This window comes from Lolium rigidum, chromosome 7 (genome assembly GCF_022539505.1).
Source record: "Lolium rigidum isolate FL_2022 chromosome 7, APGP_CSIRO_Lrig_0.1, whole genome shotgun sequence".
NCBI classification, from domain to species: Eukaryota; Viridiplantae; Streptophyta; class Magnoliopsida; order Poales; family Poaceae; genus Lolium; species Lolium rigidum.
In genome coordinates this window covers 249064214-249136302 of record NC_061514.1, presented here as the reverse complement: position 1 = coordinate 249136302, position 72089 = coordinate 249064214, and the positions used below count along the sequence as shown (strand labels likewise).

At 46.9% G+C, this 72089-nt stretch overlaps 3 protein-coding genes across 3 annotated transcripts in view; all 3 read right to left on the bottom strand.

The window, feature by feature from the left end:
- Nucleotides 1-22388: 22388 nt before the first annotated feature.
- LOC124678580 (glutamate receptor 3.4-like) lies at nt 22389-26993 on the bottom strand. Its single transcript, XM_047214451.1, has 7 exons — nt 26897-26993; nt 26265-26806; nt 24255-25597; nt 23880-24157; nt 23753-23784; nt 23261-23667; nt 22389-23184 (listed from the first exon to the last, which is right to left on the bottom strand). Exons 2-7 carry the CDS (start codon nt 26551-26553, stop codon nt 22747-22749), a joined length of 2787 nt encoding a protein of 928 aa, XP_047070407.1. The 5' UTR covers nt 26554-26806; nt 26897-26993; the 3' UTR covers nt 22389-22746.
- A 9275-nt stretch (nt 26994-36268) lies between these two features.
- LOC124672622 (GDSL esterase/lipase At4g10955-like) lies at nt 36269-37513 on the bottom strand. Its single transcript, XM_047208823.1, has 2 exons — nt 37394-37513; nt 36269-37298 (listed from the first exon to the last, which is right to left on the bottom strand). Exons 1-2 carry the CDS (start codon nt 37486-37488, stop codon nt 36269-36271), a joined length of 1125 nt encoding a protein of 374 aa, XP_047064779.1. The 5' UTR covers nt 37489-37513.
- Nucleotides 37514-61320: 23807 nt separating this feature from the next.
- LOC124672621 (GDSL esterase/lipase At4g10955-like) overlaps nt 61321-72089 on the bottom strand; it is a 12462-nt gene continuing 1693 nt past the window's right edge. Inside the window, exon 2 of the mRNA XM_047208821.1 lies at nt 61321-62264. Within this exon, the coding sequence (XP_047064777.1) occupies nt 61321-62264 (944 nt within the window). The remainder of the gene's footprint in view (nt 62265-72089) is intronic.

Below are 72089 nucleotides of genomic sequence, written 5' to 3'. Positions count from 1 at the left end.
CTTTTTAAAGTTAGAACCTATCTGTTTGATTGCTTCATGTATGGAAGCTTGGATATTTCTTGTTAGTTCGTGGCCTGCTAGATCTCCGGCACCTTTTTTTCTGGCCAAATTTTGTGTTGTACGTGACAGTTTCCTAAAGAAAGAACTCTCCAAATGTGACATCCTTGACTGCTTCATGCCAACCACGAGTTTAACGTAACCTTTGTTATCTTTAAATCTTCACCGTAAATTATAGATCTAACAACCACAATAATTAGGATGATGTGGATTAACGTGGTATCTCTATTTAAACATCCGTATTTTGCTTTTAGTATATAATAGATCTCCAACGGGATGACGCGTGTCGAACGCGTAAAATAGTTACACACATCCGTCTGCGTTGAGTAGCCGATACGAATTTGGTCTTTTGCGTCGGGTACCTCCAGTGGGCGACTTATTTTCACGTCCGCATGATTTGGATGTTTTAAACAAAAAAATTAACAGGTTCGAAGTAGTATCAGTTATTACATCTAAATTCTTAAAAGTCTACATAAAAATAATATGAAATTAACCTCTATGTATTGCCTTCGTGGCCAGTCAATGCCCACTAATGCTCAATTAGATCCATCTGTAGATGTCTGGACATATTTTCGTTAGTGACTTCAACATTCATATGCAAATACTCGATGATGTCCCAGGGACTGGCGCAACCAACTCACCTTGGAAATCCCACTAATGCTCGTTGCGGCAATTAGGACGCTTGTTCTCAACGATCATGTTATGCATGATCACGCAACATGTCATCACCTCGTGCATGTTCTTCAGCGACCATTTTCTTGCCGGGTGATGGACAATTGCCCACCGAGTTTGGAGCACATCAAGTCCCCGCTTCACATCTTTCCAGCAAGCCTCTTGCATCTTGGAAAACCTCTTTATCTTTTCCGTGTATGGATTACGAACAATCTTCATCAGTGTGGTCCAGTTAGAGTATATGCCATCGGCAAGATAATATGACTTGTCATATTCATTTCCATTGATCTCGTAGCTCATCTGGGGAGCTTTGCCTTGCATAAGCCTGTTGAAAACCAGTGATCGATGTAACACATTGATGTTATTGTTGTAACCAGCCATGGCAAAGAATGAATGCCAAATCCATAAATTTTGAGATATCACTGCTTCAAGAATTACAGTGCATTCATCCGCATGGCCGATGTACTGACCCTGCCATCTAAATGGACAGTTCTTTCACTCCTAGTGCATGCAATCTATGTTGCCGATCATTTCGAGGAACCTCTAGACTTGTTGATAGAAAATAGTCGCCTTGTATCCTCAATTGTTGGCTCCCTAAAGTATGTTGTCCGAACATGGCAATCACAGCTCAGCAAAGCCGGTACATGGAATCAAGGCAGGTGCCCTCACCCATTCGGAAATACTCATCGAATATGTCAGCAGCCATTCCATAGGATAGCATGCGAATAGTTGCGGAACATTTTTGGTAGGAGGTGAAGCCTAGCGCATCTGTTGCAACGGGCCTGCATTGGAAGTAGGAGTCGTAGTCTCTGACGCTCCATAGAATGACCCTGAACAGGTCCCTTGACATCCTGTACCGGTGTTGGAACGTTTTTTCCGGGAACACCGGATTGGTGATGTGGAAGTAGTCCTTGTGGAGCCGGGGGGCCCTTCCACTCTGTTCATGGCAGGTTTTTTGTGCGGCCCTTCACAGAGCCCCGGTGCAATGGCATCTGGCTGGCATTGTACTCGTGGAGGATGGAGTCCGCACAGTAGCCATGGTCTGCGTCGTGTGATCGGACTCTTCACCGGAAGAGGAGTCAATGACCTCAATGCGGAACTTGTCCATCATCTTCCACATGTCCATCTGCGTGGGAAGCAACTGCGGATCAATGGCGGCCCACAATAGCGCCCAAAAGATGAGTAAGAAACCTACCGGCGAAATTGACAGAATAGGTAGTGGGTGGTGAGGACGGGTGGCGCAACCGACAGATGTTTGGCCCCAAAACAGGTGACATGTGCGCGCCAGCACCTACCCCGACTGAGATCCTGTTCTCCAGCGCGGCAAGGACCGAGCAGACGGCGTGTACTGCGGCGATGCAGCGGGGCGGGGTAGGGTTGGGGTGGTGGAGTCGCACTAGGGCATGAAAGAAGGGGAAAAGAAAGAAAATCCACGCGGTCGATTTCATTGTCCCTAGCGTGTGGGACCGGGTAAGAAAAGGAGGACGCTCGGTGAGACCGCGCAGCGTCTGTGGAGACGCAAACCTGTCGCATATTTGGGTCGTGTTTGCGTCTCCACGGATGGTCCGGTCACTGTGCGTCACCCCGCTGGAGCAGTGTGCAGGCGCATTTTTCGTCTGTGCAGAAGCAAACGGTCGCTCAACGTCCGTTTGCATCGCCCCGTTGGAGATGCCTTTAGATAAAAGGCTCAGAGTAACCATTTTTCGTCTGTGCAGACGCAAACGGTCGCTCAACGGTCCGATCACTATTCTTTCCTTTATCGACATGTTCTTGCCTTGTTCGTCAAGAATCCGTCTTCTTGTACGTCTTCTCTATAGTAACCTTGGATCTTGGCAATCCTCATGGGCCCCTTGTTGGGCCAAAGGAGGTAGACTAATGTCGGGTACCCGAAGGGTAATACCCACATCAGTAGCCCCCGAGTGACTGGCCGAAGTGAAGTTTCGGGCAGGGACTAAAGTTGCCTTCATCTGAACTTCTTGATAAGTCAAAGAAGACCGAGTCTTCATGCTCGTCGTATACTTGAAGTTGCTTGGTATCGGTTGCACGTCCAACGCTCCCGATGGGAGTAGCCCCCAAGTCTAGGGACGGATGTTTGCAACCGTGCGTAGACTCAAGTTGTACAACTCAAAGATCTTGTTGTCAATGTTTTTCAAATTTCTTCATCATCCGATACTTTGAGTATATCGGGTCCTCTGAGACTTTGGGTGAAGTCCAACAATTGATCGTACGTAAGGGATAGAAGTAACGAGCCCAGTTTTATTTCGCAAACCGATACTGGTTAACTGCCGAAGGCAAAAGCAACGTTACCCTACACAGGTTCAAGTCCCCGGGCCCGAACCTAGATTTGCGGGAACATTTGAGTCCGTTCTTGTTTGGATTCCTTCGGTTGCTAATGCCTTTGTCGTTTTAATCGGGTGCGCAGACAGCGCTCCCGATGGGAGTAGCCCCCGAGTCTAAGGACAGATGTTTGCAACCGTGCATGGACTCAAATTGAGCAGCCGAAAGTCGTAGATCCCTTCGAGTGCTTCGTTATAAAGGACACGATGTCTTTGATGACATCAGTAATGACGTAGCATCTGTGGTAGATCGATTGACAGGACATGACCAGTCCTTGTGCGTTGACCGAGGCGTTTCCTCGATTCTCGTGCGTAGTGGGGGTAGTGGGCTACCGGTTTCTCTTCTCTTGTGACACGTGTGGACTTAGATTCTTGTCCATTTCCCTTGATGCGGATTTGGGGGCCACGATTTGTAGTGACTTTTCCGTTAATAAAGGGAGGTGTATAGTTTAATCTAGTTTACCCTTGCTTCATCGCTCATCTTCCTACTTGCTTTCAACTCGCCATTGTTAATGTTATTAGATACTCGAAGCTTACGAGAAGGAGCTTCCTTAGCACCATGGACAAGAAGAAGATGGCTGCATCTTCTGGCGCCACCGCGAGCGCCACTGGTTCAAGGGCTCCCACCGCTCTGTCCAAATTTGGCGATGTCGCCAAGGATCCCAATGCGACTGGTCGGCCTCCTCCATCACCAAGCGTGATGAGAAAAAACTGAGGAGCTTGGGGCTGATCTCAACCATAGAGAAGGATGTCCTCTTCCCAGGTTCTGATTCTCGCCCCAATCCTTACACTGGCTTCACAGTTATGTTTCTGGCGTTTCTGCACTGTGGGTTGTCCCTCCCAGCCCATGAATTTCTCCGGTGCCTCCTTTTTTCCTATGGCATTCAGCTCTGGCAGCTGACTCCAAACTCTATCCTGCACTTGGCAATTTTAATTAATGTTTGTGACGCCTTCCTCAGCATCGACCTCCACTGGGATTTGTGGAGGAAGATAATTTTCGTCAAGCGTCACAGCAGAGGTGGAGGCCCTCACGTTGTCGGAGGAGTCGACTTCGTCATCCGGAAGGAAGTTAACTACTTCAACTTCCCGATGAGAGAATCTAGTCAGGGTTGGCGGTCAAAGTGGTTCTACCTCAGGGACCATCCAGCTTCGGGTAACCACTCCAATCTGCCAGCATTCAAAGATGTTCTTGAGGCAGTGCCGAAGAAATCTTGGCAGAATACCTTGACTGCCAAGAAAAGGTGATAGATGATAAATTGTATGAAAAGGTTCTGGATCTGAAGAATGTCGGGGGCCAAACAATGTGCGGAACTGAAGTCGCTGCTTTATTTCTGAAGTGTCGCGTCCAACCAGTGATGTCGAGGAGACATCAAATTTGGTTGTACACTGGCCCCAAAGATGTATCACAGATCAACTTGGCAGATCTCACAGATAATGAGCTTCTGGATGAAGTTAGGCGTTTGACGTACTTCAACCAAGAAGACTCTATTTCCGTGACATCAGTCCATTCCCCGTATGAGTTTCGTCGTCTTCCTGATGAGGTGGTTCTTGTCGCTTGACTATTTCATACGCGATTTATTATTCATACTCGATACTAATGACCTTGTCTTGCGATGCCTCTAGTATCATAAGGTGCTTTCCTCCTGCACCAGAGACTGGAGCGGCTCCCGAAGATGATGATCTCTCCTAAGGATGTCAAAGAAAATGCCGAGGTAGTCAAAGATAGCGATGCCTCCGAAGGACACAAGGAAGAAGAAGAAGAAGATGATGCGCCCTTTATTGCCAAGCGCCGAAGGGCAGTTGCCAATGAATTAATCGATACAACGAAGTCAAGCCCTAGCGGGCAAAATGACGATGAAGCTAATCGTAACCTTCCTGACGCGGCAGCTCCCGAAGCTTCGGCTGGTCCGGTATCCAAAAGACCATCAGGTTTCTTTGCCAACGAAGATGATTTGATGTCTGGCTCGTAAGTATATTTTTCTTCATGTCTTGTTGGAATTCTTAGTAGTCTACAATTGATGTGATCAATGCTTCTTCATCAGTTCTAACGGAGACATAGATCCTCCTCCTTCAAAGAAGGCGAAGATCAGTTCTGAGAGGATGGTGTCAACAAAGGAAGTAGTGCCAGTGTCTTCCGAAGAAGCACCGATTGTTCCTCCACCACCAAAAAGGGTGCTGAGGAAGTAAAAAAAAAGAAAACCCTCCTCCGGTTGCTCCTTCAGCAGATGCTCCTATTCCACCGTCTTCAGATGGACATGTAAGTGTTGTTGTATATTTTGTTTTTCTTTCTAATAGTCCATACCCGAGTAGCCCCCGAGCCTATAGTTGGCTTGTTGCAGCCGAGTGATGGCTTTGACGATCTTGTAATTTGTTTTGATAAACACTTTGTTTCATTATTGCAGCCTATTCAAGCCGCAGTAAATATGGTGGTGGACTTTGCTGCCCAATTCATCCACCTTGAAGCTGAAAATTCCCATCTCCGAGAGGTTGCCAAGTCTTTGTCTGATCAACATGAAAGAGAAAACAAACTAGCAACCGAAGCTCAAGGGGAAGCTGCGAGTTTGAAGAAAGAAATGGATCTGCGTAAGGCGAAGATAGAGGAGGAGGAGGAGGAGTAGCAGAAGATAGAGGCTCAGACCCGAGTAGACAAAAAGGAAGGCGATCTCCGCAAATCTGTCGAAACCTTGCTAGGTAAATACTTCAGCTCCTTCACTCCTCTTTCCTTGCCAAACTGTTTTTTTCCTTTTAATGCTTTTTCTTCATAATGTTTCAGGTACTGCCGACATGCCTGTCGACCGCACCAATAGACGCAGAGTCGATTCCATGTCGGATGCTATTTCTTTTGTCATGGACTCCAGTGACCAAATCCAAGAACTCCTGAAGAAGGCCTATGGAGCTATGTCGAAGTTATTCTCGTTGATATTCCCGAAGCTGGATCAGGAGAGAACTTTGGAGGAACTGATGAACGTCTTCTTTATCAACACTGACATCACTATCTAGGTACTGAAGCGTACTGCACGTCTCTATGGAGCGCTTCTTGCGTTCTAGCTTTTAATGGGATACAACTTTGAAGCTGACATGGAGCGCTTGACAAAGGCATTGCCGAAGAACAAGGACAACTCAACTGTCGACCATGGTCTTTACAGCGAGCCAGCGCGCAGATGTGCACGTCAGCTCCTCAAGTTGGTAGAAGATCAGAAGAAACAATCTGCTTCCGAAGCTGTCCCAAGCTCATCCACGCAAACTCGAGCACCTTAATTTTATGATGCTTTAATTGTAATCTGAATATCTTTTTAACCATTATCTTGTAATGAAACATCTCTTGCCAGCATCTACTTTTGTGAACATGTTTTTGAATGAAATGCTTTTGACGCTCCCGATGGGAGTTGAAATCGATGATCCTGTTGTTGATTTTCTGAATATGCATGTCCAATGATTTGATGCAGGTGGCTTCAACTGTTTCTCGTGCCGAAAGTTCTCAGAGTTCTGCGGCTGGTAATGACACTGAACTTGTGCGTCAATTACGCATCAGAATATCCAGATGGAAAAAGACCTGGTTGTTATTCACGCGATGGCAGCAGTGGTGAAAAAGAAGAATGAACAGTTGCAGTAGTCGAGCAATATGCTTTAGACGAGCTGCAAAAAGCCACTGAAATCCTAAATTGTAAGCAATTGATGTTTTCTTATCTTTTTAGATTCCTCTGATGTTCCCGCATTTTCATGACTTAATTTTCCTTTGTCTTCAACAGTCATTGCTTTGAACGCACTGGAATAAATTAAGCGCGTTCACGATAATATTGAGACCATGACTGACTTATCGCAATCACAGAGCACAATATGGACCAATAGATCAAAAGCTGCAACTGTGGCCAAGTTTAATTATCAGGTGGAGCAGGTGCATGGTTTGTTTGACAAATATCAGGCAAACCTAGCCTCTTGATCCGACCCCTTCAACTCTGTTGGCTTTGATGACTAGATTCAAGAATCCTCTCAGAGTTCAGGCTCTGATACGCAAGGAGCTTCTCGCCGGAGCTGAGCTTGCATTTTCCTTCGTGCTAGCTTGTTATCCAACGCTTGACTTAGAATTAATTGCTAAAGCCGATGTGGAGCTTCAACAATATTATCCTGTCGCGAGGCGCTCGACTTCAATTATAGTTGCCAGAATGGAGGCAAGTACCGAAGCAAGCTTGCGGACCCGAACTGATCAAGGGGCATGAAGGCCACAATTTAAAGGAGACATTGAATGTTCACGGACGTGGTGTGATACTTAGTTTGTAATTAATACTAATGTCTTTGACCTTTGTCAATTGAGTCATACTTGTACTTGAAGATAATCTTCTACTGTGATGACGATGTTCTTTTATAACACCGTGTGCCAATGATGTTCTTTTATAACATCAAATTGTGTGGATGATTTTCTTTTTGTAACATCAGATGCAGTAGATGACTTGCGAATATTCGAAGGGACTGTAAGTCCACTTGATTCGAAAATGATAGATTTATTTGTATGATGTCGAAGGAAACTGAGTGATCAAGTCATTTTTCTTGTTCGACAGCCCCGTAGTAATCGCAATATGTTTTGCTGAGCCGTATGTATATGTTTTGATTTATATCGGCAACAGCCCCCGAGTCATGTGCCTGATTGGCTTTGTAGCTCAGGTATCGTACTGGCATGGACCGTTTTGTTATAGAATGATTTCCATAGTATGTAGCACTCGAATGTTCCATGAGGCTTTATGTAATTGTTTATATTTTTATGTATATTGAGATATCCATCAATCGCAGAACTCGAATGTTCCATGAGGATTTTGATGGAAATCATAAAATAAGAGCTATCATCTGCAGCCCCCCGAGTATTTTCCGGTACGCTTACCGCATTAATATTTTGAGAAACTTTGAGATAGTCATCATGTGTACTATGTTTTTTCTTCGAACTCCAGCGCTCCCGATGGGATCAAACGCAATAGCCGAAGATTTTGCATGAACTCCCGAACAGTTCGCGGGTATATCTTTAATAAACGAAGTAATAATTGTGTTAACGAACTAGAAGTTTATGAATAATATGCAACTGAGGTATACATTATCTTGAGTAGGGCTCAGAAGCCTTATTGAACGAAAAATAAAGGAAGGCAAAAAAGGGCCTAAACATAGAATCGTCGCAATTGTGAAACGTTCCATGAGTTGCCTTTCACAAATCCTGTTGTAGTACTCTTGATGCGATAGGCGCCTCCTGGGATGACTTCGGTGACGATGTAAGGTCCCTCCCAAGGAGATTCTAGCTTCAGATGTCCTTTTTGTTTTAATCGTTGAAAGAGCAGAGTCTAAACCCTGTGTTTTGTGTGTTTGATGACAACACTTGAATAATCTCACCGTGTGCAAAGAGTGTCTTTGATAGATTTGCAAGTTCACGGTGACCTCGCTGGACACGTCAAGATCGGAGGACTGAAGCGTAGTTTATAGGTTTTCTGGTTTTGTGTGTGTATCGCGAGGTGACATGGTTGGAGAGGAAAGAGGAGAAAGCAGTTTTTGTCAGACCGGAACTATCGGTACCAGTAGCGGTAGTACCGCTACCCCTACTGGTACCGCCCAACGGTACCGCACTGGAGATTTGCACTGAGAATGTCCCACAGAAAAAGTTACGGTACCTTTGCGGTACCTTGAGCGGTAGTACCGCTTGCGAGCGGTAGTACCGCCTCGGTACCGCTTAAGTACCGTAACATGACTTACGGTTGTACCGCTCTGGTACTGCTTGGGATCCAGTAAGCTCTGGAGGCCATTGCGGTACCTCGAGCGGTACCGCGAGCGGTAGTACCGCTATGTGTCCACATGGATAAGTTCTGTGGGATTTCGAATCCAGAGCGGTAGTACCGCTTACCAAAGCGGTAGTACCGCTTAGGCAAAAACTGCAGATAACGGTTGGATTTCGGGGGGCCTATTTAAAGGGACCTTCTTCCCCAACTTGTTTTTATCTCTCCTCTCTCTCTCTCCTACATTGCTGCTAAGCTTAATCCTTGAGGATCTCCCCAACCATCCAACCAATCTTGCCCAAATTTTGAGGAGTGGTGGAGGAGGCGCCGATCTATAGTTCTACCAAGAGAGATTTCACCAATTCTTGCTAGTCCATAGTGGATCTTGGAGTTAGGGTTCCTATGGTGGTATCTTGGAGGAAGTGCACCTATGGAGGCTAGCTTGGTGTTGTGCTAGCCCCATAGGTTGTTGGGAGCCTCCTAGTGTTGTGGAGCTCGCTCCAACCTTGTGAAGGAACCACCGCCTCGACCGGTGCCATAGTGGAGAAGGGGGAGCCCCTTTGTGGAGCTCTCGAGGAAGAAGGTGAGGCCTTCCTTCGTGGTGTGGCCGCCTAGCCTCTTGTGTGAGGCTTGCACCTCCTCAACGCAAACGTACTCTCTTTTGTGAGAGGAACTACGGGAAACAAACATCGCATCGTCTCTGCGCCATCCGGTTGTCCCGCTCCTTACTCTTACTATCACGCTTGTTTCCTTTACTTGTTGCACTTGCCTAGCTAGGATCATTCTAGGAACATCTCCACCACTAAAGTTATCACCTTTACCTTCCGCACCGCTAAAACTGAAAAAGACTTAAAATTTGTGTACCGTCCATTCACCCCCCTCTTGTCCGCTACGATCCATTCAATTGGTATCAGAGCGAGGTTTTCTTGTTCGGGCTTTACCGCCTAAGAAATGGCCGGACAAGAGAAGGTTGTGAAATGAAGGCAATGATGATGGAGTTGGTTTCTCAAAAGCCAACCCCTATCGAAGATCCTAAGGCAAAGTGCCGAGGATCCCCCACCAAAAGCTAGTTAATTTCCTCTTGTTGATTTTGTTGCGCAATCGACAAAAGATCCACAAAAGGAAGGGCTTGGGGAGACCGGCACTTCAACAAAAGGGAAGGATGAGACACCGGTTGCGGAACGTTTAGGGGGTAATCATGCAGTGCCACCACCAAGTGATTACCATAAACGTTCCAATACCTATGCGACATATCTTGTCGCATGGTTCACCACCGTTACTTGAATCAAATAGCTTCGAAAATTGGCAATTCTTAATGCGTTCTCATGTGCGCAGCGCTTCTACCGAGCTTTGGCGCATCATTGAGGAGGGCTATTCTCCACGAGACCCAAAGAGCTTGGCAAGAAGAGAGGTGGTGGATGACCAACTCAACGCCACCGCCATCAACATGATCCACATGGCCGTCACGCCCAAGGACCGTGCTCATATCCGCTCACTCAAGACCGCCAAGGAAGCATGGGATAAACTCGACAAGGTCTTCCTCGGAAATGAGAGCATCCAAAGCTCTCATTTCGATGAAGTGAACAACATGGCCGAAAACTTCGTCATGATTGAACGAGAGACCCCCGAAGAAATGTATCGGCGCCTCATCGCTCTTGCCGTACAAATGCAAGATCTTGGAGCAACGTTTGTGGATGACCATTGGATCAAGCGAAAGTTCTACAACGCTCTCCTCCCTTATGAGGAAGTGAAGTTGACGGCCATCCGCCAAAATGCCTCCTTCCGTGCTATGACATCCGATGAAGTCCTTAGCGAAGTCATCGCTTTGGACATCTCCAAGAAGAATGCGGAGGATCTTGTTGCTCGCGCCCACAACACCCGCAAGCCCAACCTTGCATTGAATATGAAGGTGCATGAAGCTAGTGAAAGCGATGAGGATCCCATTGAGTGGGGTCCGGATGATTTCAAGACCAACTATCATGAGCATATGGCCCTCGCTGCGAAGAGATTTTGGGAGGGAAACAAGTCCCGAAACACAAGATCAAGAAGACTACGTGATTCTTCAAGAAACTTCTCCAAGAGTCCAAGGGAGGGGAAAAGGGGGAGAACATGCTACAATTGGGTCGACAAAAGTCATTTTGTTGTGGATTGTATCTATGAGAGAAGAGAAGATAATGGTGGAAGGCTTGTCCGCAAGGAAAAGTTCAAGTCACTCTCCAAAGGATTCTCCAAGTTCTCCTCCAAGCCCGACGATGACAAGGTCTCCTTCACCAAGAAGCCAAGAGACTTTATCATCCGTGAAGAGTACTCCTCCGATGAGGATGAGTAGCATGAGGAAAAGAGCTCCAACAAGGAAGGAGAGGGAGTGGCCGCCATCGCCATTACCACTCCCTCTATCTCCCTCTTCGACTCTCCAAATGAGAACCTCGTCACCAACAACGTGCATTGCCTCATGGCGAAGGTATCCTCGGAGGTAGAATCCCCTTCCAAACTCATATCTCCACATAATGCTTTATCTATTGATGATACCACTAGTCTCACCATTAAGCGTGAGATTGTGGGTTTGGATTTTTTTTCTCACTAACATGCAAGGGGATACCAAGACTCATGTTGGGGCTTGATACGTCCCAAACGTATCTATAATTTCTTATGTTCCATGCTACTTTTATGATGATACTCACATGTTTTATACACATTATATGTCATATTTATGCGTTTTCCGGAACTAACCTATTGACGAGATGCCGAAGGGCCGGTCCTGTTGTTTTCGCTGTTTTTGGTTTCAGCAAATCCTAGTAAGGAAATATTCTCGAATCGGACGAAATCAATGCCCAAGCATCTTATAATTCCACGAAGCTTCCCGTAACACCCGAGAGGGACCGCGAGGAGGGCCACAGGGGGCCCACACATGGTGGTGGCGCGGCCGTGGCCCGGGCCGCGCCCTATTGTGTGGCGCCCCGTCGCCTCTTCCGACTCCGCCTCTTCGCCTATTTAAAGGTCCCCGGCCTAAAACCTCGATACGAAAAGCCACGGTACGAGAAACCTTCCGTAGCCGCCGCCATCGCGAAGCCAAGATCCGGGGGACAGGAGTCTCCGTTCCGGCACGCCGCCGGACGGGGAAGTGCCCCCGGAAGGCTTCTCCATCGACACCACCGCCATCTCCATCAACGCTGATGTCTCCCATGAGGAGGGAGTAGTTCTCCATCGAGGCTAAGGGCTGTACCGGTAGCTATGTGGTTGATCTCTCTCCTATGTACTTCAATACAATGATCTCATGAGCTGCCTTACATGATTGAGATTCATATGAGTTTTGTATCACTATTCATCTATGTGTTACTCTAGTGATGTTATTAAAGTAGTCTATTCCTCCTCCATGGTGTAACGGTGACAGTGTGTGCATCATGTAGTACTTGGCGTAGGTTATGATTGTAATCTCTTGTAGATTATGAAGTTAACTATTACTATGATGGTATTGATGCAATTTATTCCCCCTTTCATAGTCTCGGTTCTGACGCGTGTGCATGCTATGTTAGTTCTCGGTGTGATTGCGTTGGTCTATCATGCACTCTAAGGTTATTTAAATATGAATATCGAATGTTGTGGAGCTTGTTAACTCCGGCATTGAGGTGCTCTTGTAGCCCTACACAATTAGTGGTGTTCATCATCCAACAAGAGAGTGTAGAGTGGTTTTATTATGTGATCAATGTTGAGAGTGTCCACTAGTGAAAGTATGATCCCTAGGCCTTGTTTCCAAACATCGAATCTCCGTTTACTTACTGTTCTGTTGCATGTTTACTCGCTGTCATATTTTATTCAGATTGCTATTACCACTCATATACATCCATATTACTTGTATTTCACTATCTCTTCGCCGAACTAGTGCACCTATATATCTGACAAGTGTATTAGGTGTGTTGGGGACACAAGAGACTTCTTGTATCGTGATTGCGGTGGTTTCTTGACAGGGATATCTTTGACCTCTTCCTCCCTGAGTTCGATAAACCTTGGGTGATCCACTTAAGGGAAACTTGCTGCTGTTCTACAAACCTCTGCTCTTGGAGGCCCAACACTGTCTACAAGAATAGAAGCACCCGTAGACATCAGGGCTCTCTTGGCCCAACATGGTGCGGCTCAAGACCTCATAGAGGAGAAGGAGAGGCTTGAAAGGGAGGCGGCAACTGAGATTGCCTCTCTGAATCAAGCACTTGTGGAGGAAAAAAACTTGTGCATGTCTCTTGAAGCTAGTGTCATCACCCTCGAAAACTCCAACAATGCCATCATCTCCCAACTCACCAAGGACCGAGATCGATCATGCTCTTGGATTGGTGGGTGAGCTCAAGAAGAAGATGCTTTCTCACGAGGAAGCCAACAAGGAGAAAGATTAGGAAGACCCCAACTATTGTCATGACGAGCTTGTTGATCAAGTTGCTTCTTTGAAGAGGCACAATGCTCTACTCTTGGAGGTCAATGCTCTTCAAGAAGAAGCCTTGGATGAGTATTACCGCTTGTGCAAGGAGGACCTCTTGTTGGAATCATGAGGAAGAAATTGCCACTCTTGAGAGCACCAAGGCCAAGCTATTGAGTTTGAGTAGCATGCAAGAAGAGTCCTTGGTGGAGTGCCTCCGCATGAGCTTGATTGAGAGAGAGGAAAGAGAGGCGATCTCAACCCGCCTTGGAGTCGACAATTTTGTTGATACGTGGCAACATAAAGTGATCCTTTGGGCAATGCTAGTTGAGGCTCGTGAAATCGATGCACATGCGGAGAGCTGTTGTATCCTTCTTCGGCACCATTACTGGGTTAGCTACCCACTTGGCTTCCTTGAGTTCTTGGATGAACCCAGCCTTCCAAAGCCGATTAACTTCTTCGCCGATGGCCTTACGCCTTGGTTCTAAAAAATGACGTAGTGTTTGCTGGACAGGTTTAGCTTTAGGGTCAACATTGAGGGCGTGCTCAGTGAGTTCCCTGGGAATACCTGGCATGTCGGATGGCTCCCATGCAAATATTTCCAAGTGCTCACGGAGGAACTCGATGAGTGCGCCTTCCTATGCGACAGTGAGGTCAGCCGATGCGTTGATTGCTTTCTTCGGGTCAGAGGGATGCATTTGATGCTTCTTGGCTTATTTGGCGGTGTCAAACTCATAGGCTTTTGTTTTCCCATTGTTAGTAGGTGGCTGCTTGTGCTCAGTGAGTACGTCCAGTGCATTGAGCTCTTCTCTGACTCTGAATTTGAAGGCGATCTTATGTAAGTCTTTGTCACAATTATCGGAACAAGAGAACTTCCATGAATAGTTATTGTGTTCCCATTATTGCATGGAATCTTGAGTTTCAGGTACTCATAATGCGGGACTGCCATGAACTTGGCGAATGCTGGTCTACCGTGAATAGCGTGGTACTGCGATTCCCATTTAACTACCTCGAACTCGAGTATTTCCTTCCTGAAGTTGTCGGGTGTACCGAAAACAACGTCCAACGAGATCTTGCCAAGAGGATATGCGGGTAGGGTCGGGATAATGCCGTGAAAACCTGTTCAAATTCTTATAGCATATCGACTATAATGCCTATTGCCTTCATTGTGCTTGCGAACAAAAGGTTTAAGATGATGCCACCATCCATGAACACATTACTCATGTTAAATCCACCAATATGTGCCTCGAGTACCAGGGCGGCGTGACCATGCCTGGGTACAGCCATCGGATGATCGACCCTACTAAATAAGATACTCTGCTCTGACCAGTCGATGTATTCCGGCACACTTGCCATGGCTACTTCTGGAAGTTTCACCTCCCGCAAAATTTGTTTGACTCCCTTTTAGAGATGTCAGCCTTGTGAATCATGTTCACATGCCGCCGCGATATAGGAAAGACTTCGGCTGGAACGCGAGGACGTTCCTATTGGGGCTGCAGCTCGAGCGGTTGACCGGAGGCAGCTGTACCCTATATTGTCGGGTGCGCCTGTGTATCGGGGCAGGTCCTCAATGCTTCGCACAGCTTCTGGATCTCGAGGAATTGTCGGCAGCCCTTGAGCAAGTGAGTTGATTTCTTGATGTTATCTTTTGGATCAATGTAGGCGTGCAAATAACAGGGAGCGTTTAACTGCTCCATTGCTGGCACTATCAGTAGCTTTCCCATTCTGCTGCTGATCACTCTCCACGTGCGTAACATTGCCAACCGCGGAGATTATAGTTTCTTCTTATGATCTGAAAGTAATGCAGACCTGGTGCTGCATGGGTCGGCCCTCGGCTAGAGAGAGGTTGTGCTTGCCGATGCTTTCTCCGTCGGAGGACTACCCGATGCTGTAGACGAAGCGAGGAGCATCCGAGGTGCCTGGTGTCGTAGTCGAGACAGTAGTACGATGTCAGATCCGATGATCCGGAGTCATCAGACCTGACAGACACAGCGAACATGGTACGACGTGGCGATGACGATGATGGAGATGTTGGAGTCAACACCGATGATGCAGCCGGTAGTTTGGCCGCGGTTGATGATGAAGCAACGGACGCAGCTGTCGATGAAGCCGTGCCAGAAGCGATCGGGTCCGGGAGCCGAAGAACGCTACCAGAGTCGACGCGGAAGTGGACGCTCTGGAACGTCATGTCCATCCCGCCGCGCATGCCTGAAAAGGACGAACGCGACGCGTCGGTGTGCGGAGTGAACTCGAAGGACCCGAAGCGGATTGAGTTCCCCGAGATCGGCGACGATGGAGCCGAAGGTGATGGTGATGCTGGTGAAGACGTAGCCGACATGGTCGGAACTACCGATGAAGTGCCTTGTACCAGCAGGTTTCCCACATACGGCACCAATTGACGACGGAGTTCCTAGGAAATGCCCACCATGAGGGGATTAGGGTTGATGGAATCCTGCAGGTTAACACGAGACATCGGATACCAAACGAACATGGAGCGAGATTTACCCAGGTTCGGGGCCCTCGATGAGGTAAAGTCCTTACTTCCTGCTTGTTTGATCTTGATTTATCGAGTAAAATAGGTTACAATGAGGCAGACGATAGACTGCTATGGTGAACTCGCCGAGAGGCAAGGTTTCTAGGGTTTTTGTATGCTAGATTGTGCGGGTTTCGTGTGTTGTTCCCGTTTGGCAGGCCCTCTCCTGGCCTTTATATAGGAGGCCGGGTCTAAAGAGTCTTGTCCGAACTCGACTAGATTACATCAAGATCTAATCTATTCTTTCCTTTATCGACATCTTCTTGCCTTGTTTGTCAAGAATCCGTCTTCTTGTAAGTCTTCTTTGTAGTAACCAACGTATGAGCCCACCTTGGATCAGGGCAATCCTCATGGGCCCCTTGTTGGGTCCAAGGAGGTAGACTAATATCGGGTACCCGAAGGGTAATGCCCACATCACCCTTCCCTCTTTCGCAAATCATGGGAAAAGAGGAGAACCTCAAATTAAGAGGAGAAGGCAACCCGCTCCCGTGACGTCCCCGAGGGCATCACCAGGGCGAACCCGAATCGACGCTAGAAGCACAACCGGTAGTCCTCCCTGACGCAGCTCGTCGGCCGCCGCCACACCAGGCCACGACGACCTCCGCCGAGCTGCACTACTGCCAAGGAAGACGCTGCCCCGTGCAACTCTCTTCGCGCCAGGTAGAGAAAGGCCCGCCACCGCCAGCACCGCGTGGGCTTTGCCCGGCGGCGGCTGGGCAAGAAGAGGACAGGAGGTGCGAGGGGCGAGATCTAGGGTTTCGCCCCTAGTCGCGCGAGGCGGCCAAGGAACAAAAGAAGGGGAGCAGCACTATTCCACACATCTACACATGTAGGACGTGATTGGTAGGCCGCACAAGTTTAACTAGGTTCACTCCATGTTATGGCTGGAACACGTGTCAAATCAGTTTCAGGCCATACTATACCTGGCAAAACTTGGACCGAACCTGAAGAAGCCCAAACCTAGGCCATAGCCCGGCCTAACCGTCGAGCCTAGAAATCCAGCTTGAGTCCTGAAAAGGCCGGCCCAGGCCAAGCAGCCCAGCCTAGCAGCTGCCTAGAATATGTATTTTGTAGACCAAGCCTGGCCCGACCCGATGTTCAGGCTCAATATTCTATACCGATCCCGGCCCAACATGCAATATTGGCTCGGGCCGGCTCCGGATTTTTGGGTCGGGCTACCCATGAAAAAAAGATAGGCCAGGCCCAACAAAAACACTCGATTTAGCCGTTTCGCCAGAGCCACCCTTGACGCTGTCTCCCCAGAACCAAATAAATGACAACGCTTGCACGAACAGCTGAGACCATGGTGATGGCGCGAGTTCCCGCGGAGAAAAAGGGGACATGACTATTTGGGTCAACTCCATCCGAAACGTTCCCTTATTTCCACCCCTCGACAATTTTGAAACCACTATTTTCACCCTTCCAGCTCTCTTCTCTTGTTAGTGAGCAAGGTAACTAGACGGTGTAGGCAGCGACTACGGCCACTTCTTCAAGCTCTTCACTCCTTCGTCCACCTCCAACAATAATGACTGTGTGTGACATAACCATGACTTCCTCCTCCACCTCCATGTAGCCAGGGTAGATCTCTGACCGCTTTAGCTTAGATCTATCACTATTGTACACTTGCAGGTTACATCTTTGACTGTTCTAGCTTCGATTCATGGCTGTAGAATGTTAGATTCGTGATTCTTTACCTAGATTGTGATATCCTTATTCATGTAGTACGATCTTGTTCTAGGTTGGCCATGATCATGGATTGTCTTGTTTTGTCTTGTTGTTCGCTTAAGATTGTGCCATGATCATCTTATATGATCTTGTTCTATGCATGCCATATGAATGTCTTTTTAGTTTTCTTGTTTGCCTAGATTGTACCATGGTCGTCTTCTATGATCTTTTACTATTTAGGCCTTGAGCATTTCTTGTTTAGTTTTCTTGTTTACCTAGATTCTACCATGGTCCTCTTGTATGATCTTGTTCTATGTAGGCCTTGAGCATGTCTTGTTCACTTTTTTTGTTTGCCTATATTGTACAATGGTATTCTTCTATGATCTTGTTCTTGTGTGATCTTGTTTTACATTGATTGTAGCATTGTTTAACTGGCTTGTACATTGTGGGTCAATGTAGGACTCTTTGTACGACGATTTCCTTGGTCAGTCTCTGTCCGCTTTGACGACTCACAGATCCCTTCGTTTGTTGGCGATTCACATGGTCACTAGGGTGAGAACATTGTGTAGGTGGGTCGGAGTTTTGACCAGCCTTAGCAAGCACAATGTTGCAGAGCTTTGTGCAAAGCCTTGTGAGCATCGTCGCATCAAAGGTTCCCCTGACCCTTGCAAAGGCAAGGAAGTTGTAGGAGGTGCATGATGCTCGAGCAACGTTTAAAGCGCACGCTGTGCAGATGAAGGGAACCATGAAGTGGATTCCCTTATAGTCCTCCTTCATGCTGGAGAAGATGTGTGAGCTCATCAAAACCGGCGTCCATCGTGACAAAGGGTTCAAACATGTCCACCTGACTGATGTTTCCAAGGCTCCGTTTGAGCATTGTGGAGCCAAGGTGACTTCTACTCAGGTGTACAACCACCTGCGGAAGTGGAGGCTGAGGTGGATCCATATTAGCAAGCTCAGAGATTTGAGCGGTTCTCCATGGGATTTGGACATCAGCAACATTATGTTAGAGGCTGACTACTACGAGAGACACATCACGGTTAGCACAGTCTAATTGTGTTGTAGTTGACATTTGATCATCCATGGCCACTTATAATTGTCTTCCTTCTTTAGTATCACCGCAAGAACACCGAGTTCCTCAACAAGACGATCCAGAACTACAATGATATGCACACTATCTTTGTCGGTGGTATCGCCACCGACAAGTTTTCCATGGGCTCAAATGAGCCCCTTGGCACGTCTTCACCTCCACCCGAGGAAGCAGCTGATGATGCAAAGAGTCCAATACCAACATCATCGATGGCCTGGACAACCCTGCAACTGGCCATGCACCAAGACTGAAGCCGTCAAGTGCTTCTCTCAAGCGATTAGGGACAAGAAGCCAACCGACATGCACCCAAACCTCTACATGGTTGTCATGAGCATTGCTGACTTCTCAGAGGAGGCTCTTGGCCACCTTGTCGACCACAAGGCCCAGGGTACCAACTTTGTTGGCATGGAGGAGAGACACAGGACCCTGTGGCTCAGGACCTACATGTCCAAGCACTACTACATGTAGTGGTTCTCTAGGCCATGGGGGTCGGGTGGGGATGCATGCTTGCTTGCTGGTGATGGTTGATGATGATGTTGTGATGTATATTTTGGTGGTAGCTAGAGAGTTTCAAACTTCTAATGGCATGTATGTATGATGAGGTGGTACATAAAACACCTCATGTGATGATAACTTTGCGGGGTAGGAGGAAACCCATTTTTATTGTGGTGCTAGGTTAACACCTTAGAGACGAGTCTACAGTTCTTGGAAAATCTGGTGATTGTTCAAGCACTCCCTCCTCAAGGTGGCTCTTCAAGCTATGCTTGTTCAAGGTATGCATGTTCAAGCAATGCCTCATCTATTAAGGAGAAGTTTGCTGAGGTTTAACAAACCAAGTCACAGGCAAAAAAGCCTGCTCTCGTGGCATGATATATCACAGTAAGATTTGACCCCGGTTAGGCTGATTTTTGCCACTAGCATGATTGAGGTAGAAGGATGGTCTAGAAAAACACATGCATTACTCTCCTTTCACGGCCATTCTTTTGCACCCCCCCCCCCCCCGGCAGACACACACACACCATCATTCTTTGACGGATCTCATCGAGTGACAAAAATCGCGATGTAACCACTGATGTATACCACAAGCGTACAAACCATCCATTGAAAATAATGTGTATTTTGAGCTACACAAGAATGACAAAATTGTGGATCTGAGTATCACATTTTTAAATCTCCAAAAAAATCATATTTTGTCAAAAATGACAAAAGTGTGGATCTGAGTATCACATTTTCAAATCTCCAAAAAAATTTAGATTTTGTCATTTTTGTGTAGCCCATAATAAAATAATTTCGCGTTGCAATTTGCATGCTTGTAGGATATATCACCAACAAAGTCCATAATTTCTTTCTTTTTTTTTTTGAAAATTGTATATATGGTTTTTGGTTTTTTATTATTATAGGGGCATCACTAGAGCTCATGTGGAGAATTTTTTTTTCTCCCTTTAACGGGGCCTTAGCTGGAACGATCATGTGAATCAATCAGAAGGAATATGATCTTTGATCTGGACAAAGCAAGGATTTCATCTTTAATTGATGCCCTTGGTTTAGCATAGTACCGCTGCTCTCCATGATAGCTTAAACTACGAAGGATCAAACAGTGTTAGGACAGGTGCAGTTTACGCCGCACAAATAAATTCTGGAGAGTCATACCTACCATCTTGACATGCATGAAGATGTCTTGCTCGCATGAATCAGAGTTAAAAAGAAAATCTGTGTAGGGTTTGGTCTATGAACTGTGCACTAGTAGTTGATGTTGCAACTACCGGGTATCAAACAAGTGTAGGGTGACTCGGACTCATTCTATGTTTGCCTTCTCTTTGTAGGCTGCATGGTAGGGATACCATTGGTCAAGAGGAGGCCATAATATATTAGTCAAATTGGATCCTTGAGAGTGGAATAAGCCAAGAACTACCTACTTTTGTTTATGGCTGACAGTTTCAATTAAGATGATATATTCTATCTCCCCTGCAAATCTTGCAGAAAGAAGTAATTAAGCTATAGTTAGAAGTGCTATAAGCAACTAACCTTGGATGGCATCTTTCCGTTTTGCAAGAGATAACTGGTTAATTTTCTTGACAGCCCTACCACTTCCGAAAGAGTAGAACAAAAGTAGACAAGTGGAATAACAAACCACAAACACAAATGATACTTTTCTCCTTTGCCTTCCCTTGAAGCACATCACTACTTATGTCCAGATCATTGCATGAAAAACTATTCGCTCCCCCATAAAGATCACAGCTATATCTACAGATAAAGTGCTCCAACCAATTGAGTGATGGTTTTGTTTGCTGACCATCTCATCATGGAAGTACACCCATCTACAACAAACAACATAAGCACTTCATGATATATATCCCATCATGTTTAGCGCCACAACAGAAGTTCGCTTGTAAAAGTTAAACTGCGCGGTGTTACACTCTGCATGATCAGAGGAATAAAAACAGTGAGCCGAGATAGAGACATTCTCATTGCCCACTACAATCACCTCACCATGCACCTCGTCAGCACCAACCCAACAAAAAAACAAATATGCTAGCTAGCTAGTAGTATGTGATCATGCTCATGCACACATGTAGCTAGCCACTACAGCCCAGTTTTGCTTGTGCAAGTTAGGCACCTACTGCTTGCCATGGGGCACACCCACACCTTGGGAGCATATTAAGCTGAGAAGAGCCAAGTTCATCTTCGATTGCACTTTTAATTTCACAAGGACGTCAGGCGCTTCTTCTAATCCTTTCCCGCCACTTGGCTTGTCGCCTCTTAGTTTATTTTGAGGTGGCCGGACATGTGTGTGTCCTGCGACTCCGAGCCATGACAAGATAAAGATTTTCTTGGATCACCTTGGACACCTCATGATTGACGTATTACCATCTAGATGTAGACCATGCATACCTTCATGCATGGCGTGTAGCTTTGCTGATGTTATCGTGTAAGAAAAGTCAGAAACAAGGAGACGCCAGGTTACGGCTCTATATGTTGGATTTCTTGGAACATATCAGCGAGGGAAACATCAGCGGTATATTCACAAACTAAAGTTCATCTATATATCGCACAAATTAACACATATCGTTCCCAAAAGGTGTTTCTGTACTAATTTAATGATCACAAAATAAAACAACCAAGCCAGATTAGATGGGCAATCGTCTATTTACAGATTCAGTTCATGTTCCGAGAAATTCTGCGAAATTGGTTTTTATTATTTAACTGTGATGTGCAGCCTGAAAGGAGATGGAATTTTTATGCTTGATTGAACTGGATTTGTAGGAAATGTATCATTGTAGACCAGATATCCTGTGGTTAGATGAATCAGTTTTGTACAAAATGCAACCGAATTGAATCAGTTCCCAACACTTACTAGTAGTATTTGTCTATGGCACATCAGCCTGTCCATGAAATGCATACATCATACCTTACAATCAATCGGAGGTTGTTGCCGGCTGTTTTTCTGTAGGAAAGGGGTACTTATACATGTAACTAATGTTACCCGAATTAAGTTGCTGCTAGTATTAGATTAGGATATCTTGGCAACCAAAGTTAACTGGGACCATCAATCGAGCTAAACAATGCTGCGAGATGTGGCCATGCTACCTTCCAATCTTAATAAAAGTCAAAGCCAATTTTTTCTCAGTTGCCTCGAGTGTCAAGAGAAGGATAGGGCACAGTTCACCCTCAGAAGTAACCAAAGAGAAAACATTTTATGCGAATGCTGCAATTAAAGAACAGAATGTTAATTATGCGCTGTGATGTGAGTCTGCTGAAGTGGGTTGCAATTGCCTATCAGGTGAAAGAGATGGATATGCTATTTCTTCAGCAAAGAGAAGTAGTGAAAGAAAATGCACAACTAGAGTACCAGACACATACCACACCAAACAAGGATTCGAACTTCTCAACTTATTTGGAGGATGCTTCAGATCATAGCTATAACAAGAAGTTGGAAGAGGTAACTTCAAAACGACAAAAACACAACTTGATAGAAGTTATAGCTGCAACTGAATGGTACTTCTCCCAGAAATTGGTGCCGAAGGAGATTCAGGATTGTTCTTGCTGGGCACGATATGACTTATTAACTAGGTAATTTCAGAGAAATACTCTGAAGCTGCCTCGGCTGCTGCCAGGTTTCAGTCTGAACAAACTGCGCACAAGAAAACCGTGTCATCAGTTCATCACGAACTGAAAACTGCCACTTCAATTGTAGGACAGCGCATTGTGCTGACAATGTTAGTCATGTAGCGACCTAAGACTTATAGTGGTAATGCAGATTGTTCTTCTGTGCTACCAATCTTTGTCTGCTGAGATCCATTAGGCTTTTTCTTGAGAGCATTTTTCACTTCTTCTTCCCTCTTATCGACAAAAGAAATCAATGACTTGATGCTAGTTAACCTTGCTGGTCGGTTTACAATCTCCGGCTCCAGCTCAATCTGGTTATTATACCTGCTGTACTGACAAAATATTCGCCAAAAGAAAATTAAGAGAGCAATGGCACATGCAAGGCCACAGACGACGAAGAGACCCCAGAAGCTTGAGAGGCTTAAGGAGTTAGAGCTAATGTTACTATCATCTGTGTCACATCCTCTCACACTTAACCATTCATCGTGGATCCTTTGGAGGTTGCCATTCTCTGACAGTGTAAGGATTGCTGTTGACAAGTCCTCAGCGAGAGGGGAATCTCTTGGGAAGGCCTGCATCAGATTATGGTACAACAGTAAGATAAAGGACCAAAAATATGTGTTATTTGATCATAAATAATTAACTTACAAATCCCCATCCGCCTTTTGTGAAAACCTGACCAACCGTCTTGAATTTGCAGTACTTTGACAAAAAGATCTCAACGTATGGTAGCTCATCGATTATTGCAGAAACACCACCATTTCTTGACCCTAGCTCTAGCGCTCTAGCATAATCACTTGGGCTGTTCAGTGGCACCAAACGAGAATCGGCGATATTGAGCTCTTCCACAAGATAGTTTCTGGCAAAAGATCCAACTTGGTAACCAATTGGACTTGAACTAGAGATCAAGCTATCAAGACCTTTTATCCCTGATGTTAGCTCCTGAACTGTGAGAAGCGATGTCAAGCTTGCCGTGTAGCTTGAGTTAACAATGAGCACAACAAAGAGCCACACAAGGAGCACAAATCTACCAAGTGCACTAGATGTGTTTTCTCCTGTGTAAAGCAGTGGAAAAAAGGAGGATATGAGAGTGAACTAGGATACCTATTAATATTGATAAGTTTGATATAAAAAACTTACTGTGTGCGAAAAACATGGTGGAAAAACTAAACCTGAAAAGGTGAAGAAACACCATAAAATTAAATAAAAAACAAGAACTTATAATTTAGAAGGAGAGAAATGAAACACATATAATACAGGTACGAACCAGCATACTGTCATAATTTGTTGCCTTGGGGTTCCACGGAACTCGGTATTAGTGCGGTGTTCAAGTATCCAAACAACTGCACCCACAAAGAGGAAGAGCATAACTAGAACACACCACATTTGAAAGGTGAATGGTTTCAGAAAAGCCCAAGCATTTGATTCAACCTCCCTTGCTGGAGCTACAATAATGAGACCTGATTCTGTATACGGCTGGGTAAAATCAACAAGTCTTGTTCTATTTGTCACAATAGCAATGTCCCCTATTGCAGCATCGAAGTACTGAGTGGCACAACCAATGAAAACTGAATGAATAAAATATGGTGTAGTAAAGATGCTAGATAGTTTCAGAACTCGGTGGTATGAGAATGTTACTCACATTTTCAGAAACCTTTTGAACAAGGTCACCGTAGCTCGGATTCTTCAAACCATTTCCAAACAAAACAAAACTGTATGCCACCGGGTAAGGCAACAAGCTTATTGCAGATTTGAAAACATCAACTGAAAATCCCTTTACTCCATCAGGTCCATTGTCTTGCATCACAAACTCATTGTAGCTTGTACGAAGAGGTACTCCAATCCTTAGAGGCTTCCCATGATACGGAAACACCCAACCACGGGGTTTCTCAGCAGTCTGACCAGGCCAGATGACACCATGAAGCTGAGCATTGTTGGTTGCGGAGTCCCGTGGTGCTGAATGCAAGTTTTCTGGAGCAGCAACCGACAGACCAGAAAAGTTTGACCAATAGCCAATGGTTCTTAAACCTGTACCAGCTACATTCAGGATATCATAAGCCGGATGGATCAAATTCCTGTCCAAAGTAAATTGTACTTGGCCAGAAACCCCTGTGAAATTTGCCTGCCACACTTTCTCCAGTAATTTATCTCCGTTGTTAAAAATTCTCAGAGAATCTAACTGTAGGTTACTTCCCTTTACAGCCTGCAAATTTTGGTTCACAGAAAAAGATACCTCATTCCCTGCAGTCAGGAACCGCTCAACAGCATGAGCAACTAACCATACAGAGTCATAAGCATGCGCACTGTAAGAACTCAAGCTCGTACTGTTTGCTTTTCTGGTCAGACCGTTCAGTTTGCTAAGCAAGGAATGCTGAATGCCAGAGTCAGCAACATGTTGCCGAAGCATAATAACCCCCTGAGTATGTTCCATCGCATCAGAATTGGCATGCACAGATGAATCTATAGCTGCAGAAAGCCAGTCTGTTGCAATCCACACATAGCCGCTACTCATCATCCCCAAAGATTTGGCAGCGGAGAAAACATTCAGACCAGAGTCAGGGTTGACATGGACAATATAGATACGCGACTCCATTTCATTCACTTGAATCAAGATATCCTGGATTGCAGTCCTTCCAGCACCAGGTGGCAACTTTGCTTTGTACGTTATCTTGGACATCTTTTTTGCAAGGGCATCACCTAATGCTGTGATGCCACCTCTACCATAGTCATCGTCAACATAGATTGCGATGACTTCTCTCCATCGGTAATGACTGATGATAGTAGCCACAGCAGCCATTTGGTAGTAATCACTTAGTGTGGTCCTCACAAAGTAAGGGTATTCAAGAGAAGAAAGGGTAGGATCAGAGGCTGCAAAAGAAATAAGTGGCACATGGAGTTCATTAACAGCATGGGAAACGACATGAGCAATTGCTGACGATTGTGGACCTAGTACAGCAATGACATCCTTGGCGAGAAGCTGCAATGCTGCACATGTAGAATGTTGTCAAACTCTTGAAAGATTTCGATGAGGGGTAAATACATCTTAGGTTCGCTTATAATTTAAAAAGCATAAGCAATTTGAGGAAAATTATAATGAGAAAAGGCAGTCCACTTCAACAACCATTATGTATGATTTGCATAAGAACAAATATTCAGTATGACTCAAATTTGCGCACTTGTGATGATATCATGGAAGTAGAACTAATTTATGATGGCTTTTGAACTTCGAAGCAAAAAATTATCTGTACCTGAATGTCATTACTGTGTATGGCACTGGAGCTGACAGGCAAGTTCTGTTTGGCTACGAAGAATTAGTTCAGAAAAGCATAAACACGTGCAAGCCAAAACAAAGTTTTCTCTGTGTTGTAGCTCTCAGTTCAGGCAATCAGTTAGAGGTGAATAACGTCTAATTCAGGAAAGGATGCTTTTTGGGCAAGCTGATTAAAATGGAAAATTATTAGTTCCATACCTTCGATCAAATACCAGACGACTCCAATTAATTAACCAAATGTTATCTTATGTCTAGTAGTTAATAAGGAGAGAAACATATGTCATACTTGGATGCTAAACAAAGGGCTAAGCTAATTAACATATATAGACTCAAGACAGCTTCTTGAAAAGAAAAGTTGATGGAAAAGAAGGAAGTACAAACCTTCAATGGTTCCAACAAAGCCACTGCAATTAGTGTCCTGCATAAGAACAGTCAGTTTTGTTCCGGAGAGTACGCCTGGGTCAGCATTGACATCCGCAACAGCGAGCTCGATAGCCGGCTTCACTGCCCTCCCGATAAGCGAATCAAATGTGAAGAGTGCACCGATGCGCACCTCAGTCGGCCTCGAGATGCCACCACTGGTGCTATCCTGGCTATCGGCTATGGCTCCACCGGAAATAATGCAGACATAGAGAAGGATGGCAGAAACTTGAGCAGAGGCCATCCCCATCCCCGCCAAGCAAGAAAGCACAAGTGGTTTCTTGACCTCTAGTAGAAGCTAACACGAATGCTGGGTTCTCGATCTAGACGACCATTGTTCATCAGCAGAAGAAATTTAGGGGCAGAGATCGCATTTAGAAACCAGGAGAACAGGCGGAAGCACTTGAGTGATGGAAATGAGCTGGGCTCTGCCGGGGTGGCCGCCTACCAGCTGTTTGACGAAATGCTCAGCAGGACGAAATGGCGGCGCGGCTCACCTGCAGCTGCAAAGAGGAACGCGCCATCATTGGATCGCCCAACGAGCTAATCGACTTGCTTGTCATAAGAAAAGATTAGGATTGTCCGGCGCTTACCAAGGGCTCGCTCGGAACTCGGAAGTCAAAGCGGCAGGAAGCGAGCTCAGCTGAGAAGGCGTCGAGAGTCGAGACCCCGTTTGGCTGGTACGCTGGAACCCGAGGAGGGAAATAGTATGGTTTCTCGATTTGGGAGAGATATTTGTAGCCATTCTACTGGCAAATGTCTGAAGAGGCAGTGGCCGCCACTGTGACCGCGATGCGATTGCGAGAGGGATCGTGGCCTCGTGGGGGATAAAGTGGCTTTTTGAGCACCCAGAATTTTGTGTCACACAAACGTCAAGCTCTGCTTTAGAGCATGTCCACCACTTGTTACCCGGCCCAGTTTTTCAGTGACGGCCAAAATTTTTTTGACGATATAGCGAATTTAAATGGAACATGACGAAAATTATTTAAACATAGCCTAAAAATAGAGATATTTAACATATATAGGCAAGTTTGTACATATATAGGCGGAATTCGTAATATATTTGAATTCGGCTGGAGGGAATATTAACTAAACATAAAAAAACACGGCGTTCTACATGCCGAAATGGCGGAAGAATGCCGTGTAGTCGCTGCCGCATCGTCGCCATCGTCCTCGGCGGCGCCTGCTGGCTGCTGCTCTGGCCGGGGGCTCCATAACGGCTAGAACCCTGGCCAGGGTCGCCGAGGCGTGGCGGCGACGGCGGCGGCCGATACCACTTGTCCTCGCAGTTGTCCTCCAGCTTGATGAGCGGCGCGGGTACGGCGCGGCGCCGCACGGCCGCCCCTCCGGAGCCGGCGCCGCTACTCTACCTCCTCCCTCTCCCACTCCTGCTCGGACCAGGGCGAGAGCCGCGTCCATGGGGAGGGTGTTGTCAGCAGTGACGAGGTTGGTCGGCGACCTTGCGATCGCCCGGCGGACTTGAGCAAGCATCGACGACGACACCGGGGCCTGGTTCATGAAGAGGCGCGCCGAAATTCGTGCGCGAGACGCCTGATCAGCGGCGCCAATGTCTAGCACAATGGCCCCCTTTTGGACTTTATATGTTGTTCATGCTTTGTTGTGCCCCTTTTGGACTCCACTTTGCGTCGTACCATGTGCAAAGTGTGATGAACTTATTTCACACCTCAATATAATCTAATTTGAGGCTATAATTTCGTGCAAATTTGAGCTAATTTCAGGCTACAACCTCTTTTCTGAATTTTCTGAACCTAAACTGGCACGCGCTGGAAATGCGTCGGCCCACTAGAGTCACCCCCGACGCAAACAGACGCATGACCTTTTCGCGTTCGCAGGCCGACGCAAACGGACGCTCGGACATTTTAACCGTCCAAAATACGTCGGCCCGCTGGAGATGCCCTAAATTAAGGATCGATACATGGACGGGAAGATCTAAACCGGGATGCACATGCAGCCTATAATAAAATTTCCAAAAATACTATTTCAAATTTTTATAAAAATTTGAAAAAATGAACATATGTATATATTATGTTGATACTTATTCGTGCAGATTTTGGAACAAAAAAAACAACCATATGTGATCTACACGAAAATGTAAAAATGGAATTTCCTATTTCTATGAACAATACGGAACCAACCATTATAGTGTTATTTGGATATTTTGTCAATTTCATGTAGACCATATACAGTCGTATTTTTTCATGCAAACCTTACACAAGTATCAACATAATATGTACATGCAAATATTTATTTTAGTTTTTTTGAAACTTTTAAATAGATCTTCTTTCCAACTTTGAAAAACCGGGTGCACTAGCACCCGGGTGCAACTAGGTATTTTCCTCAGTACATGCGCATAGAGTGCACGATGCAACAAATCTGCAGATGAATCTGAAATTTGTTTTCGGATCATGATGTTGCCACTGTATGGAGCATAATTAAATCAAACTGCAAAAACGTTAAGTATTTAGAGACTAAAGAAGTAATAAAAGTGTAATTTGACTAGGAGCAACAACTGGTATAGCACTAGTTTATGCAAGTGTAATTTGGCACATCAGGTGCGCACTACCGCGGTACCGTGAGCATCTAGATCACGTTGGTGTAGCGACTCGCTATAGTGTAGTCAACAAAGTTCCCATGAATCCAAAAACGTCTATATTGATCGGCGACAACAAGTAAACTTAGTTCTCGTGAGAGGAATCCAAACAATAGTTATCATAATAGAAACAAAAATAGATCACAAAACGGAAACAAAAATAGATGATACAAAAAATTTACGATCAGGTCTGGATCATACCTTCACTATAAAAGACGAGAGTCTTCTTGACGTAGGCTCGGTACAGATCAATTGTTGGGACATGCTGATAGCGTGCTCTGCAACCTTTGCCGGCGAGTCCGGTCCAAAGGACGTGAAGCAAGAGCACACTCGAAGTAATCATACACACAAGCCAACCACGTATAGGAAAATTAAGGCGACACGGAGAAATACTGGAATCTGATGTGTATTATTAATTGGGTTGTCTCTCCATACTATCCATGCATGAGTATTAATAGGGGAGAGGCGGTAGATAGATGTGGACCAAACGCTTTTTTGAAAGTGATGTGGACCAAATGCTGGGAATAGAAACCTTCACTAATAGCATTACAAACCGGTACTAATGTGAGCATTAGTTTCGATCGCATAACGAAGCTGTACTAATGTGAGCATGCATTACAAACCGGTACTAATGTGAGCGGTGAGGACGTGCATGGGTACTAATGTGAGCATTAATGCCTGCTCGAGCAGATGTTAGATGATCACAATAAATTATTATACCTAACTTTCGAAGATGGTAAAAAAAAGCTAGATAGCAAACTGAAATTGTTGCAATGGAAGGCAGATAACGGTGTGATTAACAATGGATTTAAAATGTTGCTAAAAATAATAAAGAATCGGATTCCAATGAGCAATGAATTGTCCGCCTTTATGTACGAAGCAAGAAGGTTGGCTGTCCTCTAGGATTAGACGTGCAGAAGATATATGTATGCATTAATAACTGCACCCTCTAAGGCAGTACGCGAATTTGGATGCATGTCCAGTATGCACTGCATTGCGATATAAGATCAAATGAGGTGACCCTGCTGATGTTGAGGACGAGCGCCCCAGGAAGAGGGTTCCTGCCAAGGTGATGTGGTATGCTCCTATAATAACACGGTTGAAACGTTTGTTCAGAAACAAAAAGCATGCTAAGTTGTTGCGATGGCACAAAGAAGATCGTAAAAAAATCGCGATGTTGAGACACCCCACTGATGGGTCGCAGTGGAGAAAAATGGAGAGAGAGTTCTCGGAATTTGCAGATGACGAAAGGAACTTAAGTTTTGATCTAAATACAGATGGCATGAATCCTTTTGGAGAGTAGATCTGCAATCATAGCACCTAGCATGTGACTCTATGTATCTATAACCTTCCTGTTTGGTTGTGCATGAAGCGGAATCTCATTATGATTCCAGTGCTCATCCAAGGCCCGAAGCAACCCGACAACGACATTGATTTATACCTAAAGCTATTATAGTTTAAGCACTTCTACAATTGTGGGCCAAATAAGGTGTACGTGTGTGGGATGGGCACAAACATGAGGATTTTTAACCTACGAGTGTTGTTGTTTGTAACCATCAATGATTGGTCTGCTCTTAGTAACCTTTCAGGACAGACAAACAAGGGCTACAATGCATGCATGTACTATTTAGATGAGACTGAAATTATATATTTGGATAAATGTAATAAGGTTGTGTACGTGGGGCATCATCGATTCCTTCATAGCAGGCATCCCGTAAGAAAGAAAGGCAAGCATTTCAAAGGAGAGGCAGATCACTGGAAGAAGCCTATCCACCGTATTGGTAAAGATGTATTTGGTATGGTGAAAGATTTATAAGTAATATTTGAAAAGGGTCCTGGTAAACAATCTGTTCCGAATGACGCTGCCAGACACGCGCCCATGTGGAAGAAGAAATCTATATTTTGAGAGCTACCCTATTGGGAAGTCCTAGAGATCTGCTTATCAACCGACGTGATGCACGTGACGAAGAATCTTTACTTGAATCTTTTAGGCTTCCTGGGCGTGTATGGGAAGATAAAAGATACACCGGAAGCACGACATGACCAGCAACGTAAGAAAAAATGAGACAACATACATCCAGAGAACGAGGCGGATAAAGGACATCATTACTCCAGCTATGCTCTTACAAAAGCTGATAAGGAAATCTTTTTTAAATTCCTTAGCAGTATCAAGGTCCCGTCTGGCTTCTCGTAGAATATAAAGGGAATAATAAATACGGTAGAGAAAAAAATTCCAGAACCTAAAGTCTCATGACTGCCACGTGATTATGACACAATTGCTTCCGGTTGCATTGAGGTTGAGGAGCCTTCTACCGGAAAATGTTAGAGTGCCCATTGTGAAGCTATGTGCATTCCTCAATGCAATTTCTCAGAAGGTAATTGATCTAAAAATTCTACCAAGGTTTCAGAATGATGTGGTCCAATGTCTTGCTAGTTTTGAGCTGGTGTTCTCACCATCCTTCTTCAATATTATGACGCATCTCCTGGTTCACCTAGTCGAGAGATTGCCATTCTCGGTCATGTATTTCTATATAATATATTCCCCTTTGATAGGTTCATGTGAGTCTGAAAGAAATATGTTCATAACCATGCTAGGCCAGAAGAAAGCATCTCCAAGCGCTATGGAATAGATGAGGTCATTGAGTTCTGTGTCGATTTTATTCCTGACCTTAAGCCGATTGGTGTTGCTGAATCGCAACATTAAGGGAGACTGAGTGGAAAAGGCACACTAGGAAAGAAAGAAATAATAAGTACATACAATTATTCTTTCACTCAAGCACACTACACACTTCTACAAAGTTCCACCTTGGTGGCTCCGTATATCAATGTATAAAAGAATATTGTACGCTCCCAATACCCGGGGCAATTTGACGATTGGATTACACGTGAACACATGGAGACTTTCGGTGGTTGTTTGCGAATATATCTCATTAATGACACCACTGTTGGAGATCAGCTGTATTTGTTGACCAGGACACCATCTTCGATTGTATTGACTTTCCAAGGGTACGAGATAAATGAGAATACATTTTACACGATCGCCCACGACAAAAAGAGCTCCAACCAAAACGGTGGTGTCCGCATTGATGCACTAACATTGAGGGAAAAAATGACACATATGATGGTTACATAGAGGAGATATGAGAACTTGACTATGGACCTTCTTTCAAGGTCCATTTGTTTCAGTGCAAATGGGTCAAGCTGACAGGAGGCAGGGTTCAGGTAGACAAGTTGTACCGAAATGAAAACAGTGGATCTCAAAAATCTTGGGTACAGAGACGAACCCATTCGTCCTAGCTAATGATGTGGCTCATGTTTTCTATGTGAAGGACAGTCTACCAAACAAAAAAATAAGCAAACAAATAAGCAAACAAATACATCATACGATGAGCCAAAGCGCCACATAGTTCTTTCAGGAAAAAGAAACATCGTGGGAGTGATGGACAAGACAGACATGCATGTCAGAAGATTATAATAAGTTTGATGAAATTCCGCCCTTCACAGTGAACACTGACCCAAACATTAAGTTAAATGGTAAAGATGCTCCATGGATACGGCTGACGCGATCGTAAGCAATGGACCTACGCGAAGAAGGTTCATGGCACACATGTGTATCTCAATATGGCAATCAATTTCCCATTTCATTTGGTGCAATTAATGTAACCGTATGTAAGATATTAACACTAGATGAGGCATGCTTGGGACATTGATTTGAACATAATTTACATTGATTTGATCAAAGTGACAGTGAAAGATGCTTGGCACTAACTTCACTGCTTTGTCATTTTGCGAATACTCGTTAGCTTGTGAATAGTATGTCATTTTGAACAAATATGTTGTGGCCTACTCTAGAAGGAGTTTGTAGGAGAGGGAGGCGTTCACGTGTTTAAGGGAAAATTTTCCGGAGGCGAGCTCCTCGAAGATGGCGTAGGGCATGCGCACCAACAACATCTTCGAGAAGCTCCACCACGAGAGATTTCCCAACCCTTTCCTCCAGAATTTCAACCATTATTACCCTATATCGACATCTTCCGTTCATTTCCTGATATCAGGTAATTAATAACTCATGTACTCATTTTTTCTTTACCGGGCAGGGTTTGAAAACAGTTCATCAAACTTGCTAGGGGTGAATGGAAACAAGAGCTTAAATTTCGAGATTACGATGTATGTAGCGCATCTCTTTGATTTTTGTTTCAATACCATTATCATTCTTGATTATTATTTTGATTGAACTCTATTCTCGTAAAGTGTTTGACGCAGGAAGAAGGGAATTATTTATGTGGATACTACGTTTGCGAGTACATCCGCTAGATGACCTTTCGTCGGAGTGGGGGGGGGGCGAGAATTCTACAAAATCTTCATACTGAAATAATATTCATAATCTTATTTTACTTCCAATCAATTGTGTTGAGTTTCATTCATATATATTGATCCCCTTTTTTACATTAGATCGGACGTCTAGGGGGCAATCTGCAAACAAAGGATCGCGGACGAGCAATTCAAGACAAATTGGCGGGATTCTTACTTATGGAGGCCATAGATGCAAAAGGAGAATACGATCGGCATTATGTATTTAGAACATAGGGATCCTAAGTAATACCGTCGATTATGTGGACACTTATATTGTATATGAATTACTATATCCATGACAATATCTATATTCATTACGGTGTTGTGTAATGTTTCCTTGATTGCTTTATGTGATACCGTCAATTTGAATGAAAAACATAAAACCCTAAACCTCTGTCGCGGCAGAGAAACTGCCCTTTTCAGTGTCGCGGCAAAGAAACGGGCATGTCCCTGCACGTGATGCGTGGATGACTTCAATACCGGTTGGTAACACCAACCGAGACTAAAGCCCCTCCACCCCGAGCATCCAAGCACAACCACTTGAATGCCCTTTAATCCCGGTTCGCAACACAACGGGGACTGGGGGGGGGGGGGCTTTAGCCCGGTTGCACAATCGGGACTAAAGGCAGTTTCCTACTATTTCTTGCACCCTAATAAAGGATGGGGCCTCACCAGACGGATGGGGGCATGGTTTCCCAACAGAGGCAATGTTGGGACGTTGGGATGGAGAGGATAGAGGAGGTGTTTTGAGCAAACATGGAGCGAGCGATACATGCATGATTTTGTAAGGATACATTATTTGGGTAGTGTTTCATCTGAGCTGTATATTTCTCATCCAACGGTTGACATTCAAGTTTTCACTGTTTCCATCAAATATCGGTTTCCCTTGAATATTTTATCTGATTGGAAGTGTTTGCTAAGAAACAACCATAATCGATGAAAAATTATCGGCCTAGTAATGAAAAGTATGCATGCGAGTCATGTTGGTGCTCGCAGTGAGTGATAAATAGGGCATCCACGTAGGGGTTGGGGAAATGGGGGATGCGCCACTTAAAGTGTTGTGGGGTGGGCACCGCACACCTTGCTACCCACGAGGGTTTTGTTGGGCCACATGAAAAAAAGGAGAGAAACAACCATAAATCTAAACATTTTTTTTATTTTGAACGTTTAAAAAATTGTTTTTTCTAAATTTGAGCATTTAAAAAAAATCAGAAATTTTTCTTTTATGCGCATACTTTTAACCTGAACATTTTTCAAGATTTATACAGAAAGCAAATTGCACTAAATGGGCCTGGCTCAAAACGAAACAAGGATGCGCGGTGGCGGTCGCACTGTGCGGCAGATATGACCGTGTAGGCCATAGCACCCCTGCCGAACACATCGTTCCATGGGCCAGACCGGGATTTTCATCTGTTTAATGGCCCAGACGATGGGGAGTTTCATCTGTTCTATGGCCCATGCGATGTGGGCATCCGTGAAATAGCCAATGCCATTTAGGACTCAGGTAGTGTAGCTCAAAAAAAAAAGGACTTCAGGTAGTGAACATGCTTGGACCGGGCCAGAGTTGGAGGATTATGCCGGCATCCTAAATTCAGTTTGGTATAATAAGTTAATAAAAATTTATGATAGGGAAGTTCCTGCTCAGTCAAATTCTGCACTAGTTGATTTGCACCGTGATTAATGCATATGAGTTGTAAGTTGGGTTGGAACTAGATTTTTTTCAGTTGCAAGTGAGATTTTTGCAGTTACAAGTGGGGATGCAACTATGAAAAATGCTTCAAACCGTTAAATTTGTTTCGTGATTTGTGCTAGAGTTGCAACTGAGATTTAATGATATCATCTGATTAACACGAAGTTAGTTCTTAGTCAACTGAAAAATTGTCACACCCTTCATAATGATCTCAATGTTCCAAAACGAATAGAACTACACAAATAGTACCTCCGTCTCGCAGTTATAAGTTTGTTTGGCAGGACATCTTATATATACTGCGGGATGATGGAAGGATAAGATCTTTTGTATATAGACTGCACAAAAGTGCATATACGTGTACCATAAGTTTTACCGGCAGATCCAAAACATCAAGAAAGATCTGAGCTAGCTCGCAGTTCATTGACAAGTTGTGTTGCCCGCCTGGATGCTAGCTAGCTTGGCATAGTAGTTTTTTCAATTGAACTAACCAAGCCAGGCTATATGACTTCAGGCCGGCTTGACAGAGCTCAGAGGCATTTTCATCGACTGCTGGATGGTTCCCGTCATTGGACTCCAAATGTTGGAGGCATCGGTGCATCATATGAGGTTGGGAGTCACACGCATCGGTACTGAAAGTCCAAGTCATGTGTGGGTTTTCCTAACTTGTGACTGATGTTGGTACAATGACTAGTCGCCGATGACTTGCACTAAGTCAATTTTCCTAAACAAAGCAGCGGTCAAATTGACGTGGGCCTAATGACCCGAATATGCATATCCGAAGATATGCGTGGAGGTGGATGGTCAGCTATTATCATGTGTTTGTGCAAGAGAAAAAAATGCTGATAGAGATACAACTACAGAACTTTCAATACGAAAAAAATTAGGTAGTTGTTAGGAGAACCCATCAATAATATTTGTTCTTCAGTCCACAACGAGATGATTGCAATATCTCAATTCATATGAACTTGCTCGGTGATTTTAGAATCTGAGGATTTTATAAGCCTTAGAAAGTTTCTCCATATATTACACATATTCTGTATAACCTTTTCAAAAAATATTTATGATTAATGAGAGTGCCTTCGCTTTTGATATTGATGTGATTAAACACAGATGATGTTGGTCCTTATGAATTCATCTGGTATTTTCTATTTCTCGCAATCATCAAACATATTTCGTAATCAATATATAGACAGTAAGACGACATTCCTCTCTCTTCAATAAAGAAATAACAATGATGTCGTCTCATTTGGGAGGGCCACCCTGAAGTGAATTATATAGGCCAACAACTGATGTAGCAAAATCAAAAAAGAAAGTCTATGCTACAGGGTATGTGTAATGCCTGGGGCTCAAGGTGAGCTGGGCGTCCGATTTCCACCACTGCTGGAGGCCGTGCGCGTTGGACCGCTTGGTGAGCCAGCTCGCGTCGTCAAATCTGGAGTTCTTCCACAGCGTTGCTGATGTCAGGAGGTGAGGGCGCTCCTTGTCATGGCCGACGAGGTGGTGGAACATGTCACGGTACGACAGCGTCATGGCCGACTTGGCGGCGCCGCGAAAGCGTTCCTCCATCCGCTCCCTCTGCTGGAAGTAGTCGATGAAACCCTGGCAGATGAAGTCCTTCTCGTGCACGTACAGCTTGGGCGCCCATGGCGACAGCCGTTCGAACAGCTTCTCCATGCGCTTCCGATGGGGACTGAGGATCACCACAAGACCGGCCTTGAGGAGGTTGCTCGCGGCGTACAGGTCATTCTTGGCCACCTCCGACGGTTGAAGCAGGTTTATGGCCTGTGTCGATGCCACATGCGGGGGGTTCAAGAGGAAGGTCGGGAGGCCGAGCCCCTGTTGCTCCATCGTAGTCCGCCCCACGTCCAGCGCCAGCGATGCGCCGAGAGAGTGGCCGGCGAGCCAGACGACGCAGCTCTCTTTCCGTTTGGCAATGCCGGCGAGGAGCGCGTGGACCTCGGCGTGTGCTCGCTGGGAGCGATTGCTTCCCTTTAGGCGGTTGAGCACTATTTTGCCGTCAAGGTAAACGTCTTGTATCGCCTTGGGGTGCCGCATCATGTTACCGCGGAAGGCGACGACGTACTGCGGAGCAGATGGGTGGCGCGGCAGCGCACCAGCCGGGGCGGCATACTCGTAGATGGCGCCGAAGATGAACTTGTCCCCCCTGTGCTTGAAAGAGTCGTCTGTGAGCACGTCCTTGAGGCGGAAGTGAAAGCTCTCCCACCACGCCGGCGCTAGCGCCTTGGCCTGCAGGCCCTGCCTGCACATGGTTCTGTCGCTCTCCAGGACGTAAGTGCCTTTGACGATGCAGGCGGCGATGCACCGGCGGTGCTCTTCGCTCTCCCTGTACCATGAATCATCCATTGTTAGCTTAGAACTACCTGAATGTTGTTGGACCACACCATATGATCGAGGAGGAGGGTAGGAGACGAAGCATACCAGTCAATCTTCATCGCAGAAGAACCACCGGTGGGCATCATATGAGTTGGCCCAGACTCGTCGAAGCGGTCGGTGAGGTCGGTAGTCGAAGCCATCGAGGTAACTAGAAGAAGCAGCAAGAATTAAGAGGCAGTTCTGACTGCTGAGCTCAGTGTTATCCTGGAGCACCAGCTTTGTGCTTTGCTGTGAAGACGTACTACTGCAACGAGGAGTCGAGGAGCCTATATATACATGTAAGTCGAGCGATATAATAGCGGATGCTTCCTGCGAGTTGAAATACATTATGGTTTCTCAAACACACGCCCACTGGGCCACTAGGGGATAGGTACAGCCACAGATGCACAGATTCAGAACCCAGATATATTCTCAGCCTCTCATAATGCCAGACCGAGTCAGTTACTAAACAACACAGCATGAGCTCGTATCATTTGTGAGATGAACACACGAGCTCTTTGACTAAGCCAGACCGTGTTAATTGCTCCTACCTAATTGGTTTCTTGACTCGTCGCTCACTAGGGGATATGTGAACCAAGAGACACTGTCATAATTCATAAGCCAGACAAAGTCAGTTACTCGTAGTACTCCACGCCCAAGTCTTCCTAGTAAACCCTATCTACATCTCATCTCTGCGGGTGTTCTATAAACCCTACGATATCCAATCTCGTATATAATCTTATGACTACGGCTGTTGTATTTTAGATGTGTGCATCTGTAATGTCTTTTAACATTTGTTTTGTGTAGAAGTTGGACGTAATTGGTATCCCCGCAATATTAATATATTCTGTTTGTCAAAAAATCTAATCTTGCATATATAGTATTATGATCACACCATGAATAGAGTCCGAGGGAACTTTAGCATCATTATTATCGATCTATAACTTGTTGTCCCAAGCACCCATACCTAAAAAATCTTCTCATCCTCAGAAGTGTGATTGCCACGGGATTGTAAAAGCAACCATGCGACAGAGCCATGCAACGGGCTGATACTGCTCCACACATGACGAGGGAAGCGCGGTGGCGCGACGGTGGCGCGGCGTAGATGCAGTGCACGCTGAAGGAGATGATGCAGCTGTCTGTAGGGAAGGTTCTGTCGGGGAAGCAGCCAGCGTCGTCGCTGACGCACTCTAGTGAGCCAAGCCTCCATACCAAGCCTGAAGCGACTCGCTCGCCAGAGGAAAGAAGGAGGCCCGTCTGGAAGCAAACTCCGGCCGCAGGCGCTGAAGGCCCCATGGGGTGCCAACTGTCATGGTATCGTCACAGCAAATGCCATGATATGGCTTAAGTAGAGGGAACGTGAGGCCTATGGACTACCACTAGTAGACAACAGGCCTTTTGTTCCGGGTGGTTAGGGCCTTTTGTTGCGGGCGGCTAGCCGCGACAACAGAGGCGCGACAAAAGGTCCACCTTTTGTCGCGGGTCGCTTACGACCCGCGACATAAGGTCCACCACGTGGCAGCTGCGCGGCGCGCACGGCACAGAGCCCTTTGTCGCGGGCGGTGTTACCACCCGCGACAAAAGGCCCTATACGTGGCGCACGCACAACGCTGCTGCTTTAGGGTTTGAGGGTGCAGCACCCCTCCCCCCGCCACCGACCGCTTGTTATATCATTTTTTTCGTTCGAAAATAAAAGTTGCATATATTTGTACGCTACTAGAAATTGTACACGTTCATTCAATATATATATATATAGATCGATCAAACAAATGTTGGAAGCAAAAGTCGATTCCTCTTTACATGTAGCCCTTACATATATATATACATTTAGCTCACGATCGACAAGCGGTACTAACGACCGTCTATTTGGAGGTAGAGCATCTATTTGGACTAAACAAGCCTTTGTTGTTTAGTACATCTTTAATCAAAAGTCCCGCCAGTTCCTCCGCGATTCCTAGTGTGTGTTCCTTTGGTTGGAGTCTGTCCCGCATGAAGTCGACCTATATACGAAAATGAGATGAGTATGACTATATCAGTCTTGATAACGAAATATTGATGATAATAAATAAAGTTGTGAATGTTATTGCTTACGTTGAATTTATTATTGTTACGCTTCTCGGTGGTTAACATGCGAATGGACTCGCAAACGTAGTATCCACATAGATTCGTCCCTTGTGGCTGCTGGGGGCACGGTACAGGAGTAAATGTTAGCTTCTCTGCCCGGGTTTCGTTCTTACGATGTCTCTTGAAAGCGGTCCAAGCCCTGCCGGGCAAAAGAATGATTGAATGAGTGGATAATTAATTGATATCTCACGAATGATAAAGCGCGGCGATGAAGGAAATTACACTTGGAGCAACTTCGCAAGTCCTGGAACCCGTCCACGCCTCTACTCGGTGGGTCTTTTACCTCAACTATTCCCTTATCGAGGTTGAATGTCTAGTATAATCCGAGTGGAAGCTGCACATGTTATGCATATACGTCGGGAATTACACTTAACATCGAGTAAGAAAAATTGAATGTGCATAAAGATCATTAAGACTCTCACTCGTAGTTGTAAGGAAACAATATTGAATCACAGAAATATTGCTCCCCAAAAATCTTAGTAGGTTTCCCCCGTTTCTTGGGCATTAAACTTTACCGTTTGAACATGTACTTTATCCGGGTCAACAAACCCAATATTGATAATATTATTACTTTTGCATTCACTGATCTTCGATCCGCATAAGAGAACACATAAGATATAATGAGTATATATATGCAATGAAAACGAACATGAACTGAATGAAAATGAACTTATATGTAGTTAACAACTTACAAGCAATAGCAACTCATGAGAGATTTGTCGAGGGCATCTAGATTGAATAAGCGCCGAGTTCATTCATCTCAATATGGATCTCCTCCTTTCGGTAGTAATATTCCCATGGTATACTTGCCACGATGAACCTTATGTTCTCCTTGCATGCATCAAGGTACCACCGATGCAAATTCCGCATATGTGTTGGCAGTTTAAGCAGGCTGCTTCTGTGCTGACCAAGTCGGCCCCGTAGACAAATTTAGGAGCTATATCGGCGGTGGGTAGTGCGGCATCTGCTGCGAGACAGCAATTCCTCCACGGTAACGTCACGGGCAGCCGCTAGCTTTGCAGCTTCTTCCATATCGAAACCACCATCGTTCTCGGTACAGACTTGGGAACATTAAGCACTTTGAGTGGTGGGATCGATTGTTTGGGCTGAGCACCGAGGAGGGGAACTTCCTTTCTCTTTTTGCCTTTTGTCGTTTGCTTGGCCTTGAGGGGTGCACTTGTTGAAGTTGACTTATTCTCAGTTGCACTTCTAGCTGATGATTTGCTCGTGCCAGCAATGTCCTTCTCCTTAGCCTTTTCAGCCTTCTTTGTGTCAATTACCTTCGCAAGAGTGCGTGTATAGTCATCCTTCTTCTCGTGTAAGTCATACTGCGATGGTGTGTTCAGAAAACTAGTAGCATATGCTATTTGCTTCTCTGTGTATGGCTGTGGCGCAGGAGGTTTTGGCTTATGAAAAAAATCATAATTGATTTTCTTAACAATGGCATCATTTTCCTCCGGGGTACGATCGTAAGGACGGGGGGAGGAACCTTTGGTACTTTTGGGAGGGGCGACCTCTTGCGGACGGGACTCTTGAAACGCTTCCGGCTGGGTGCATTCCGAGTCTTTTTGGGCGGAGGCGGCGGCGCTGGAGATGGAGATGGACTACCGATGTCGTGGTCGACGGCGTACCCATGGGGTGATGGTGGCGACATGTGATCGGTAGGAGGAGGTGATGGTGGCCTGCGATCATCCGGAGGAGGTGATGGTGACCTGCTCGGACGACCGGTACTAGGGGCTACCCGGCTGGCAGCTTGATGTTCTTCTTTTCCCGAGAGAATGACTTCTCCCGGACACCTCTCCGAGTGTAAGCCCCCCATCACCTCCGAGGGATATCGAGCTCCAATGTCCCCCACGACGGGACAAGCCGAATCCACCCCGACACGAGCATAGCCAGCTGGAATCGGATTGCCATGCCATGTTGCCGGCTCACCTTCAGGTCCAAATGCCGGTAAGACATAGCCGACCGCCACCTTAACAGAAACCTTCCTGAACACCTCATGGAGATCACAAGGTGTTTGCTCCTTGATTCCATCCAAGGGGTCGCCAGGACCGGCATCTATCATCATCTGTGTAGAAGGGGCCTCCGAGTCGGCCACGCTGCTGTCTCGTCGCTGAGATATGTCAGCGGTATTATCTAGCGGGCGCTGTCCTTTTAGTTCATTTATCTCCCGCTGCTGTTGCTGAAGCTCCCGCTGCTGCTGGTCAAGTCGGCGTTGGAACTCGGCCATCTGGTCATTCTGCACCTCCAGCTGGCGTTGTTTAGCTCTCGCTCGGCTTCTATAAGTCTCCGCGTCGGCCGGAAACCCAAGCGACCATGGAACACTAGGGCCGAAGCCTCTTGTTCGTCCTCCCTTCTCAGGATTACCGAGGACAAGCGTCAGCAAATCTTTCTCTCTATCGGGAGCAAACTTTAGTTTTCCCGCCTTTATATCTGTCGTCACTTCAATCCATTTTTGCCTGGGTACCCTAACCCTGGTGTCACTTTCAACAATGTTCCCTGTCTTCATGTCATACTCACAGCCATGCGCGAGGAACCAATTTCGAGCCCTTGTGTCCCATCCTTCTCGCGTGGGTTCCGGAGTGATCCCGTTCAGCTCCATCTCGGCCTCTTGTGCATCCCACTTAGGCATGGCTCTTCCATAGCCCCCTCGCCCCGTATGATGGTGATATTTCTTCTCGCTTGCATTCTTCTTGTTTTTCGCTGACGAGTTCACAGCCTCCTCCGATTCTTTGTACCTCACAAATTCTTCCCGATTATGCTCCTGCTTCGCTAGGTAGTTCTCGAATAATGGAGGCTTCTTGTCTTTCTTATAATTTTTCCATAACCGGTTCTTATACGCCCGGAAAAGTTCCCCCATCTTCTTAAGAGCCCATTTCTTCACTAGCTCTCGCTGCTTAGCATTCTCAGACTCCGATCCCAAATCTGGCAAAGTGAAATGTGCCATCAGGTCTCTGAAAAGTGTGTCTTTGTACCTATCGGCAACCTGATTTTCGGACACATTCTTCGTCTTGTTCCATTCTCTGACAGTGATCGGGACACGATCTCTAACCACAACTCTGCACTGATTTTTGAACTTCACTCCGACATTCTCGGGTACCACCGGTTGGCCTTCCGGTGATATAGCTTCAATTGTGAAGTGGTCTTTCTTGGTCAACTTCTTTGCCGGGCCTCGTTTCTCTATCTTATCTTCGGAGGCCTAAGAGAATACATATAGAATTGCATTAATGCCTCTATACTAATGCCTCAATACATATGTACATATAGAATTCCATTAATACCCCGTCACCGGAGCCGTCGTCGGCTTCTCCGTCACCGGTGCCGTCGGCTTCTCCGTCACCGGAGCCGTCGGGTTCTCCATGACCGGAGCCGTCGGCTTCTCCATCACCGGAGCCGCGGTCTTCTCCATCACCGGAGTCGGCTCGGTCGGCTTCTGTACCATCGCGGATTATGTCCGCGAATATGTCTTCCTTGTTCCAAGTCCCGTTCGAATTGATCCATTGTTTACGCAAAAGAATTAAATCGATAAGTAAATGTTCAAACACAAACCAAACCCTAACCCTAATCAAACACAAACCAAACCCTAACCCTAATCGGCGACACGTGTTTGCGAGAGGGAGAGGGTGTCGGCGACGCGTGTTTGCGAGAGGGAGAGGGTGTCGGCGACGCGTGTTTGCGAGAGGGAGAGTGTGTCGGCGACACGTGTTTGCGAGAGGGAGATGGTGTCGGCGACGCGTGTTTGCGAGAGGGAGAGGGTGTCGGCGACGCGTGTTTGCGAGAGAGGGAGAGAGGGTGTCGGCGACGCGTGTTTGCGAGAGAGAGAGAGAGAGGGTGTCGGCGTCGGTTGTTCGCGAGAAGGGAGAGAAGAGGGGAGTTGCGGCGTCGATGGTTTTCGCGAGAGGGCGAGAAAAGAGGGAGTTGCGGCGTCGGTACTATACTAACTATATACAAAATAACTATAAACTAACTATTTAACCATATACAAAATCACTAAGTATTTAACCATTAACTAATTACATAAACTAAAATAATTATTTAACCATATACAAAATCACTAATAAACTAACTATTTAACCATATACAAAATAACTAACTATTTATCCATATACAAAATAACTATAAACTAATTAACCCACTAACTAATACTAAAATAACCACTAACTAATACTAAAATGACCATATACTTACAAAAAAACTTACTAAATACTAAAATAAACTAACTAATTAACAACTAACTAATAATTAACTCAAAAAAAAGGGCCGGGGCGCCGGCTGACGGCCGGCGGCGCGCGGTTGGCACGGAGGTCTACCTGCGCGCAGCGGGCGGAGGGGGCGCGGCGGCGGGGGCGGCGCCGGGGGTCGGCACGGCGGGGCGGCGCCGGGGTCGGCACGGCGCGCGGCAGCGTCCACGCGGCGGCGCGCGCGGCACGAGAGCCGGCGCGGACGGGCGCGGCGGCTCAGACGGGCGCGGCGGGGCGGAGAGGGCGCCGGAGGAGCTCGAGGCGGCGACGGCGGCGACGGCGGGCGGCGGTGAAATCGGGCAGCCTGGCGGCGCAAAATTGCTAAGGATTGGCCTCCGGGAGTCGCGGGTGGGGGCTCCGCCCGCGGCGGTAGGTATTTTTACCTACCCCCTTTTGTCGCGGGCCGTGGCTCGACCCGCGACAAAAGACCCCCCTTTTGTCGCGGGTCAAGCCCCCACCCGCGACAAAGGGGGTCTTTATCGCGGGCCGTGGCTCGACCCGCGACAAAAGGGGTGGGAGGGGAGGCGGCCGATCCGCGTGAAGCGCATCCAACGGCTCCGGCCGTTTGAATCCAACGGCTCGGAGCAGCTTGGACGCGGATCAGGCCTGCAGCAGCAGTTAAAACAACCGTTTTTGTTTTTCTGTTTTTTGTTTTTCTGTTTTTTTTAATAAAAACTATTATTTCAATAACTTTTAAATGGTAACTCAAAAAGAAAAGTTTTATATATGAAAATTGATCAGAAAAATCCAATGAACATGAATATGACATCCATATAACTATTTGCATCTCGCATCATATAAAACGCATCATATCCACTCGTGTCGCGTCCCCGTGCCACGTGTCGCCACCTCTTCCACGTGCCTCGCCCCGCCGACGCCGGCGTGCGACGTGTAGCCACCGCTGACACGTGCCTCGCCCCGCCGGCCGCCGGCGTGCGACGTGTAGCCACCGCTGACACGTGCCTCACCCCGCCGACGCCGGCCGTGCGACGTGTAGCCACCGCCGACACGTGCCATGCCCCGCGTGCGCTATATAGAGCGACGAGTGCGGGCGCAACCACACGTCGCCACCGCCTCCGCTCATTCATCTCCGGGATGCCTCCATGTCGTCGAGGGGCGTCCGGTTTCCGTGGCGTTCGAGTGCGTGCGAGCGGTAGGTTCACCGCCGAGATACGCGCCGGTGGCTTCCGCCTCACCCTCGGCACGTACAACACGCCGGAAGAGGCGGCGCGCGCTTACGACGCGGCGGCGTGGCGCTTTCGGCGGCCAGGGCACGACATGAACTTCCCGGATGTTGAATCGCTAGAGGAGGCGGAGTTCCTCGCGCCACCGCCGTGCCTCGTCACCGACGAGGACCGTCGCCGGCATCGCCAGGTGCAGCGCAGGATCGCCATCGCCGAGCGCGACGAGCAGTTGATGCGCCAGTGGAGGGCGCGGTCCCCCGACGCGTTCTTTGCTAACCTTAGGGCACAACGAAGGTCCAACAGGCGCCACCGTCGGGCCGTCGCCGCCTTCGAGCTCGAGAACTCGAATACAACTTGGACCGAAAACGACCCTCGGTGGGATGACCTTTGGACGGAGACAACCTCCGACGACGAGTAGAGACTAGACTAGTAATTTATCTATTTTATTGTAATTTCAATAAAGTCGTTGTCGGTTCTATTAGTTTAAATTTAGTTTATAAAGTCGTTGTCGGTAGTTTTTGTTCAATAAAGTGGTTGACACGAAATTTATTACGACTGAACTGAAATTAAAGTACAGAGCTCAACTGAAAAATAAGATACATGGCCAGATTCGAATGTTGGAGCCCCATTCAATCATAGTCGTGCCTAGTCCTATACACGTCGCCACTGTAGTCATCAAAGTCGCCGACGTCATCGTCTCTAGCATCGGGGTCGCGGTTGTCGAACCTCGGCGGATGACCACGCGTGGGCTGGGATTGAGGGTAGCGCAGGCGGGGGCCACGATAGGCCGGGACGCTCCGGAGAGTCCGGCCGCGCCACCACATCCGACGGCCGGCCTCGTTGAAGTTCGAAGGAGGCGGGCCGTCCTCCTCGTACTCGGCAACCGCCCTCTCACGCCGATTGATGAAGAAGCTGTCCCAAGTCGGGCTGTAGTCGGGATGCCATCGGGGATTCCTCCGCTGCTCGGGCGTGAGCTCGAAATAGTAGTGGTTCGTGATGGCCATCTCGCGTGGCACACCTACGGGGATAGGAGGGACCGGTACGCCTCCGACGCTCAGCAACCAGCCGGTCGGGACGCGGTAGCCGGGCGGGCAGGGGTAGTTCGAGGCGCAAAGCGCCTCCGCCTCCCGGGGTGTTAGACATACGATGGAAGCCATGGGAGAGAGTGATGAGGTTTGCGAGATATGAGAGTCCAAGCCTACATATATATAGTGGAAAAATGGCGGGAATGCGGGAAGAAAATAGGCGGGAACGAAGTGGCGCGCGAAACTTTCATCCCGGGTGGAGGCTCAAACCGCGACAAAAGACCGGGGAGGCTTATCTAGGAGGGCCTTTTGTCACGGTTGGTGGCTGCAACCGCGACTAAAGATGTCGGCAGGATAATAAGGATGTGTCGGTAACCTTTTGTCACGGTTGGTGGCTGCAACCGCGACTAAAGCCTGTCGGCAGGATAAGGATGTGTCGGTAACCTTTTGTCACGGTTGGTGGCTGCAACCGCGACTAAAGGTGTCGGCAGGATAAGGACGCGTGGGTGGACGCATCTGCTCGATGAGATAAAGCATGTAGCGCACGACGACTCGTCGAAGGAATAAGACAAAGTAGAAGCGGTGCCGTGCCTATAAAAGGAGCATCGATACGCCTTGCCAAGCAGATCAACAAGCCAAGCACGGTTTAATCTTCATTATTACATAAATGTAGAGATTGTCTTGGGAACTATATATGAAGAATACATTATTACATCGCCATCTAGTGTTGTGATCTTCTACGCCGTAGCCATGGAGAATCTTCATCATTTAGCAAGATGCTTGGGTCAATTTTCACCGTGAAGGGCGGAATTTCTTTAAACCTATTATAATCTTCCGACATGTCTGTCTTGTCATCCACTCCCACGATGTTTCTTTTCCCGAAAGAACTATGTGGCGCTTTGGCTCCTCGATTGATGTATTCTTTTGTTGATTTCTTTTTCTTGATTTGCTAGACATGTCCTTCACGTAGAAAACTTGAGCCACCTCGCCGGCTAGGACAAAAGGCTCGTCCAGGTACGCAAGATTGTTGGGATCCACTTGTTATCATACCGTACTTATCGTCAATATGTATAGCGCTGAGCTTCACCCATTTGCACCGAAACAAAGGGACCTTAAAAGTGGGACCATAGTCAAGTTCCCATATCTCCTCTATGTATCCATAATATGTGGTGGTCTGCCCATTCTCGTCTGTTGCATCGAAGCGGACACCGCTGTTTTGGTTGGTGCTCTTTTTATCTTGGTCGATCGTGTAAAATGTATTCCCATTTATCTCGTACCCTTGGAATGTACATATGTTTGAAGATGGTAACCTGGCCAACAAGTACAGCTGCTCCACCGCAGATGGGTCATTAATGAGATGTCTTTGCAACCAACTGCCGAAGGTATTCATGTGTTGACGTGTAATCAAGGACTCGGGCTGGCCCGGGTTTATTTCTCGTAAAACATTCTTATGTTTCTCGATGTACGGAGCCACCAAGCTGGAATTGTATAGAACCGTGTAGTGCGCTTGATTGAAAGAAATCTTGTCCCTCCACACCGTTGCTTTCCTTCCTAGTGTGCCTTTTCCAGTCAGCCTCCCCTCATACCGAGATTCAGGAACACCAATCGGCTTAAGGTCGGGAAGAAAGTCAACACAAAACTCAATGACCTCCTCGGTTCCGTAGCCCTTTGAGATACTTCCTTCCGGCCTAGCTCGGTTATGAACATATTTCTTTAAGACTCCCATGAACCTCTCGAAGGGGAACATATTGTGTAGAAATACAGGACCGAGAATTCTAATCTCTTCAACTAGGTGAACGAGGAGGTTGTTGGAGATATGTTTGCATACCATGCTATAATTGTATTAACCGAAACATTGATACATGTGTGTTATGTAAACAACAAGGAGTCCCTAGTAAGCCTCTTGTATAACTAGCTTGTTGATTAATGGATGATCATGGTTTCGTGATCATGAACATTGGATGTTATTAATAACAAGGTTATGTCATTAGTTGAATGATATAATGGACACACACCCAAATGAGCGTAGCATAAGATCAAGTCATTAAGTTCAATTTGCTATAAGCTTTCGATACATAGTTGCCTTAGTCCTTCGACCATGAGATCATGTAAATCACTTACACCGGAAGGGTACTTTGATTACATCAAACGCCATTGCGTAAATGGGTGGTTATAAAGATGGGATTAAGTATTTGGAAAGTGTGAGTTGAGGCATATGGATCAATAGTGGGATTTGTCCATCCGATGACGGATAGATATTCTCCGGGCCCTCTCGGTGGAATGTCGTCTGAATAGCTTGCAAGCACATGATTGGATCATGAGAGATGACATACCGCGGTACGAGTAAAGAGTACTTGTCGGTAACGAGGTTGAACAAGGTATGGTGATACCGATGATCAAACCTCGGACAAGTATAATATCGTGTGACAAAAGGAATCGACATTGTATGTAAATGGTTCAATCGATCACTAAAGTCATCGTTGAATATGTGGGAGCCATTATGGATCTCCAGATCCCGCTATTGGTTATTGCTCCGAGAGGAATCTCGACCATGTTTGCACATTCTCGAACCGTAGGGTGACACATTTAAGGTTGCGATGTTGCTAGGGGTAGATTCGGGATTAAAGAAATAGTTTTGGAGAGTTACGGAATTGTTCCGGGAAGATGATTAATAATTTATTAATTACTTGAATTAGTAAATATTAATATTAATTTATTTAGTAGAAATAAATGTGGGGCTAAAAGTAGTCTAGAGAAGTTTTACTAATGGGCCAATTTAGTAGCTCATGTAGACAAACTATCAAAACAAAAGGCAAAGAAAAAAAAAGGAGGAAAGCAATGGCCGGGCTGAGCTGGCCAGTGCTCATACGAGCAAGCTAGGCCTTGGCCGGCCAGCAATCCAAGCTGGGTCGCTGGCTCACAGCCATGGGCCGGCCATGTGCGTCCGCGCGTACGGCAGGAAAGGAAAGCAAAAGTTGTTTTTCCTTTTTCCAATCGGCAGAGATCGTTTGGATCGGCTGTTTTTCGTGAGATCCAAGTTGATCAGCACCGCCACACGCGCCTATAAAAGGAGGACGTCCGCACACGTGAAATCAGATTTTTGCGTCGCAGCCGTTTTGCTTCGTTTGCTTCCCCTTTTGCCTAGTTTCTTCCACCCAACGCGTACAGGCGAAGCTCTGTCCGCGGAAACTCTCCACCACCACCACGCCGTCGTGCTGCTGGACTAGATCCCATCTACCACATCTCCCCGCTTGCTGGAACAAGGAGGAGGTGTCTTCATCGAGCTGTACGTGTGACCGAGTACGGAGGTGCTGCCCGTTTGCAGCGCCGGAGGGATCGTCATCGCGATCTTGAGATCGGCAAGTGTACGACTACATCAACCACGAGATTCAATCTCGTTTCCGCTTAGCGATCTACAAGGGTATGTAGATCCAATCCGTCTCGTTGCTTCAATCTAGTAGATTAGATCTGGCGTTTTTCCTAGATTGGATCTTGGTTTTGTTTGTTTGCGGTAGAAAATTTTTGTTTTCCATGCAACGAACCCCATCAGTGGTATCAGAGCCATGTCTATGCATAGATCTGTTGCACGAGTAGAACACAATAGTTTTGTGGGCGGTGATGCTTTTGTTGCTTTAGTTTGTGTACTTTGCTTCTTGCGGGATGGTGGGATGAAGCGGCCCGGGCTAACTTTACATGACCGCGTCTCATGAGACTTGCTCCACGCTTGACATGCAACTTGTATTGCATAAGTGGCTTTGCGGGTGTCTGTCTCTCCCACCATAGTGAAGATTACAATTTGCACTTCTATTGTCAACACTAGTATCACCGTTGTGGTTCATGTTCGTAGGTAGATTGGATCTTACTCGAAAACCCTACCACGTAAAATATGCAAACCAAATTAGAGGCGTCTAACTTGTTTTTGCAGGGTTTGGTGATGTGATATGGCCATGATGTGATGATGATTATATTTGATGTATGAGATGTTCATTGTTGTATTATGGCAACCGGCAGGAGCCTAATGGTTGTCTTTAATTCTGGTTAAAGACCTGCGTGTCTATTCATCATGTAATAGCTTTATTTCAAGTAGTTGTTATAGTAGCTATAAGTGATGGACAACCATGAAGCGGCGCCACTGACCTTGACGCCATGCTGGTGATGATGGAGATCATGTCCGTGCTTTGGAGATGGAGATCAAAAGCACAAAAAGAAAGGCCATATCATATCACACATTATAAATTGCATGTGATGTTAATCCTTTTATGCATCTTATTTTTGCTTAGATCGCGACGGTAGCAATATAAGATGATCCCTCTCACTAAATATCAAGATAATAAAGTGTTCACCCTTAGTATGCACCGTTGCTAAGACTTGTCGTTTCGAAGCATCTCGTGATGATCGGGTGTGATAGACTCTACATGTGCATACAACGGGTGCAAGCCAGTTTTGCACACGCGGATACTAAGGTTGCCTTGACGAGCCTAGCATGTACAGACATGGTCTCGGAACACGGGATACCGAAAGGTAGAGCATGAGTCATATGAATGATATGATGAACGCTTGGAGTGTTCGCCTTTGAAGCTACATCTTTTCTCGTGAAGATCGGACTTGGTGTAGTGGATTTGGTTCGTGTAATCACTAAGACAATGTGAGGGATGTTGTTTTAAGTGGGAGTTCACCTAGTTAATTTCAGAATTAAAATTGAACTCAATTTATCATAAACTTAGTCTAAACTCTTTGCAAATATGTTGTAGATCATGGCGTCCCCCTCCATCAGTTTTAACCGGTTCCTAGAGAAAGAAAAGCTTAAGAGCAACGGTAGCAACTTCACCGACTGGTTCCGTCATGTGAGGATTTTCCTCGCTGGTGGAAACCCGCAATATGTGCTCGATGCACCGCTGGGTGCCCCACCTGCGAAACTGAATCCGATGAAGTAAAGAATGTTTACGAGACTCGGAAAATTCGGTACTCTCAAGTTCAGTGTGCCATCCTGTGCAGTCTGGAAGCCGATCTTCAAAAACGTTTTGAGCACCACGACCCGTATGAGATGATGAAAGTGTTGAAAACTATTTTTGAAACTCATGCGGCCGTGGAATGCTATAAAGCATCGAAACACTTCTTCAGTTGCATGATGGAAGAGGGCAGCTCCGTCAGTGAGCACATGCTCGCTATGTCCGGGCATGCGAAGAAACTCAGTGACTTGGGGATAGTGATTCCCAACAAGCTGGGGATTAATCGTGTCCTCCAATCACTGCCACCTAGTTACAAGAACTTCGTGATGAACTACAACATGCAGAACATGAACAAGGAGTTACCTGAACTCTTCTCCATGCTGAAATCTGCTGAGGTTGAAATAAGGAAAGAGAACCAAGTGTTGATGGTCAACAAGACCACCAGTTTCAAGAAGCAGGGCAAGCCTAACAACAAGGGCAACTTCAAGAAGGGCGGCAAGAAAGTTGCTGCGCCTCCGGAGAAGCCTAAGGCTGGCCCTAAGCCTGATATTGTGTGCTATTACTGCAAGGAGAAGGGGCACTGGAAGCGCAATTGCTCCAAATACTTGGCTGATCCGAAGAGCGGCCTCATCAAAAGAAAGGTATATTTGATATACATGTTATAGATGTCTATCTTACTGGTTCTCGTAGCAGTGCACTGGGTATTTGATACTGGTTCGGTTGCTCACATTTGTAACTCGAAACGAGGAACTGCGGAATAAACGAAGCCTGGCGAGGGACGAGGTGACGATGCGCGTTGGAAATGGATCCAAGGTCGATGTGATCGCCGTCGGCACGCTCCCCCTACATCTACCTTCGGGATTAGTTTTAAACCTCAATAATTGTTATTTGGTACCTGCGTTGAGCATGAACATTATATCCGGATCTTGTTTAATGCAAGACGGTTATTCGTTTAAGTCGAGAGAATAATGGTTGTTCGATTTATATGAGTAATGTCTTTTATGGCCATGCACCTGAGATGAATGGTTTATTCTTGTTAAGTCTTGATAGTAGAGATACACATGTTCATAACATTGATGCTAAGCGAATTAAATTGAATGATAATTCTACTTATATGTGGCATCGTCGTCTTGGTCACATTGGAGTGAAGCGCATGAAGAAACTCCATTCCGATGGACTTCTTGAGTCACTTGACTTTGAGTCACTTGATAGATGCGAAGCATGTCTAATGGGAAAAATGACTAAGACTCCATTTTACGGTACAATGGAGCGAGCTACGGACTTATTGGAAATCATACATACCGATGTGTGCGGACCAATGAGTGTAGCATCGCGCGGTGGTTATCGTTATGTTCTAACCTTCACGGATGATCTGAGTAGATATGGGTATATTTACTTTATGAAACATAAGTCCGAAACTTTCGAGAAGTTTAAGGAATTCCAAAGTGAAGTAGAAAATCAACGTAACAAGAAGATTAAGTTTCTGCGTTATGATCGCGGAGGCGAATATCTGAGTTATGAGTTTGGCATGCATTTAAAGAAATGCGGAATACTTTCAGAGTTGACACCGCCGGGAACACCACAAGCGCAATGGTGTGTCTGAACGTCGTAATCGAACTCTCTTAGATATGGTTCGTTCTATGATGTCTCTTACTGATTTGCCGTTATCGTTTTGGGGTTATGCATTAGAGACAGCCGCATTCACTTTAAATAGGGCACCATCTAAATCCGTTGAAACGACACCGTATGAATTATGGTTTGGGAAGAAACCTAAGTCAGTCGTTCCTTAAAGTTTGGGGTTGCGAAGCTTATGTAAAGAGGTTACAACCCGACAAGCTAGAACCCAAAGCGGAGAAATGCGTCTTCATAGGATACCCTAAAGAAACAATTGGGTATACTTTCTATCACGGATCCGAAGGCAAAATCTTTGTTGCCAAGAACGGATCCTTTCTTGAGAAGGAGTTTCTCACGAAAGAAGTGACTGGAAGGAAAGTAGAACTCGACGAGGTTAATGAACCTTCTCTCATTGATCAGAGTAGCGCAGTACCGGAAGATGTTCCTGTACAGCCTGCGCCGATAGGAGAGGAAGCAAATGATGATGATCATGAAACTTCGAACGAGGAAGCTACTGAACCTCGCAGATCGACGAGGGAGCGTACCACTCCTGATTGGTATGATCCCTGTCTAAATGTCATGATTGTGGACAACAATGATGAGGACCCTGCGACGTATGAAGAAGCAATGGTGAGCCCAGATTCCAACAAATGGCAAGAAGCCATGAAATCCGAAATGGGATCCATGTATGATAACAAAGTATGGACTTTGGTAGACTTACTCGATAGCCGCAAGGCTGTTGAGAATAAATGGATCTTCAAGAGAAAAACAGATGCTGATGGTAATATTACTTGTCTATAAAGCTCGACTTGTCGCAAAGGGTTTCCGACAAATTCAAGGAGTTGACTACGATGAGACTTTCTCACCCGTAGCGAAGCTAAAGTCCGTGAGGATTTTGTTAGCAATAGCTGCATTTTTCGATTATGAGATTTGGCAGATGGATGTCAAAACGGCGTTCCTTAATGGTGACATTGAGGAAGAGTTGTATATGGTACAACCCAAAGGTTTTGTCGATCCTAAAAATGCTGACAAGGTATGCAAGCTTCAGCGCTCCATTTACGGACTGAAGCAAGCATCCCGGAGTTGGAACCTACGCTTTGATAGAGTGATCAAAGACTTCGGTTTTATACGGACTCATGGTGAGGCCTGTATTTACAAGAAAGTGAGTGGGAGCTCTGTAGCATTCCTGATATTATATGTAGATGACATATTATTGATTGGGAATGATATAGAACTATTAAGCAGCGTTAAAGGTTATTTGAATAAGTGTTTTTCAATGAAAGACCTTGGTGAAGCAGCGTACATTTTAGGCATCAAGATTTATAGAGATAGATCAAGACGCCTAATAGGCCTTTCGCAGAGTACATACCTGGACAAGATTCTAAAGAAGTTTAGAATGGATGAAAGCAAGAAAGGGTTCTTGCCTATGTTGCTGTGTAAGGTCTTGAGTAAGACTCAAGGTCCGGCTACGACAGATGAAAGAGAAAGGATGAGCAAGATCCCCTATGCTTCGGCGATGAGGCTCTCTCATGTATGCCATGCCGTGTACTAGACCGGATATCGCACATGCTGTTAGTTTGACCAGCAGATATCAAAGTGATCCAGGAATGGAACACTGGACAGCGGTCAAGAATATCCTGAAGTACTTGAAAAGAACTAAGGATATGTTTCTTTGTTATGGCGGTGACCAAGAGCTCGTTGTAACCAGTTACACCGATGCAAGTTGGAACACCGATCCTGATGACTCTAAGTCTCAGTCTGGGTATGTGTTTATATTGAATGGTGCGGCGATGAAGTTGGAGCAGTTCCAAGCGAGTGCACGGTGGCGAAATCTTCAACGGAATCTGAATATATAGCGGCTTCGGAGGCTTCATCGGAAGCGGTATGGATGAAGAGGTTCATTGTTGAGCTTGGTGTGGTTCCTAGTGCATTGGACCCGTTAGTCATTTATTGTGACAACACGGGTGCCATCGCCAATGCAAAGGAACCAAGGTCACACAAGAAGCTGAAGCATATCAAGCTGCGTTTTCATTCGATTCGCGAATACATCGAAGATGGTGAAGTAGAGATTTGCAAAGTACACACAGATCTGAATGTTGCAGATCCGTTGACTAAAGCTCTCCCTAGGGCAAAGCATGACCAACACCAGAATGCTATGGGTGTTAGGTACCTTACAATGTAATCTAGATTATTGACTCTAGTGCAAGTGGGAGACTGTTGGAGATATGCCCAAGAGGCAATAATAAAGTGGTTATTATAATATCTTTGTGTTTATGATAAATGTTTGCATACCATGCTATAATTGTATTAACCGAAACATTGATACATGTGTGTTATGTAAACAACAAGGAGTCCCTAGTAAGCCTCTTGTATAACTAGCTTGTTGATTAATGGATGATCATGGTTTCGTGATCATGAACATTGGATGTTATTAATAACAAGGTTATGTCATTAGTTGAATGATATAATGGACACACACCCAAATGAGCGTAGCATAAGATCAAGTCATTAAGTTCAATTTGCTATAAGCTTTCGATACATAGTTGCCTTAGTCCTTCGACCATGAGATCATGTAAATCACTTACACCGGAAGGGTACTTTGATTACATCAAACGCCATTGCGTAAATGGGTGGTTATAAAGATGGGATTAAGTATTTGGAAAGTGTGAGTTGAGGCATATGGATCAATAGTGGGATTTGTCCATCCTGATGACGGATAGATATTCTCTGGGCCCTCTCGGTGGAATGTCGTCTGAATAGTTTGCAAGCACATGATTGGATCATGAGAGATGACATACCGCGGTACGAGTAAAGAGTACTTGTCGGTAACGAGGTTGAACAAGGTATGGTGATACCGATGATCAAACCTCGGACAAGTATAATATCGTGTGACAAAAGGAATCGGCATTGTATGTAAATGGTTCAATCGATCACTAAAGTCATCGTTGAATATGTGGGAGCCATTATGGATCTCCAAATCCCGCTATTGGTTATTGCTCGGAGAGGAGTCTCGACCATGTCTGCACATTCTCGAACCGTAGGGTGACACACTTAAGGTTGCGATGTTGCTAGGGGTAGATTCGGGATTAAAGAAATAGTTTTGGAGAGTTACGGAATTGTTCCGGGAAGATGATTAATAATTTATTAATTACTTGAATTAGTAAATATTAATATTAATTTATTTAGTAGAAATAAATGTGGGGCTAAAAGTAGTCTAGAGAAGTTTTACTAATGGGCCAATTTAGTAGCTCATGTAGACAAACTATCAAAACAAAAGGCAAAGAAAAAAAAAAGGAGGAAAGCAATGGCCGGGCTGAGCTGGCCAGTGCTCATACGAGCAAGCTAGGCCTTGGCCGGCCAGCAATCCAAGCTGGGTCGCTGGCTCACAGCCATGGGCCGGCCATGTGCGTCCGCGCGTACGGCAGGAAAGGAAAGCAAAAGTTGTTTTTCCTTTTTCCAATCGGCAGAGATCGTTTGGATCGGCTGTTTTTCGTGAGATCCAAGTTGATCAGCACCGCCACACGCGCCTATAAAAGGAGGACGTCCGCACACGTGAAATCAGATTTTTGCGTCGCAGCCGTTTTGCTTCGTTTGCTTCCCCTTTTGCCTAGTTTCTTCCACCCAACGCGTACAGGCGAAGCCCTGTCCGCGGAAACTCTCCACCACCACCACGCCGTCGTGCTGCTGGACTAGATCCCATCTACCACATCTCCCCGCTTGCTGGAACAAGGAGGAGGTGTCTTCATCGAGCTGTACGTGTGACCGAGTACGGAGGTGCTGCCCGTTTGCAGCGCCGGAGGGATCGTCATCGCGATCTTGAGATCGGCAAGTGTACGACTACATCAACCACGAGATTCAATCTCGTTTCCGCTTAGCGATCTACAAGGGTATGTAGATCCAATCCGTCTCGTTGCTTCAATCTAGTAGATTAGATCTGGCGTTTTTCCTAGATTGGATCTTGGTTTTGTTTGTTTGCGGTAGAAAATTTTTGTTTTCCATGCAACGAACCCCATCAGAGGTGCGTCATAATATTGAAGAAGGATGGTGGGAACAACAACTCGAAGCTGACAAGACATTGGACCACATCTTCCTGTAATCCTGACAAAGTTTCTGGATCCATTACCTTCTGAGAAATTGCGTTCGGGAATGCACATATCTTCACAATGGCTAGTCGAACATTTTCCGGTAGAAGTCCCCTCAATGCAATCGGAAGCAATTGTGTCATAAGCACGTGACAGTCATGGGACTTCGGGTTCTGGAATTTTTTCTCCTTCATATTTACTATCCCCTTTATATTCGACGAGAAACCGGACGGAACCTTGATACCGAATAGGGCTTCAAAAAGATCTCCTTCTCTTGTTTGGTAAGAGCATAGGTGGCAGGCCCTACAAACTGCCCTGGATGATTGCCGTTTCGTCCTTTATGAAGTTCCTGGTCCTCCGGTGCTTCTGTTGTATCTTTTGTCTTTCCATACACGCCCAGAAAACCTAGAATATTCACACAAAGATTCTTGGTCGGGTGCATCACGTCGATTGCGGAGCGGACTTCCAGGACTTTCCAATATTCTAGCTCCCGGAAAATAGATTTCTTCTTCCACATGGGCGCGTGTCCGTCATCGTCTTTCGGAACAGTGTCGACTGCTCGGACCCTTTCCAAAGATAACATTTAAATCCTTGACCATGTCAAATATATCAGCACCACTACGGGGACAGGCTTCGGACGGCGGTCTGCCTCGCCATCGAAATGCTTGCCTTTTTTCCTTAAGGGATGCTTGCGCGGAAGGAAACGACGATTGAACGGGTACACAACTTTTCTGCTTTTTCCCAAATATTTACTTTCAGTCTCATCCTTTGTTCGTCTGTCCTGAAATGTTACTGAGAGCAGGCCAATCATTGATGGTTACGAATAGCAACGCTCGTAGATCAAATTCTTGCTCCGTGTGCTCATCCCACACACGTACACCTGGTTTGGCCCACAACTCCAAAAGTTCATCGACTAATGGCCTTAGGTACACATCAATGTCGTTGCCCGGTTGCTTTGGGCCTTGGATAAGCACTGGCATCATAATGAACTTCCGCTTCATGCACAACCAAGGAGGAAGGTTGTAGATACATAGAGTCACGGGCCAGGTGCTGTGACTGCAGCTCTGCTCCCCAAAAGGATTCATGCCATCTGTACTTAGACCAAAGTATAAGTTCCTTGCCTCAACATCGCGTCTTTCTCCCGATGTTTCTCCACTGCCGACCATCAGCGGGGTGCCTCAACATCGCGTCTTTCTTACGTTCTTCCATGTGCCATCGCAACAACTTGGCATGCTCTTTGTTTCTCGAACAAACGTTTCAACCGTGGTATTATTGGAGCATACCACATCACCTTCGCGAGAACCCTCTTCCTGGGTGGCTCGCCCTCAACATCACCGAGGTCATCTTTTCCGATCTTATACCGCAATGCACCACATATCGGGCATTTATTCAAATTCTCGTACTTCTCACCGCGGTAGAGGATACAGTCATTAATGCATGCATGTATCTTCTGCACATCTAATCCTAGAGGGCAGACAAGCTTCTTTGCTTCATATGTACTGACGGGCAATTCATTATTTCTTTGAAACAACTTCTTTAATATTATCATCAATTCCTCAAATCCCGAGTCAGTCACACCGACCTCTGCCTTCCATTTCAGCAATTCCAATATGCTACCCAGCTTTCTATGCCCATCTTCACAACCTGGGTACAACAATTTGTGGTGGTCCTCTAACATCTTGTCGAACTGCAACCTCTCCTTATCCGTGTCACGGTCTCTTCTTGCATCGAAATGGCCCGACGAAGATCATCATCAACGGGATCATCCGATGCACTGTTCTTCACCTCCTTCTTCTTCATTGTCGTCCATTGCGGTATCAAAGCATTCAGAGAACATAGATCGATACTTCTCATCATTATCTTCTTCCTCATCGTTGTCTTCCATCATAACCCCTTCTTCTCCGTGCTTGGTCCAAACATTATAATTGGACATGAACCCAAACCGAAGCAGGTGGCTCTTAATATCTCTTGAGCAAGAGTAATCCTTCTCGTTCTTACATTTTAGACATGGACGAGCACATAAAACCTTGCTTCGACTTGTTGGCCTCGGCCACAAGCGGGAAAGAATTCACGCCCTCTCGAAAGCGGGAGCACATCGGTTACCGTACATCCATGGATGACTCATCTGCATCATAAGTACAATTATATATGTATCAGATGCAATCACCTTGCTAAAATTAGTATTGTACGGACTATGCATATATATATATAGTCGAGAAAATAGTTGCTAACCTTTTTGGATCAAAAAGAGGAGAAATCTTATCAAATAAAACCAAGTGGCATCCCTCTCACAAGCATTCCATCAAACACCTCTTGTGCACATGTAGAAAAAATGAGCTAGCATACACCTCCACCTTCACCACCAAGGAAAAAATGAGGTGGGGGGGTGGCTGGCTGCTTCTATATATATAGGGGGGGGGACATTTTGTCGCGGGCCGTATTACGACCCGCGACAAAAGGGGTGGCCACGTCGCTCCTACCCCTTTTGTCGCGGGCCGTATTACGACCCGCGACAAAAGGCCGCGACAAAAGCCTCCGCGCGCTCCACATGGTTTCGGGGCGACGTGGCCAGGCCATTTGTCGCGGGTGCAGGCGCGCCCGCGACAAAAGGCTCCCACGGAAGCCCTGTTTTCCACTAGTGTACGGCGGATTCCGGAGGCGGATATGAGCACCAGCGACACGAAGACGTACCTAGGTTCGGGGCCCTCGTGTGGAGGTAACACCCTACTCCTGCCTGATCTGTATAAGTGGTGGATAGTACAATGGTACTCCTAGAGATGTATCCGGCTTGGGAGCGGGCTGGAGGTAGACGAAGGTCTCTCCCTGCTCCCAGTGGCGTATGTGATGTATGAAAGAGAATGAGTCTGATCCCCCTGGAGAGGGGTGCTAGTGGGGCTTATATAGTGCCCGGAACATTTGCAAGGAGATCCCTAGAGGGTACGCTACCGACTTTGGCTCCCTCGCCCTCTCCCGAGGCCCTGGGATCCCCGGGCGCCCGCCCACGTCTCGTCCTTCTCTCGCTTCCGACAGCGACCCGACCGGTGGAGGGATGGCTCGTAGATTAGCTCCTAGCCCGCGCCACCCCGGAGAACCGGGCCATCCTCACGCTCATGTCATGAAGATCGTTGTAGAGAAGCAGTATCCCGCGACAGGAAGGATGGGATATCCTCGTGGACTTCTGCACCCATACAAGAGTCCTGATGGCTTCTCGGCAAGGCTCCGCCAACTTCCAGATCCGGTCAGGGCAATGACGAAGCGGGCCCAGCAATGAGCACAGCCGGCCAGGCGGTGCTGCAACTGGCCAAGCCCACCTAAAGCCAACCAGATGATGCTAAAGTCGGCCAACACTATGGCGCAGCCGGCCATGGCCAAGCTGGCCCAGACGAGGATTCAACCGACCTCGGGGTAGTCGGCCACGGTCAAGCTAGCTGCTCCTCTGTCGGGCCTAACACGGTGCAGCCAGCCCCAAGCCAGCTGTTTCCCAATCCTTTGACATACCCGAGGTCATCCCCTCAACACTTCTTAAAGCATCTCGGGGCCAGGCCTGGGAGGAACACCCGAATCGGCCGTTTCCAGCGAGCCACCCTCGTCTTCGCAAAAAGCGACAATGGCGCGTTCCTGCAGAGCCACCGACGGGAGATGGCGCGATCTCGCACGGAACGGCAAAAAATCGACGGGATCAATTCGGTCACCGCCCTCCAAATTTTGCCACCGTATATAGGGACGGCTCTCTCACCGCCAAATCCAAATCCCCCATTCCCTCCCATTTCGAGCTCATCCACCCTTCCTAATCAAACGACATGGTCGGCTTATCCTCACCCGCATGGTCGGCGAGGCTGGCTGCGACGACGTTGGCTGTGGCGGCGGTGACTAGGTTGTCGTCTTCTTCATCTGCGCCGGTCACTCCGGTGGTTGTACGCTTATGCAAACCCTAGACCTAGCAATTTTGGGTACACAAGGGGATCTGATAGAATCCATTGTAGGCCATTCTTTCATCGTCGGCCATGGTTGGATCGGACTCTACCACAGGAAAGGTTGTCCAGGTTGCTTCTGACTCTTCCACGGGGACGGTTGTCGAGGTTGCATCTTACTCTTCCATGGGGATGGTTGTGTTGCCTGCTTCTTCGCTAGGGTCTCTTGCTTCCCCGACCTCGGTGTTGTGTGTGGCTCTTCTGAGTGTAAGACCGCTCTTTCTTTTCTGGTAGTCTATTGATGTGCTAATGCTAAGGATGTGGTAGTTCATTCATGTGCTAATGCTTAAGGATGTAGTTCATTGATGTGCTAATGCTTAAGGATGTGGTAGTTAATTGATGTGCTAATGCTTAAGGATGTGTGGTAGTTCCTTGATGTGCTAATGCTTAGCTACGTTCTTCTGCTATTTGCCATGTAGGCAATCATACAATTGGGATCCTTTGATCTTTCTACTCCATCTATCAATGCTAATCGTTATCTATTTGCAAACCAACTTGCCATGGTTTGGCAACCTAAGATGTCATAGTTTGTGCTAAAACGCTTGGTTGAGCTCATCTACAGCGGCTCTGTCAGATGAAGAAGGTAGTTGATGATGTTCTTGCATTCGCTGGCATACATGTGAGCACTCTTCAGGTCTACAACCACATCAAAAAGTGGAGTACCAAGTGGAGCGTCATAAGCAAGATCAAATCTGATCGCACTCTCGAGTGTAACTTGACAAGAAGCAACAGCTGATGTAGCAAAATCAAAAAACGAAAGTCTTTGCTACAGGGTATGTGTAATGCCTGGGGCTCAAGGTGAGCTAGGCGTCGGACTTCCACCACTGCTGGAGGCCATGCACGTTGGACCGCTTGGTGAGCCAGCTCGCGTCGTCAATTCTGGAGTTCTTCCACAGCGTTGCTGATGGCAGGAGGTGAGGGCGCTCCTTGTCATGGCCGACGAGGTGGTGGAATATGTCACGGTACGACAGCGTCATGGCCGACTTGGCGGCGCCGCGAAAGCGCTCCTCCATCCGCTCCCTCTGTTGGAAGTAGTCGATGAAACCCTGGCAGATGAAGTCCTTCTCGTGCACGTATAGCTTGGGCGCCCATGGCGACAACCGTTCGAATAGCTTCGCCATACGCTTCCGGTGGGGACCGAGGATCACCCCGAGACCGGCCTTCACGAGGTTGCTCGTGGCGTAGAGGTCATTCTTGGCCACCTCCGACGGTTGAAGCAGGTTTATGGCCTGTGTGGATGCCACATGCGGGGGGTTGAAGAGGAAGGTCGGGAGGCCGAGCCCCTGCTGATCCATCGTAGTCCGCCCCACGTCCAACGCCAGTGACGCGCCGATAGAGTGGCCGGCGAGCCAGACGACGCAGCTCTCTCTCTGCTTGGCGATGGTGGCGAGGAGCTCGTGGACCGCGGCATGTGCTTGCTGGGAGCGATTGCTTCCCTTTAGGCGGTTGAGCACTATCTTGCCGTCAAGGTAAACGTCTTGTATCGCCTTGGGGTGCCGCATCATGGTCCCGCGGAAGGCGACGATGTACTGCGGAGCAGATGGGTGGCGCGGTGGCGCACCCGCCGGGGCGGCGTACTCGTAGATGGCGCCGAAGATGAACTTGTCCCCCCTGTGCTTGAAAGAGTCGTCCGTGAGCACGTCCTTGAGGCGGAAGTGAAAGCTCTCCCACCACGCCGGCGCTAGCGACTTGGCCTGCAGGCCCTGCCTGCACATGGTTCTGTCGCTCTCTAGGGCGTAAGTGCCTTCACTACCGGAAAATCTGTCTATGCCGTGCGCCCAAATTTTACCGTGCGGCAACACACGGCAAAGAATGTAATGCCGTGAGCCTACAGAGCCAGCGCACGGCATAGAAAAAGTGCACGGCACATTAGTCCGAAGCGCACGGCAAAGAACGAGCACACGGTAAAACCTGCATAAAACGCACGGCAAAACAAAGCGCACGGCAAAGAATGCGGAAGACGCACGGCAAAACAGGCCGCATGGCATACTGGCACGCTCGGCCCACATCCACGCCCAACGTCGTAACGGAAATTGTTTGCCGTGTGCGTGCCATCACACACGGCAAACATTTTGCATTTTCATTTTTTCATTCCGCGCTATGTTTTCCCGCGGATGTTTGATTTGGGCGCGCGTTTCTGTTGGCGGGCATAGATGCAATCTTTGCCGTGAGGCATAACTATAGCGCACGTCATACATGCAGTATTTGCCGTGTGTCCTTTTCGCTGCACACGGCAAACCGTTTTGTTTTTTCATTTTCCCCAATTTCACACATGTCCCTCCTATTCGTTTCCATATATATTGCACTGGGAAGCCATGTATTGCAATATTTCAACTTCTACCAGGCTTTCACACATGTCCTTCGACCGTTAAAGTGGGAGTCCGCACATCGCCAAGGCGCGAGCGGGAGTTTTTGCGCGCCGTCATTTCATGCGGGTCTAAATCGGGCGTAACTAATTCGAAAAAATTTGAAAAAATACGAGACCATTTTCGGGGTGCCGGAAGGGCTTTTTTGTGAAGCAGCTACATGGTGCGCATTTTAGAATTGCGCGAGACCTCCGCGCATCGGTAGGATACCTCCTACGCACCACCTATCACATGCCATATGCGCGCGGTAGCCATCTGGGAATCCCTCCCGCTTCATGCGGTGTCCCGCCGAATCCGCTGGAAACTGACCGGATTTGAACTGGGGCCACACTTTCCTTCGCTCAATAAATGGAGGGAAAAATGTTTTTAGGTCTAGGACGTGTCATTTTATGTGCTAAATGTTTTCCGTTTCCCGCGTTGGCGGACGGGTGCACGCGCGCTCCCGGTACGGCCATACCGCATGTCCCGGCGGCCCCGTTTTGCACACTTGGCAAAGTAAACGGAGCCAAAAATCGAGCGGAGCCGCGTGGCGTCATTTTATGTGTCCTATTAACCACTGCAAAAGACGGAATTGGGATACGGCAATTATTTTGAAAAACCCTTCACGGATAGGGCTATCACGTCCGGAGTTCTATGGCTTTTAGGGGAAATGAGTAGGAAATGGCCCGTTTCACCACATAGTTTGTCGGAACGAGGCCATATTTGGCACGTGCGTGGGCCTTAGGATGGGAAGCAAGGCCTCGGTCGCGGATTTCCAATCCGACACACGGGCGACGGTTTTTCCATTTTCGGGGTGCCGGAAGGGCTTTTTTTGTGAAGCAGCTACATGGTGCGCATTTTAGAATTGCGCGAGACCTCCGCGCATCGGTAGGATACCTCCTACGCACCACCTATCACATGCCATATGCGCGCGGTAGCCATCTGGGAATCCCTCCCGCTTCCTGCGGTGTCCCACCGAATCCGCTGGAAACTGACCGGATTTGAACTGGGGCCACACTTTCCTTCGCTCAATAAATGGAGGGAAAAATGTTTTTAGGTCTAGGACGTGTCATTTTATGTGCTAAATGTTTTCCGTTTCCCGCATTGGCGGACAGGTGCACGTGCGCTCCCTGTACGGCCATACCGCATGTCCCGGCGGCCCCGTTTTGCACACTTGGCAAAGTAAATGGAGCCAAAAAATCGAGCGGAGCCGCGTGGCGTCATTTTTTGTGTCCTATTAACAACTGCAAAAGACGGAATTGGGATACGGAAATTATTTTGAAAAATCCTTCATGGATAGGGCTATCACGTCCGGAGTTCTATGGCTTTTAGGGGAAATGAGTAGGAAACGGCCCGTTTCACCACATAGTTTGTCGGAACGAGGCCATATTTGGCACGTGCGTGGGCCTTAGGATGGGAAGCAAGGCCTCGGTCGCGGATTTCCAATCCGACACACGGGCAACGGTTTTTCTATTTTCGGGGTGCCGGAAGGGCTTTTTTTTGTGAAGCAGCTACATGGTGCGCATTTTAGAATTGCGCGAGACCTCTGCCCATCGGTAGGATACCTCCTCCGCACCACCTATAACATGCCATATGCGCGCGGTAGCCATTTGGGAATCCCTCCCGCTTCCTGCGGTGTCCCGCCGAATCCGCTGGAAACTGACCGGATTTGAACTGGGGCCACACTTTCCTTCGCTCAATAAATGGAGGGAAAATGTTTTTAGGTCTAGGACGTGTCATTTTATGTGCTAAATGTTTTTCGTTTCCCGCGTTGGCGGACGGGTGCACGCGCGCTCCCGGTACGGCCATACCGCATGTCCCGGCGGCCCCGTTTTGCACACTTGGCAAAGTAAACGGAGCCAAAAAATCGAGCGGAGCCGCGTGGCGTCATTTTATGTGTCCTATTAACCACTGCAAAAGACGGAATTGGGATACGGAAATTATTTTGAAAAAACCCTTCACGGAAAGGGCTATCACGTCCGGAGTTCTATGGCTTTTAGGGGAAATGAGTAGGAAACGGCCCGTTTCACCACATAGTTTGTCGGAACGAGGCCATATTTGGCACATGCGTGGGCCTTAGGATGGGAAGCAAGGCCTCGGTCGCGGATTTCCAATCCGACACACGGACGACGGTTTTTCCATTTTCGGGGTGCCGGAAGGGCTTTTTTTTGTGAAGCAGCTACATGGTGGGCATTTTAGTATTGCGCGAGACCTCCGCGCAGCGGTAGGATACCTCCTACGCACCACCTATCACATGCCATATACGCGCGGTAGCCATCTGGGAATCCCTCCCGCTTCCTGCGGTGTCCCGCCGAATCCGCTGGAAACTGACCGGATTTGAACTGGGGCCACACTTTCCTTCGCTCAATAAATGGAGCGAAAAATGTTTTTAGGTCTAGAACGTGTCATTTTATGTGCTAAATGTTTTCCGTTTCCCGCGTTGGCGGACGGGTGCACACACGCTCCCGGTACGGCCATACCGCATGTCCCGATGGCCCCGTTTTGCACACTTGGCAAAGTAAACGGAGCCAAAAAATCGAGCGGATCTGCGTGGTGTCATTTTATGTGTCCTATTAACCACTGCAAAAGACGGAATTGGGATACGGAAATTATTTTGAAAAACCCTTCACGGATAGGGCTATCACGTCCGGAGTTCTATGGCTTTTAGGGGAAATGAGTAGGAAACGGCCCGTTTCACCACATAGTTTGTCGAAACGAGGCCATATTTGGCACGTGCGTGGGCCTTAGGATGGGAAGAAAGGCCTCGGTCGCGGATTTCCAATCTGACACACGGGCGATGGTTTTTCCATTTTCGGGGTGCCGGAAGGGCTTTTTTTGTGAAACAGCTACATGGTGCGCATTTTAGAATTGCGCGAGACCTCCGCGCATCGGTAGGATACCTCCTACGCACCACCTATCACATGCCATATGCGCGCGGTAGCCATCTGGGAATCCCTCCGCTTCCTGCGGTGTCCCGCCGAATCCGCTGGAAACTGACCGGATTTGAACTGGGGCCACACTTTCCTTCGCTCAATAAATGGAGCGAAAAATGTTTTTAGGTCTAGGACGTGTCATTTTATGTGCTAAATGTTTTCCGTTTCCCGCGTTGGCGGACGGGTGCACACGCGCTCCCGTGACGGCCATACCGCATGTCCCGGTGGCCCCGTTTTGCACACTTGGCAAAGTAAACGGAGCCAAAAAATCGAGCGGATCCGCGTGGTGTCATTTTATGTGTCCTATTAACCACTGCAAAAGACGGAATTGGGATACGGCAATTATTTTGAAAAACCCTTCACGGATAGGGCTATCACGTCCGGAGTTCTATGGCTTTTAGGGGAAATGAGTAGGAAACGGCCCGTTTCACAACATAGTTTGTCGAAACGAGGCCATATTTGGCACGTGCGTGGGCCTTAGGATGGGAAGCAAGGCCTCGGTCGCGGATTTCCAATCCGACACACGGGCGACGGTTTTTCCATTTTCGGGGTGCCGGAAGGGCTTTTTTTTGTGAAGCAGCTACATGGTGCGCATTTTAGAATTGCGCGAGACCTCCGCGCATCGGTAGGATACCTCCTACGCACCACCTATCACATGCCATATGCGCGCGGTAGCCATCCGGGCAATCCCTCCCGCTTCCTGCGGTGTCCCGCCGAATCCGCTGGAAACTGACCGGATTTGAACTGGGGCCACACTTTCCTTCGCTCAATAAATGGAGGGAAAAATGTTTTTAGGTCTAGGACGTGTCATTTTATGTGCTAAATGTTTTCCGTTTCGTGCGTTGGCGGACGGGTGCACGCGCGCGCCCGGTAGGGCCATACCGCATCGTGGGATACGGGGAGACACACCAGTGGACCCACATTCCATGCTTATGGAAGATTCCTTACTTTGAAGATCTCGAGCTTCCGCATAACATTGATGTAATGCATACCGAAAAGAATATCAGCGAGGCTCTTTGGAGCACGATTATGGACACTGAGAAGACGAAGGATAACATTAAGGCTAGACTCGATCAACAAGAATGGTGCGATAGGCCACATTTGGACATGCAGCCTCCTGGAGTCAAAGGACCTAGGTGGACTAAGCGAAAGGCCCCGTTCTGCCCTTCAAGGCCCGAAAGGAGGGAAATATTCCAGTGGATTGTCGACTGCTTGTTCTTCCTCGATGGGTATGCAGCCTAACCTGGATGAGGGGAGCAAACCTGGAGACGTTGCGAGTGCATGGGCTCAAGAGTCATGACTATCACGTGTGGCTTGAGCGGATAATGCCGATCATGATTAGAGGCTATATCGACGAGGAGACTTGGCTAGTGCTAGCGGAGTTGAGCTATTTCTTCCGCCAACTTTGTGCTAAGGAGTTGGACCGTGAAGTGGTCAAGAAGCTAGATAAACGGGAACCCGAGCTGCTTTGCAAGCTAGAGATGCTCCTTCCGCCAGGGTTATTTAATCCGATGCAACATATGATCTTGCATCTCCCGCAGGAGGCGTTACTGGGGTCCACTGTGCATACCCGTTGGCAGTATGGCCCTGAGAGAGAAAATAAGAAGCTTCGTGACCAATATGGCAATAAATGCAAGATCGAGCCATCCATAGCCGAGGCAACCCTTAACAAGGAGGTGTCAAACTTCACGACAAAGTACTATGATGAAAACATTCCCACTCAACACAATCCAATCCTTCGTTACAATGCCGCCAACCCTGATGATGTACCCAAGCTTGGCATCTTCATAGGGCTAGGTGGCACATCAAGAGGCATGAAGAGGCGCAAGATAACGAATCCCGAATGGGGTTTAATCCACTCATATGTCTTGAAAAGCATGGATGAAGTGAAGCCGTACGTCGAGTAAGTGCTCACTACTTAGTTATTCACAAACTTTCACTTGTTAGTCCGTGGCTAACACTTCCTCTTTGCATTGCCATAGACAATTCACCCAAAAATATTGGAAGCTAAGAAGGGATCCAACGGAACATGAAGAAAATGATCTCTTTGTAAACGGTGGTGGTTACGGTTTCATTAACTGGTTCTCGACTTTGGTACCTTTCTATATAACTTTGCTCGTACTACGTACATTATTTGACCACTTCTCCTACTAAATTTTCCTAGTGAACTTCTAGGCAAAAATTGACCCCGAGATGAAACCCGAGTTGAAAAAAATCGCCAAGGGCTTTACCTCACCCGTCAATGCATACGATGCTTATGACGTCAATGGGTATCGCTTCCATACCCATGAGTACACACAACGTCGGGCCAACCGGAAGACAACAAATAGCGGGGTATTATGTGAAGGCTCGGATGGGCTCCATTACTATGGTAGAGTCGAGGGTATATACGAGCTGAATTATGGTTTCGGCAAAGGGCTAAACCCCGTTGTATTCAAGTGCCACCGATTCGACCCACATCGGGTGAAACGGAAACCTGAAATTGGCTGGGTCGAAGTTGAGCGAAGCTCCATTTATGCGGGAGATGATGTATATATTTTGGCTACCCGGGCCTTTCAAGTATTCTATCTCCCGTACCCGTGCAAAAACCCCAAAAACGTACGCAGGGCTGGGATGTTGTGATCACGGTGCCGACGCACAACGAGGCCGCCTAAGCCAGACCAGGACGACTACCGTCGCCTTGACCCCTCAACATATGATGGCGAGTGTTTTCAGGAGGAAGGGCTCCCAGGGAAATTCACTATCAACTTACTGACTGATGATGACATGGTCATAGACGGTGAAGAAGAAGAGGGTGTTGAGGCGGAAGACACTGTGGATGATGTAGTTGAGGAGGTTCAGAACGCACAAGACTTGACTTTGCTTGATCGGTTCCATGCAGGCCTTGACAAAGATGAGCCAACAAAACCACCTCCAGATTACATGCCTGATTATTGGTGGGAGCTTGATAGCGATGATGAAGCATGTGGCCCGTCGGTTGTTCGTGATGATCTCGAAACGGGCTTCTGAAGTACTTACCGACCCTATGTAATAGTGATTTGTAAAACTAGCATATTCGTGAGAACTCTATGTAATGGTGATTGTGAGAACTCTATGTAATGGTGATTGTGAGAACTCTATTTGTGTTTTGTATGTATTTTAATTATTTGCATTCTACGGTTTTTGTAAGAAATCTATGCCATGTTGTATTTCTAATTATTTGCTTTACTTATTTTCTCTTTTGTCTACATCATTTGATATAATCATGTGTACTAATGAAGATACTATTTTTTGTGAATGCAGGTGATTCCAACATGCCAGGAGGGGGGCACAAAGGAGGAGGAAGAAAGAGGCCCTCGAAGAAAGTTAGGGGCATGTCGACCATTCTCTCCACTTCAGGCTCCACTTCCCTCAGACTCCACTTCAGGCTCCACACGGTCTCCTAGTCCTCCACCACCTCTGAAGCGTGAGAGGGCTAGACGGCCATCTACTCCTCCTCCAGTCGAGGAGCAGGTGGAGGAGGAGGAGGACGAGGAGGGGGATGAGGATGAGGAGGGGGTGGGGGGAGGGAGGATGAGGAGGCGGGGGAGGAGGACGAGGAGGGGGAGGAGGAGGAGGAGGAAGAGGAGGAGGACGAGGAGGGGGACACCAGGATTTGGAAGGAACCGGCGGAGTATGTTGAGATTCACGGGATGCCTCTTGAGCCTGGAACACGTGTTCCCTACCAGCGTGGGGTTGCAGACCTACCTGGCCTTCCTGAGTGGGAGGCAAACGGCGGGGTTGTTACGCTCGTCCCGGCAGTGGAGAAGTACAAATTTTGACAATCTTATTTTTTGACAACTTTTCATCACTATTTTCTCATAGCTTTTTTGTTTTTTCATTGTACAGCTCCTTCGTGTACAAGGAAGGCTACATAGTGCGCACCTACTCGAGCATCCTTGGATGCATTGTAAGAAAGCACTGGCCTGGGTTTGTGACCATGCCTAATGGTTGCAAGGAGGTAGCTTGGACTTGGAGCCACTATGCGCACGCACCTGATCCGGAGACCACACACACGAGGATGCTCAAGAACTGCCAGAGTAGGGTGATCCGTGAATTTTGAGTAAGTTAAGTTGACTTCTCTTGTCATTCGGTAACTCTGGCTCGAAATCCTACTTTTTGTCACTTTCTTTCACTAATGTCTTTTTTTTTCACAATTTTGCATCCTTGTAGACCTACTTTACTATGGACCCCGATTCTAAGCGCGATGATTGCATAAAAGTGGCCGGCAACATAGCGCGGAAGAAAGTGACTGATGCGCACTATGAGGGGTGTGTTTTGTCCATCCGCAATTGGTATGCTGAGAAACGCAAGCTCCGGATGCGGAAGGAGCAAGCCCGAGAAATCGTGAACTTCCAGCCGTGGCAGTACTTGCAGGTACTTTCATTTCCGCCTTACCGACTTGGTGACTTGGTGACCGCCGGACATTTTTCACTAATATGTGTATTTTGTGCATATGCAGTGCCCTCCTCTGTATGTAGGTCACGCTAGACCGCAAGTCTGGCACGCGATGGTTCGTCACTACACAAGCGCCGCCATGGGCGGATCTAGAGTGTTAGCCATGGGGGGCAGATGCCCCCACTCAAATTTTTGTCCCTTTGTATTAGTAAGCTAAAAACAGTCATTTGCCCCCACTTAGCGTGAGATTTTTCCCCGTTAGCACATTTTCGCCCCCTCTTGATTTTGATCCTGGGTCCACCCATGAGCGCCGCGTACAAGAGGAAGCACGAAGAACAAAAGCTAAAGAGAGCCGAGATGGGAGGCGGATCACACACGCAAGGCAGCGTCCCCCTCGCCATATGCAAGCAGAAAAAAGTGAGAAAATGCATTCTCTTCACCATCATTCATTGGTTCAGGTACAATGTGGAGATCATATCTTTTTCCTTTGTCTAGCTCATGTTAACTGACCTTATTTAGATTCTCTTATCTTTCACACTATGTATACTTCTAAAATCGTCGCTCGTACTATGTTGGTGCTCGAATTGAGCTTGCTATTATGTGCAGCACTAAGATTTTTTGAGTACTACTGGAAAAACAAATCTTTCCTTTGTCCTAAGATACTACTAAAATAATACCAGGGTGGCCATAATACCAGGGGCAGACTGACCTGACGCTGTAGGCTGTAGCACTAGCACAGCACGCGGGAGTTCAGAGTCGAAACTGACTGAAGAAAATGCACAGGCCATCTGATTGTAGTTTTTAAAAAATGCACAGGCCATCAGAGTCGAAACTGACTGAAGAAAATGCACAGGCCATCAGAGTCGAAACTGACTGAATAAAATGCACAGGCCATCTGATTGTAGTGCTGATGAGTCTAGCAACCATTCTGAACTGTAAAACTGGGGTTTTTCTCACAGGAATTGACAAACATTTTTTCCCCTATAATAAGCACCAAACTGCATTTCTGTAAGGATTAGTGGCATCTTCCATACTGAACCAGATTATACTAACCATGAGGTGTACATCACTGGAACACATAGTCCCATCTCAGGTGCCAACAAAATTTTAGCTAATGTTTCTACATATTAATAGGTAGATGCATTAGTTAATCTGTAATTGTTACCTTGATCATCATGTTGTTCCTTATTCCGCAAATGCGCCCCTATTCATGTATCATTGTGCTATCTTTTGCAGGAAAAAGAGACAGGCGTGAAGTCCTCGTTATTCAAGATCTGGGGCGACCACCGCAAGAAGACGGACAAAAAAGACGTGACGGTGAAGTGGGTTAGCAAGATCGCCGAAGCCAAGGACAAGAAGTACCGGTCCAAGTTTGCCCAGACTCATGGCGACGAGGCGAACCCCGAGACCGAGCCATTTGACCCCGAGGTTGCCATGCGTGCGGGAGAGGGCAAGAAGCATGGTCGCTTGTTTGTCTGTGATGGGGCCGTCGATCCCAAGACCATCCCGTATTTGAGACAAATCAAAGGTGGAAACACGAGCTCCTCGCCTGCTGTAGAGCCCCGCCCGACACCGTCGTCTATAGCCATTGACGCGATCCGGGTATGTTCTTCTTCCTTGGTCACCTACACTTCATTTTTTTTTCTATTGCAACATCCATGACCTTCCGATGACACAACGTAGGCTGAATTGGAGGCTGAGAAGGCACAGAGGGAGTAGGCCGAGGCCCTCCTTACTCAGCACCAGCAGAAGATGGCGATGCAGCAGATGATGTTGTGGATGACACGGAAGCTCAGTGCCCACGATGCCCACTTATCGGTGAGTTCTTGCTCATAGAACCTAAGACGAAGTCTAATTCCATGTGCCCCAGGTTCCAAA

Bases quoted from the DNA above. Each gene is read 5' to 3' on its own strand.
- LOC124678580 (XM_047214451.1), bottom strand. From the start codon at position 26,553: ATGGGGATGGCCTCTGCTCAAGTTTCTGCCATCCTTCTCTATGTCTGC. The intron at 23,785-23,879 runs GTTCGTACCTGT...TCACCTTTTCAG, and splicing joins CAAATTATGACAGTATGCTG to GTTTAGTTTTTCCACCATGT. The intron at 23,185-23,260 runs GTAAGTTAATTA...AATCTGATGCAG, and splicing joins CAAAAGGCGGATGGGGATTT to GCCTTCCCAAGAGATTCCCC.
- LOC124672622 (XM_047208823.1), bottom strand. From the start codon at position 37,488: ATGGCTTCGACTACCGACCTCACCGACCGCTTCGACGAGTCTGGGCCA. The intron at 37,299-37,393 runs GTATGCTTCGTC...TTCATGGTACAG, and splicing joins TCTGCGATGAAGATTGACTG to GGAGAGCGAAGAGCACCGCC.